Source organism: Oryza sativa, chromosome 2, assembly GCF_034140825.1.
Source record: "Oryza sativa Japonica Group chromosome 2, ASM3414082v1".
Lineage (NCBI taxonomy): Eukaryota > Viridiplantae > Streptophyta > Magnoliopsida > Poales > Poaceae > Oryza > Oryza sativa.
The window spans coordinates 26,607,554-26,668,501 of NC_089036.1; the positions used below are offsets into that span (position 1 = coordinate 26,607,554).

Consider the following 60,948-nt stretch of genomic DNA (forward strand, 5'->3'; position numbering starts at 1 on the left):
ATCTTACTTCATCCGTTTTAAAATATAACAACTTTTAGCCCTCAGAATTCATCCTAAATATAACAACTTCTTTACCAAAATTTTTTTCTTAACCAATCACAACCCTCCACCATTCACTTTTCTCACCTACCTCCACTACTCATCCAATCACAACTCTCCACCACTCATTTTTACCTACTTTCTCAATAATCATGTCCAACACTAAAACTTCTTATATACTGGAACGGAGGGAGTAATAATTTGGTAGACTTAGGCCCTATTTAGTTCCGAAAAAAAAAACTTTTCACCCATCACATCGAATGTTTGGACACATGCATAGAGTATTAAATGTGGAAAAATACCAATTACACAGTTTGCGTGTAAATTGTGAGATGAATCTTTTAAGACTAATTATACCGTGATTTGACAATATGGTGCTACAATAAATATTTGCTAATGGTGGATTAATTGGGTTTAATAAATTTGTCTCATTGTTTTCTGACAGAATATATAATTTGTTTTGTTATTAGTCAACGTTTAATACTTCGAATGTATGTCCGTATATCCGACGTGACACTTTTTTTTTCCATCTATAACCGGGCCTTAGACGGACCCTAGTTATACAGATGACGGTAGAGTAATTCGGTTTCTACAGACGGGAGTTCAGACTCCAGAGACACGAGAAGTGCTCCAGGAGTTTTTATTGGACTTGTTATTGTTACCGCAGCCACAAGGAAGGAAAAGAAACAATCGCGGTAAAAACAGCCAATTCACTTCGTAATAGAAGTTGAAGGCCATCCGGGGCCCTGGGCGAGTCGCGGGTTATTTTTATTTAAGGCCCGCACAACCATGGGAAACAGTTGGGCCGACGCGACGTTTACGTGCTGCCGCTTTGTCCGGCCACCACCCCCACCGGTCCGGTTGACGAAGGGAGACACGATGCTCTCCAGCGCCGCCCCCCTCCCTCCCTGTGGCCACCGCGTGGTTTTCGCGAGGATCGCACGGGGTTTTTCCGGTTTTCCCCCGTGAGACGCGCGGGCCGGGAGGCGGGAGCCGAGCCGGGACGGGAAGGCGCAGAAGACCCGCGCGGGGCGGGGGGGTCCTGACTCCTGACGCGGTGACGTACGCCCATGCTGTGCGCGGGACAAACCTGACCTCGTCACGTCCCCTCCAATTTTGTTCGTCTCCGAAACGAAACCCGATGATGACTGCATGCACGGCACAGGCGCGCCAGCGAAAGCGGACACAGCCACAGCCACAGCCACAGCCACAACCACGCAGGGAAATCGACCGACCAGCTAGTAGCTACTCCCTCTCCCTCCGTAAAAAAAAAAAAATAAACCTTGATTTCCGTGTCCAATATTTAACCGTCCATCTTATTTGAAAAAATTATGAAAAAAAATAAAAAGATAAGTCACGTATAAAATATTAATCATGTTTTATCATCTAACAATAATGAAAATATAAATTATAAATAAAATTCATATAAGACGGAAAGTCAAAGTTGGACACGAAAACCCATAGTTTGCCTTTTTTTTTTAAGACCGAGGGAGTAGGCGGCTAGGCCCGTGCACACCCACACAAATTCATATCCGGACTCCGGTGCAGTCATTTTTGTAACTGCACAATGCGCTTTCTTTTACCATCTTCAACGGTCCAAAAATCATAATGTGTTACTTTTATTACAGCACTATTATTGTGCCGTATACAACCTGGTCGATCCGATTTGCATCTATTAAAATGCGTACTATTTCCGCCCCATTAAAAACAAATCTAATATAGAACTAGCAAAAGTGCCCGTGCGTTACACCGGGTGATTACGGAGTGTGTATATTGATTAAAAGTGTTGTTTGGTTTAGCAATAGTGCCCGTGCGTTGCAACGGGAAGCGTACAAATCAGAAAAATATGCAATTAATTAAAATACAAATTCGCTGAAATATTTGGTATTTTTAAGTAGGTATGTATATGATCAAATAAATTTACAAGTAAAGCAAGTGTGAGAAATAAAATGACATGGTTAAATTTATTTTTAAAAAATTCTCCATGATTAGTTACACTCTTTAAAATTTTATTGGAGTTTTCAGAGCTTAATTGCTAATTTTAATAATACAAACATCATTTAACAATTATTTAACTAAAAAAGAAAGAAACTACTTCCTTTTAGGTTTAAACATATTCAATAACTATAATAACTATAATTGTTATAATGCTTTGAAAAAATGAAGTACCACAAATTAACTTCTTCTATTTTTCTTCGGCCCGAGGGACCTAAAGTAGACTTTTTTTCGTCCCTTGTCGGTCGGCCCACGGCCTTATGAAAACCCTAACCATAACCCTCCCCCTCCCCCTCCCCCTCCTCCCCAGCCGCTCGGCCGCCTCCCCACTCCCGACGCCGCCTCTCCCCCTCCCCCTCTCCCCACCGGTGCCGCCGGAGCTTCCCCTCCCCTCCCCTCCGACGGCGCCGCTCCCTCTCCCTATCTCCCGCCTCTCCGCCTCCCCCCAGCCGGCCGTCTCTCCCACCATCGGCGCTGCTTCCCTTCCCTTCTCCCTCCCTTCTCGCTGGCATGGCGCGGGGACAGCGGGCTGCGGCAGCGGTGATGGAGGGTTGCGGCAGCGGCTTCCCCCACGCTAGCGGCCGCGGCTTCCCACACGGCGAGCGGCGGCGGTGCCCTTCCCCACGCTAGTGGCGGTGGCGGCGGCGGCTCTCCTTCCCGTCTCGCCGGCACGGCGCAGCGACGGCGGGGTGCGGCGGAGACGGTGGCGACGGCCGTCTCTCCTCCTCTCCCTCTCCCTCTCCCTCTCCCTCTCCCTCTCCCCGTCGGCGTCGACGGTGACGGCGGCGACGGCGGCGTCGACGGGCGACGACGGCGTCGACGGGCGACGACGGCGTCGACGGGCGACGACGGCGTCGGCTTCGTCCGAGGGTGGATCCGTCGGCGGCGGTGGCCACCGCGGGCGGATCCAGCAGCGGCGCTCCCTCCGCCGCCTCTCTTCTCCGGCGGCGGTGGTTTTTTTTTTGTAATTTTTCTATCGCTATTGCTAACCGAATAGAATTGTGTATGGACGAAAAACGGACGAAAATTAGGTGTGACGACCGGAAAAATACGAATATTTATATTATTTATAGATATAATTCATTTTAGTTCTACGAATCTAAATAAATTCATAACAATAAAACATATTTCATTATTTACTATTTTCGGTTTTTATGGAATGAAGAAAGATTGATTCTTACGGCAGGAGAAAGTAAGTAATAAGTGACTGTAGCTGATTCCGAATTCGGAATCCCACACGAACCACCAACCACCGTCCGGCTCCCGGCCATGAAACGTACCACCGAAGTTTTTATGTGTTCTTGATATTTATCTGTTCTTCATATTTAAGACAGAGTAGTAAGTTTTTTTAAGATGTCATTGTCTGTTTTTATACTCTCTGTCCCTATATAAATGTATTTCTAACACTCTAGTTTTATCCTAAAATAAATACACTTTCAAATTACTATATGTGTCCCATCAAACATTTCTTGTTTAAATTTCACGAATTGGGTTGACATTTCAAAGGCAATGGCAAAAGAAGCATCTCTTTGACGATTGGCGAATGTTGCGGTACTCCGCAGCTACTTCTGTAGCCAGTGCCCCCCCCCCCCCCCCCCCGCGTCGTGTTTTTCCGTTCAGCTGTACGGGGTAACTAGCAACCTTTACTTGTTTTGCGTATTTTCGTAAAAGAATGTTAATTTTTTTTTTCATCTTATCCCAACCAACTACGTTTATGACCATCCTTATTTAATTGGGGACATATATACCATTTATATTCCCTGCTAATTTGGTTTCATGGGATAGAAATGTACCACTTATTTAGGAACAAAGGTACTAATACTTTCTTTTGTGTTCAGCAAGATAGGTTCCCTAAGATTCGGTGCAGTTGTGCTCGTGCTATACTGTTGTACTTCAATTTATGGCCTCCCAATGCTAGCTATCGTCGCTGTCAGGACGGCGGATTAATTTGTTGAAATGCATGTTTAAGCTGATAAGTTTTGTGGAGGGCATGCGTGTACATTCTGTGTTCTTTCCTTCAGTTTCCCAACCCCTCTCCCTCGTTTTCTACACGCACGCTTTTCAAACTACTGAACGGCGTGTTTTTTTACAAAAAGTTTCTACACGAAAGTTGCTTAAAAAATCAAATTAATCCATTTTTTAAAAAAATTAGCTAATACTTAATTAATCATGCAATAATGTGTGCTCCGTTTTGCGTTAGGGAACCCCTCCTCCCTAACGCAACCAATTACCCAGTTTACGTGTAAATTGCGAGACGAATCTTTTAAGCCTAATTGCGTCATGATTTGACAATGTGGTGCTACAGTAAATATTTGCTAATGATGGATTAATTAGGCTTAATAAATTCGTCTCGCAGTTTCCTGGCGGAATCTGTAATTTGTTTTGTTATTAGAGTACGTTTAATACTTCAAATACGTGTCCGTATATCCGATGGGACAATCAAACTCAAAATTTTTCTTCAACTAAACAAGGCCAAAAGTATTCTGCACCACATGGTTGTTCTTATTGTGCCACCTGCTTAATTTCTTCTTTTGCAAAAAAAAAGAAGATTGATCTTATGCCTTTTTTAACAAGAAATTGTACGGTCCTTAAAATCTACCATGCACTACTTAAAAAATAATTTTTCATAGCATCACCCTTTCATTTTTACTGGTGGGTTTTATAAAAATACACTTGTGAAAATAAATGAGAGGGATTCCGTTACCAACATCCAGCAAAAATCAATTTTCGCTGGTGATCACTTAAGAATCCACTTACAAAAATAGAGATATTTTAATATGATTTTCGCTCGCGGCTGCTAATGGCCACCGCCTGCAAAAAAAAATTGCTATATTAAAATTTCAACCCCACCTCTCCCCGTCTCCCCAACTCCTGCTCACCCCCTTTCTCCCCGCGCCTCTCCTCCTCACCCTAGCCCCTCTCCCCCCACGCCTCTCCTCCTCCTCTCGGCAGCCAAGGCAGAGACGGCGACGGTGAACGACCTCCTTCCTCGTTGAGCCACCGCCGTGGAGCCGCATCGATTTGGCCCGGGGGGCGGATCTGGCCGCCGAACAGCGGATCCAGTCATAGAAGAGGCGCGTGCAGACGGTGGTGGTCGGCCTCCTCCCTCTTCAGTCCAGATGGTGGACAGCCTCCTTCCTTTTTGAGACACCGCCATGGATCTGCACCGACCGGCCACCGGATGGCCACGGGAGCGGCGCGGGCGGCGGATCCGGTCGCGACGACGACGGATCCTCCAACCCCCTTGCCTCTCCCGACGATGCAGCGGGTCGGGGTCACCTGACGACCGTGGCTCGGTGAGCGGCGACTGCGGCTCGGCGGGCGATGACGACGGCAACCACAGCAGCCACGGTGACGTCTGCAACAAGCTCCCTCCTTCGCCGACGCAGCTCGATGACGGCATCCGACGATTGGGGATTAGGGATTTTTTATTGGAATTTTTTTTGCTCGAAAAAAATGTTTTCGTTGGCGAGTATCTTAACATTGCCGCCAGCGAAATCCTATTTTCACTGGTGGTCGTCTTAGCTTGGCCGCCAACGAAAATGATTTTCACTGGCACGCTGTATTAGCGTGGCCGCTAGCGAGCCGACTGCCCGCCAGCACAAATGAATTATTTTCACTTGCCTTTGGTTGTTGGCAGTATAGCCGGCCTCCAGCGAAAACCCATTTTGGCTGCCAGTAAAAACGGTTTTTTTAAGTAGTGATGAGAAACCAAATTTTTAAATTTTAGTATCCGTGGAGCCAAATTATATAATAAAAAAATACAAATTCTCTTGGTAACTTCACAAGGTGTAAAATATTTTTTCTTTAAATTTCAGAAAAATTGCACTCCTGTTTAGGGATGAAAACGGATCGGAAACGGACAGAATATCATATTCGTTTTTATTTTTTTTTCGGAATCGGAATCGGAATCGAAAATTTGGATACGAAAATGAAATCGAATATTATTGAATACAGATACGGAGCAAATACGAGACGGAACGAATATGGTAGCGAATATTTACCGGTATATAAAAAGCCCCTCAAATTGAGTTTCTTGATAACGAAGAGATATCACTTATTATTTTAGTTCAACATCTCCAACATTTATATTGTCAATTTTGTAGATGATCTCACAACCGCATATGAAAATCGATTTTCATGGTTGTTCCTCTAAGAGATCCATATGCAAATATGATTATCATTTTCTATTCTCAAGACCTTTTACTAGATGTATAACTTACTTGCCATTGTATAAATTGGAGATGTTATTTATTTTACTTCACATCTTCAAAACTTGTAATATTTGTTTTATGATTTAAATGCTTTCAAATACAATTGTTATAAACTACAAAGTGGTAGATCCCGTTGAGCTTTACAACTTTGATATGGAACACATCTCCATATGTCGTTTGAATTGTAGATCTGAGATTTTGTAAAAAATAATATGGTATATTATAATGAATATTTAGACCCTTAAATGACCTCAAATAATAAAATAGTCAATAATAAAGTTGTAGATCTCATCAAGCTCTACAATTTTGATATAAAGTTTGTCTTCGTCTGATTCTGTATGAAAAAGTTATGTATATATACGTGTTTTTTCTAAAATTTGCTCAATGTCTGCGGATATCCGAAAAAAAATTCCGGATAGTTTCCGACCGTTTTCCGATTCCGATGGATAGCACCCTTACTATATTCGTTTTCGTTTCCAAGAAAAAAAATCCGAATTCGTTTCCGAATCCGAGAATTTCCGGATAGTTCCGACCGAAACTATCCGAATCCAAAAAATGGTCCGGACGGACGGAAACTATCCGAACCAGTTTCATCCCTACTCCTGCTCTAAAGTGAGGGCATATAATGTATGGTAGACTATTATGACTTTATAACAATTATTTAAAAGGCACAAAAAAATAAATATTAAAAGGTTGAGATATTAAAAAAACATTAAGAAATGCTGATGAAGAAAGTTTTTTTTAAAAAAACTCATCATTTAATTAGTAGCTTGAAAAGTGTGTCTGTGATACTCTAGTAGCATAGAAACATCACCTTATATCTTTTACTTGTCATTGTAAGATCGGTGCAGTCAAAAAGTCAAACGGTCGACAATATGTTTGAGACTATATATTCAGATTGTTATATTTTTTTTCCTCTATATCTAACCGGATATATACAGCCTTTTTTTAATAGGAACCCAATCTTTTAATAGGAATTTAGCCTATCAAACAGGGAACTAGCCCTCAAATAACCTAATCTGAAATTCGCTCCTATTGAGATTTGAACTCAGGACTTTTTTTTAATAGGAACCCAATCTTTTAATAGGAATTTAGCCAGATTTGAACTCAGGACCTTTTTTTTAATAGGAACCCAATCTTTTAATAGGAATTTAGCCAGATTTGAACTCAGGACCTTTTTTTATTGAGATTTGAACTCATGACCTTTTTTTTAATAGGAACCCAATCTTTTAATAGGAATTTAGCCAGATTTGAACTCAGGACCTTTTTTTTAATAGGAACCCAATCTTTTAATAGGAATTTAGCCAGATTTGAACTCAGGACTCAGGACCTTTTTTTTAATAGGAACCCAATCTTTTAATAGGAATTTAGCCAGATTTGAACTCAGGACCTTTTTTTATTGAGATTTGAACTCATGACCTTTTTTTTAATAGGAACCCAATCTTTTAATAGGAATTTAGCCAGATTTGAACTCAGGACCTTTTTTTTAATAGGAACCCAATCTTTTAATAGGAATTTAGCCAGATTTGAACTCAGGACCTTTTTTTTTAATAGGAACCCAATACCCAATCTTTTAATAGGAATTTAGCCAGATTTGAACTCAGGACCTTTTTTTTAATAGGAACCCAATCTTTTAATAGGAATTTAGCCTTATCGAACAGGGAACTAGCTCTCAAATAACCCAATTTGAAATTCGCTCCTATGGAGATTTGAACTCAGGACCTTAGGGTGCTACTCAGGTCACTGCAACCACTAGGCTACATGCCCTTTTACATTCAGATTGTTATATGAATACAGTTAGAATTTCTTTTGCTCAAGATGCATTTTATGGCATTATAATTTTCCTAGATAAGTAGTACAGTACCTACACATTATGAGGTCAAATGTAAGGCGAGAAGTACTGCACGTACTGATTGGAGGCAAGACAAATTGGCTTTTAGGAAAAAGGACAAATGTCAATTAAATGGATGTCTCAAATGATGGCCAACGCTCAACTGGTCCCCTCTAGCTTATTCCATTAAGAATTTTATAGCTTTCCATCTCCCATTCTTCTTTACACCTTTGTAATCTGTGGTGCACGGTGAAGCAAAAAAAAAAAAGAGAAAGAAAAAAAGTGGATGAGCAAGGGTTACACCAAAAGATTGAGACTTGAGCCCCATATAGAGATACTTAAAGTCTTAAACCACATAATGTTCCCATGTTAATAAGATTAATTAGAACTATGAATCAACACTTTTTTTCAGTACACTTAACTGTGTCAGTACTTGCGTCCCTGTACAGCTACGTAGTACGTCATCAGTTGAAGATGTGTGTTTCATCAACTTTTTCCCCCTGTGAATCTGTTGCCCATCCCAAATATGACCTCAAAAAAATGCAATGATTTCACCTATGATAACCCCAATCTTCTCTGTTCTCTCCGCCTTTTCTCTCTCCTCTCTCTCTCTCTCTATCTCTCTACCTCTTTAAGATACCAAACAGACCGTCATCGTCCTCCCCATCCCTGGAGTTCTCTCCCCCCTTGAAACAAGGGAGAGGAACAGGAGAAGGATGAGAGAAAGAATCACTGCAAAAAGGGAGAAAGAAACAAGGAAGAGAAAGAGAGAGGAAGCTTTTTCACTTTGAGGGGAATGTTGTCTGGCTCGAGGTGCATGGAGAAACCTCTGATCGATCAGGTTTGATCTGTAGAGACTGATCTCGGACCAGGCTTCATTCCCCTCAAGTAAAGCTCCCATATTTATTTATGTCTCGTCGATCGATCGATCGATCTCCGCGGTTCTTGGACCGCATGCATACCCGAGATTTTGGTGAGTCTCTGATTGGACATCAAACGATTCTTTTCTTGGGCGATTTCTTGGTTTGGGCGTGCGCAGGAATCATTAGGGTATGATTATCCCGGCGAATTTCTCGCTCCTTGTGTTGGTTTTCGTGTAGTATGGCATGCAGATTGGTGTAATCATGAACTTTTTGACACACAGATGCCTGAAAGCTTTCTCCTTTTTCTTCTCTAAAATATGGGCATCTATCTTGTAGTTGCGGTCTCTCTTTAATTCCTGTTTGCTTTTTGATATGATATCTAATCTGGTAGGAGAAACAAAGGGGAAAAGTTTGCTTTTTACATGGAGGGGACTTACTATCTTCCTTTGATTCCATCACTTTGCATCCACCTATTGATTTCGTTGGTCAAACTATATGTACAGTTTAATATGTTTCATTCAATTGTACTGTATGTAGTTGTATCATAGACACGTACAGTTATCAAAAGTACTACTTTTGATAAATTGTTGATCTAACAACTGTTTCTTGTTCCCTAAGTTTACATATACGACGCACAAGCGAAACTCTCAAGGTATTAACTCGTGATTTCAGAGAAGTTTTTGATGTGTTTATTGTTCAAGTGTGGAAGAAGTTCATGAGGAACATATACAGCTTTTACTCATACATTTAATTTCTTCCTTGATGCACATAAAACCTCTGTCTATATATATTATCTGTGCAGATTTGTTCTTTCAATTCAGAAGGACAAATGCTATAAAGCATTACAGGTAATATCATAAATACCATCCATGATCTATATTTGTTCATTCGTTTTGGTAGTTGTCTTCTCCCTTTTGTTTCTTCATCCATTAATACAGGACACATGCGACTGATCATCTTGTCTAGCGAGTAGACAGCGGTAAGTTTGCAATTTTATCTCCTTGCATGTGCTATTCCAATCAAGTTCTGAAACATTCTATGAATGTATACCACGGTGATTGGAGACAAAAAAAGCTAGGGACCAAATGTTAATGCTGCTTTCTGAATAGCTAGCAGTGTAACACAAGCTGAATCCTCAATGTACAAGTAATTTATATTCTTTAGCTATCTAGGAGGTAGCCTAGGATTCTGCATATATAGAAGATAGTGTGCATTATGATGGAACCTTCATGCGTATATACATATAATCATTTACTGAGATATATATGTTCTGATGAGCATTGAGCTAAGTATACTCAACATGAATATAACCTGGCAGGCTAATTAATATAAATTCGGTGTTCTCACAATGTTGCATTGGAGCTATATGTATAGTTGCTAATAATTAATCCACCAATGTGGAAATGAGGATCCTGAGCTGGCATACAATTAATCTATCTTTTTTTTTCTACTTCGTGTAGTACACTAGTAAAAGTAGGCAGTGCTAGCTGGGAGTACTCCTCTTTCACAGGTCTTGTGTTTGTTTCGGGGTCGGGATAGAACCAATTCATGTGTCATATGGCAGGTAATGGTGAATTTTTCTAGGAAGAGGAGACAAGCAATGGCGTGGTTTCATATATGTATATAACAGATGTCACAGGTTTACTGTTCACGATTATGTCTGAATTGCCAGAAGTGCATGATCAGTACATGCCTGTAAGATTTGTCTCGTCATGACCTATTTATAGCTGTCATAGAAAAAAAAACTACAAGACAACGAAGGTACGTATGTTTGTACTGCATATTGTTAACAAGTTAATCAAGTTTACTTTTAGGCGTTATGGGGTACAGCTGTAGCTTCTTGTTGGTCTAGCATTGATCAACCATTCTTAGCGGTAGTCGGTTTGTTACTATACTAGCCCTTTTCTCAGTAGTGTGGGAAGGCGTCAGTGCGTAGTGGAGGTGTTTTTTTTTTCTTTTCTGGACTATAACCTCCTAGTTGTAGTTCTGTAATTTTTTTTTCTTGTTACATCCAATGAAACTTCATATTGTCTAAGTGTCGGTTCATTGGAAGAAAACATCATCAAGTATACTTTTATGTTGTGAAATAGGAGTAGCAAAACTGAGGAAAATGTTCCTATCAGTACAAATAAGACTTCAAAGATATAGACTTCGAATAGTTAGCCATGATAATGTGTTGCATATATACAGTTCGTTTCTTATGGAACATCTTTGCATCTTGCATGTGTAATGAGTCATCTGAAACGGCGCGTTACTGTCCATATTGGAATACCAACTTGCAACTTTCATTCATTATATTCGAAATGAAAGACATTTTAATTGTTTTGGGGTGCAATATAGCACTGGCAACTAACAGTAATTTGTAAGCAGTTTAGCTTGACAGACAAGTGCACGCCATTGGAATTATGCTGTAATTGTCTTGTGCGAAGTAACTTGGGGCAAGAAATAGTTGGGTGCACCAAAACCGAATGAGCTAAGCATAGCGATGGTTCATGTTGTCCTTCATATGTGAAGTACTTGATGGAAAGAAAGATGCAAGCTCTATTCAATGTCTTCCCCTATTTATGCCAGTTTATGGACACACATTGGTAGGATGGGTCCAAAGAACATAAATAAAGTGAGGGAATTGTATCCACACCACTGAGCTAACTGCAAGTACGTAGATTCAGAAATCATCTTTAGTTCAGAAAATGCAGTAGCTTTAATACCTGTGCCTTAAGAACATTTAGATAGCTTACTTCACCAGGCGGGCTTATTCGGATTAGAGAATCTTCACATGATTTTCGGATGAACACTAGCATGGGATTTTTTTCATCATTTCCTATCGTTCGAATCATGAAAAATGGTTATAGGAAATCCAAAGAAAAGTTTCTTTGGCTGTGTTTAGCTCCACGTCAAAATTAGAAGTTTGACTAACATTGGAAGTTGGAAGAAAAAAGTTGAAAGTTTATGTGTGTAGGAAAGTTTTGATGTGATGGAAAAGTTAAAAGTTTGAAGAAAAAGTTGGTAACTAAACTTGGCCTTTGATGCTGATTTCATAAGAAAAGTACATGAAAAATCAAACGACCTCAAACTCTTTTTTTTTCCTTCATACATACAAATCCTAAGCAATCAACTTTCCGTGGTCCAAATGTCCTCAACTCTTTTATTCATTTGTTTTTCCATTTCTTTCTTTTACGTTTAGATTCCTATTCTATTCCTATACTTATTCTATCGTATGTTTTTTATATTCTATAATCCGAACGAGCCCTTAAAAGTGGTTACAAGGGTGTTCTCTCTTTCTTGATCTCTCGTGCGGGGTTGGGCAGATTGTTGGTATAAACATGATGTTTTTTTTTAGAACATGATATATGATCAGTGAAACAAAGGCAAAGAACATGATATGACGAGTGATGAGATGACACTAGCATATCACCGAATATGCAATGTCCAATCTTATCTGCAATAAAAAGTACGCAGTAGAAGTTTTTTGTGTATGCGAACCGAACGGCATACGACATGTACGAAGAGCGTGACATACTTGATTTTCACGACACGGCAATGTCTTCTTACACGTACAAGCAGAATCAATGCTACTGTACCGCATAAAAGAAACAATTTTCATTCTGTCCTTTAATATTTCAGTCTTGTACAGTATTCTTGAGTACGTATTAGGGTGCACCAAGAAGCAGCAGGTTCAACGTACCCATTGACAGCGAAACGTCTGTGGTGACTTCGTCGATCTCCAGGATTTACCGGCTCAGTCTTCGAAGATGATCATAGGAATAGAGTATGCGTACATGCGCTCATAGGGGTGAGTGTCTGTATTGTACCGTGTAATTCTTAAAAAAAATCCAAGGAATTCCTACAGGTACACAGGCACACAGCTGACAGCTCCTTGCAGCCCTTGAGAAAATTTGTTTGTGTCCCTTTCAGGCTTTCATTTCAGCAGTACCTGCTGCAAGCCTCTCTGGCCAATACTGTAGTGTTCCTGTGCTTTGGGGAGGGGCCGGGGAATGGAGAATATGAAGAACCTTTTGGAATAGATATGTGCCTGACTAGTTTGTGCTTATCTGATGCTGCTCTACTTTGGCTAGCCCGTCGCTTGTGCCGATGGGAGATTCAGGTTCAGGCCCACTGCTTTTTCCATGGGAAGATGGCTACTGCCAGAAGCCAAGCTGACGACTGTTCTGCCGGTGATGTTGAAATCAGCTGCTGGTGTTGATGACAAAGTTATTAACTGTATGCCCTGATCACTAGTGATCGGTATCCTGGTCGACCAGGAGGGTTGAAAGCCAGAAACCATATGGTCCATGACCATGTTTGATCTACAGTCAGAACTCAGAATTAGCTGAAGGTGTATATGTAGTGGCGTCATGTAGAACATGAACGATATGAATAGAAACAAGCGTTGGCAGTAGCTTCACTCAGGCTGTGTTCACATGCACCTTTTCCCGTCCCCTCTCCCTCGTTTTCCACGCGCACGCTTTTCAAACTGCTAAACGGTGTGTTTTTTGCAAAAAAAAGTTTATATAAGAAAGTTACTTTAAAAAATCAAATTAATCTATTTTTTTAAAAAAATTAGCTAATACTTAATTAATCACGTGTTAATGGACCGCTCCATTTTCCGTGCGCAAGAGTTAGGTTCCCATCTCCCCCATCCGAACTCAGCCTCAGTGTGATTCTGAAGAAAACGAAGATAGGTGCAAGTGGTGATTTGCTGTTCGGTTGTTTTCTTTCTTGGCAGCTCAGCCTTTTTTTTTCTCCTCTCTGCAGTTATTTGTTGCATCAGACAGCTCTCGTGTTGATGTTGGTGTGCCAGTTTTTTATTTTAATATTTTTTCAGCGGAACTCCACGCATGTCTCTGGGCCGGTTTGTCGTCGAAACACAAGAGGAGAGTGAGGAATAAGTCCATTTTGACTCCCTTAAAAGTGATCCGAATCTAATCCGTAACCTTCGACCGTAAAACCGGATAAGACGACTCCCCAAACTATTGAAACTAGTGTAATTTGACTCCCTCAGCGGTTTTGGAGGGTGGTTTTGCTGATGTGGCGCTGACGTGGTAATGTTGACATACTTTTCGTCCCACATGGCGCTTACGTGGTATTAGAATTTTAAAAAATATATGTAGGACTCATATGTGATTCACAAAAAAAAATTGACATGTGGGAATTGGCTGGTACGACGGCGCGGCGAGCCTCCAACCAAGCGGCTGGGATGCCGAGAGGCGGAGCGACCGACATCCCGTAGAGCACCAACCCATTCTCCAGCGACCCTCCCTCCGTCCTCGCCTGCAAGAGCGAGTGCACACATTAAAACACTCTTCCTGACTGAGCTTGTGCAGAACCGAGCTACGGGAGGATGATCACCTTGATGTCCTGCACAATGAACGGGTTCGTCTCCACGAGCCTCGAGCAACCTGAGCCGACGACGACTAGCTCCGGCGAGCCGTAGTAGTACCCCAACATCAACGCCGCCGGCGCTGTTCCATCAATGTAAAGGATCAAAGCAAGTTATAGCAAGACGTAGTATGTGTTGTCGACAAAGACAATCTTGATCAGAGATTCAGAGTAACTGACCCAAGAAACAGAAGGCGGGGAGGGTGACAAAGCAGCGCGCCGCTGCCGCCATGACTGTAAGTCATGTACCCTTCGCGGCGCCGGACAGCAAGACGACGCGTAAGAGAAGCTGTGAATCCTTGAACAGATCACGGCCACGAGGGATTTGTGGAATCGGTGTCTTAGCTGATGTCTCCCCCTTTTCTCTTCACCTTCTCTCTCGTGGAGCAATCGACGGGCAGGGGCGGCGAAAGTGGGCGGGAGCCGGAGCGGCGGCGGCGGCAGGCGGGAGGGCTGGCGGGCGGGCGCTGGAGTGTGTGGCATGGAAGCTGCCCCATGCGGCGGCGGGGTGCGCGGGGAGGCGTGCGAGCACGCTGACATCCTTCCGATTCTTCTCGAAAGTCGGAGCAGGGTTTCTCCCTATCTCTGCCATCTCCGGCGGAATCCTGCCGATCAATTGGTTGTCGGCCAGGTTCATCCAGAGCAAACTGCTGCAGTTCCGCCGCCGTCGCCGCTTCAACTTCCGCCGGCCGCCACCACTTTGGCCCCTGCCCGCCGCCACTCCAGCTCGTACTCCCCGCGGCCGGCCGAAGGGGAGAGAAGAGAGAAAAAGAAAGAGAGAAGGGAGGAAGAGGGGAGGAAGAAGAAAGAGAGAGAGGATGAGGAAGAAGAAAGAGAGAGAGGATGACACGTGGGGCCCACATGTCGGTGGATCTCTGTTGACGAAAAAATTGAACACATCGGCCTGGGAGATCTGCTTAGCTCATGTGCAGGTCCAAATCTTAGTGAGATGCGGGCGTGCCAGTCAGTTTGATCCTGCAACTGACAAGATATGCAAATAGTAGATCAAAACAGCCGATCGGCTGATAAGCCGATGGAGTAGTTCCAGCCGATAGGCGATAATAGCCGATGCCGATACCAGCCGATAGCGATAGAGTTTAAGCAATCGGCTATATGTCCAATGTAGATAATGATATAAAGGCAATCGGCTAATGATGATGTAATGAAATAACAATATAATCCAGTATAAACCAATCGGCAAATAATGATATGATAAATAAGCATCGATCCGAAGGTTAAAGCATACATCGGCTGAAGGTCTGATGTCATGAAATCCACAAGATTAGATTAAACAGTGAAACCTTTGTTGTCATCGGCTAAATCCAACTTATATGTATATGCAATACTTTTGAGCCGATGCAACGTCCAAATAACTCACCGGCTAAAACCCCGATGAAATCCTTATTGGCAATCAAGAAGCAGGCCAGAGATTATGGTTCTAAGCACGACTTAGGAGATCAAACTTAACTGATGCAACACTAAGTATGAAAAGAAACATAATATCTAGACAATCAAGCCGATGACTGATTTTCAGGGAGGTAGATGCCTAGGCTAATCTAATCTAGCAAGGCGATTTAGCCGATACTGGCAGAAACCCTAAAGCGAGAGACAGCCGATAGAGCTAAATTGAGATGCTAGGACTAGATTAACATAGACATATGATAAATAGCCAGGCAAATATATTATCCAAACCAGAGTAATCCAAGAGGTCAAATGTCCTGATGCAGCCTTGAACGACGCCGACGTAGACGATACAATTGCCTGGACCGACGGAACATTGGACTTACCCCTTAGCCGGAGATCGAACACCGATGCAGCCCCGCGTCAGGTGCCAAGTTCCGCCAATCAATTAAATAAAGTAGAAAAGGTAAAAGGTGGCGATGCGCCGAATTGTATTGATCGTGAGGATAGATTACAATGACCCCGGGTGTACATATTTTAGTATTGTGGAAGTCGGCCGGCACAACCGTTTAATCGGCCGTCAAAACGGAAACGGTAGCCAGACCGTACCGTATCATCAAGTCGGAGCTGCATGACCATTTCAGAGTAATTATGCAGTAGTATGGCATGATTAATGGGTTATTTATCATCAAATCAGATGTCTGCTTATTGAACTAACATAAACTTGCAAATTGCAGCTCAGCTGCAGTATTTTGACTAACAAGCCCAATGCTATTGCGGTACTAACCATCAGTATTGATATCTATTGAACTAATAAATGGTATTTTCAAAATATAGTTAGAGATTTATACAAATACTTTTTTATTAAGATGATGCGTTTTGTCTCCACCGTTGCCATTAACATCAATTATGTACATCTTAGTGCGAACGCCAAAAATCCGTACAATTCTGTTTAATCATCCGTATTTCGATTAATCGCTTGACGGCACCTCGTCCGTCTGACACCCGTATTCCGTTTTCCACAACACTGACATATTTATACCCATGGATAGATACTAGTCCTTGTAGGACAAGAAAGAAACTTTTCTAAAGATAAAAGGAAAACATAAAGTCCTAATCGGACACTAAACACACTTTCCTAAAGATAAAAAGAAAACTAATAGACTATTCCTAATTAATAGATAAATTGCTATGCTGCATCCTCCTTAAACTCGGTCACTTCTGGATAAGCTCATTTAATAGATTGATTTCCTTAACCGAATATAGCAAGAATCCAACTATGGCGACTTGATGACTTCCATCGGCCGATTCCAAAACTCTGAAGCCGATACTGGCTCTAGGCCGATGATGACCTCGGGGCTTTACCAAATTTCGCTGTTAACAGTCTCACAATTTTTTATGCATGTGAATGACAAACGGGTCCCACGTATACATTTTTAATTCAAATGCCACCTAAGCGCCACGTCAACGTACAGACTAGGTCAACACCGCCACATCAGCGAAACCACCCTCTAAAACCACCAAGGGAGTCAAATTGTACCGGTTTCAATAGTTCGGGGGTCGAGATATCCGGTTTTACGGTTTAGGGTTATGGATTAGATTCCGGTCACTTTTAAGGGAGTCAAAGTGGACTTATTCCGAGGAGAGAATGCGAGGGTAGCGGAGCCTGTAACAAGGGAAGGGCCGAAATGAATAGCTGTGAGACTGAAGGCCCAAACTATAATTGGATGATCGCTTACCAAACAGGCCAAAATGAACAGCCTAGCCCATCCAATTTTTTCATTTAAGAAGTAAAAGCCAGAAATATAATCCATTTTAAAAAAATTGGACTTTGTAGTTAATAACTTTTTCATTTAAGATGTTTTAGATATCCAAATATTCGTTACAAAATATAAAATACATTTTAAAAAATCTCAGATCTACATTTCAAACGACATTGGATGGAGATAAACTTTATATAAAGTTGTAGATCTTGATGAGATCTATAACTTTGTAGTTTATCACTTTTCCATTTAAAATCATTTGGAGTATCGAATAAGCATTATTAGTTTTTAAGCAATTAAAACCGGTGGGAAGGGTTTGAACACAAATAAAAATTTTGTATTTAGGTCCCTTGCCGCCCTTTGAGAGGGCGATTTTTAAATATCGCCCTTCTTAAGGGCGGCAGGCAATTAGATTTGTAAATTTTCGAAACAAAAAATTATTTTTGTAAATATTTTAATAAAAAAATGTATAAATAAAAAATCTTAAATGAACAGTCCAATTTTTTTAATAATAAAAATGGATTATATTTCTGGCTTTTACCAAAGGGCACAACTAAAAATAGTTATTAGAAGTAAAAATTAAACAAGGTGATGGGAGACCCTCCCAACTTCCGCTAATAAAAATATCAACTAAAACAAAGTTTGCAAAACTAGCATATTGCTTGCAACAGGTTTTTTTTCCTTGTCTAATATATTGGTATGATGCTAATTTTGTTATCATTTCAAAAAATATTAAGCTCCATAATATTATATTATCATTTTTTTTCTTTCGACGAAGTCCATGGCATGTGAGGGTTCAGAAACAAGCAAAGTTTTTGCCTCACAACTCGTAGATCTCGCATGATAGTTGGGTGGTAGTGATGGTGACAGCACCACCCCCACTACCATCTTTTATATTTAGTACAAATATCTAGTCCAAAATTATGTAAGTACTACTATCAGGGTTATGTATAAGATATACCTCCTATTCTTGAGGTTGTGAGGTATACGAATACGGTATATCCTCAAGTACACGAGAAGGTTGCCCACCAGATCAACGAAAATAGCCAATGCGCAAGGAATCCGTCTCCCTGAATAAAAGGTGTTAGGGTCCTATTTGGGGAAGATAGGGGATTTATGATTTCTTACATAAAAATGTATCTTCAAATTCTACTTGGAGAATAAGGTAACCTGTGGTATAAATACATGACCCCTAGAGGGGTGCAGGGTATCGAATCTTAGCGCAAGACGCCTGCCATAGTAGAAGCAATCCAGAGGATTCGAAGCCAACTGGCCGGTGGATCTCGTCGAGCCGTTCTCGACATGGATCTTCGGTAATCTCGGGGTACTAGTGTTCTCTGTTGTAATCTCCGTGGTTTTCTCCATAATCCCATATAAAATAGGTTAGGTCTATTACCTCACGAGGGACCTAAACCAGTATAATCCTTGTGTCCCGTGTGCTTGATGTCGTATCGTATAGATCCTCGTACCAACGTACCCCTATACCATCATAATACGGACTGCAGGTATCACCCATCGACAACTACGTCATTCATACTAGAATAAAAGATTCCTGCCTACTAGGATACTCTCTCCGTTCTAAAATAAATCAATCTCGTACCAGATGTGTATCCAGATTCATCGTACTAGAATGTATCACATTTTATGTCCAGATTCATCGAACTAAGATGTGTCACATTTGGTACGAGGTTGGTTTATTTTGAGACGGAGTGAGTATGTCCTTAAATTAATGTTTTTAAACAACACCTCACTCGCTTTTATGCGCATAGTTCTCAAACTGCTAAACGATGTGCTTTTTAAAAATTTTAAGTGAATTTCACAAAACTACAGTTATTTTGATGAAATTATCATAAAGCTACATTTTTAAGGCATTGTTTCACAAAACTACATATTTAACATAAAATTTATCACAAAACTACAAATTTAGGACCAACTATGATAAAACTATAGATTTAATACTATAGTTATCACAAAACTATATATTTTATAGCTTAAATCCCTACCACTACTACTATGTTAGAGTGATAAATGTTGTAGTTTTGTACTTAACATGATGCAAAACATGTACAATAGTGATAATTTTATTACTAAATTTGTAGTTTAGTGATCTTTCACCTTAAATGATCTATAGTTCTTTGTAGTTTTATGATAGTTTTGTTAAAAGTACATGTAGTTTTTCTGAAATTTGCTCAAAAATTTTCTATAGAAAAGTTATTTTTAAAAATCATATTAATCTATTTTTATTTTTAAAATAATACTTAATTATTATTCGCTAATGCACATTTCTTTTTCTTTTGTGTACTGAAGGTCAACCCCCTTCCCGAACCCACCGTAAATGTGGGGGAAATTTAACTATTTGCCACTCTTGTGACATGGCAATTAACGATTTGCCACACCCTGTCAATGACACGTGGGCCCTCATGTGTCTATGACATGTGGGTCTAGTGGAAAATCGTTAAGCACCACTTGTAAGAGTGTCAAATAGTTAAAAGCCTCTAAATGTGGAGCAGCCCAACTAATTATAAATTTTCTTCGTCCCACGAAAACGAATCTAGAATTGGATGTGATGCATTCTTATACAACAATTTTGAACATAGGTATGTTCAGATTCGTACTAATAGAATGTGTCATATCCAGTGGTAGTAGATTGTTTTTATGGGACGAAGAGAGTAGTGTGCCATAATGCCATGGCGATCAATCAATCACCAATGTCAGATCTGCAAATCAGTGTCTTAAAAAAAAACTGCAGACGAGAAAGGAGTGCCAAGTGACTCATAAATCATAAACGGTCACACTCCAGTTAGCAAAAGGTCTGTGCACCGCGACCGCGAGATACGTGTTGCCGACATGGTCCTATCAGTGACCAGATAACAATTCTCTCTCCCGGCTTTGAACGCACAGATAAAAACACGTACGCAAAAACAATCCAATCCCCTAAAGGCAAGGCTCTCGCAAAAGCTAAACCCAATGCCTACATACATGCATCCGCCCGCCAGTAGTAGTGCTCGCCAAGTAAGTTGCTAGCTACTCCGACTTGATAAACACACACAAGAACACACACAGTGCATATCGGAAAAAAGCACTTGCGATTGCGAGTTGCGACGAGGCGATCGAAAGCTTTGCCGATCGAGCGAAAACAAAAGCGGTTTTGTCCGCGCGGACACGCGCCGGCTCGCTCGGCCTCGCCGCGGCGTACGTCGCCATCACGCCGTCGACGTCGCGGCGACCGCACCACCACCCACCACCCCGCGCACGAGGACCGCGAGCGCGACGCTGACCCGGGCCCGGCGCCCCTGCGCGCGCCCAGCCACGACGGGCTGGCTAATCACTGCAATTATCCCATTAACTACGGGCTTATCGGCGACAGGTCATCCTTAATATATCGGGTGATCAGCGTGTCGTTGTGAACTGTGACCTCGGAGAGCCACTGACGTGTCGGCTCCGGGGACGGGACGACTCCGCGGCCGGCTCGGCCGCGCGCGCAAGCAAACGGTGAGTACGTACGCATGAAGAGAGTATTGTATTGTAGCATTAGTTTTATGTTAAGAGTGATTTGGTTTGATGTTAGTGGCTGCGACTACGTTTCCAGGGGATTTGTGGCTGCCGAAACGGCAAAGGCAGCCATCAGTTCGTTTCCCCCTACGTGAGGGATAGATGACACAACATGGTACTGATCTCAGCCGAGCCGACCACCGAACGAATCACGTGCAGGAGAACCTGGCATGCTAATCGTGCCCTGACATGTGTGCCAAATCATATCTGTCGATAAGCAACTGCAAAACTGTAAACTAAGAAGATGTTTGGGACAGAGGGACTAAACTTTAGTCCTCTCTAAAAAAAATAAGTCCCTAGAGAGAGCCCTCTCCCCCAAACACCTCCTAAAGCAAGCGAAGAAGCTCCTAGCTGCAGCTAACCTGCACGGTGAAAATTGCCCAAGAAGCTCACTGGGCGCGTGCAGCGGCGATTCGACCATCTGTTCCACGCGGAGTCACTCCTGGGACACGTAACGCCGGGGATGATAAGCTTATCTGACTTTTGACGACCGGTCCTAGCTAGGAGAAGGTACAGTGCGTGTATACTCTGCTTGTCCTGCCGAGCCGGGAAAAAAACGCTAGCGTACAGCGACGCCTCATCATCCCTCCCTCGCACGGCCACACACCCCCAGATGGTTGGGAGCCCTCACCCCTGCAAGATAGTCTCACACGCGAGCCCCCCCAGCCGCTGCAACGTGACAAGCCACCCCCTGCCACCTCGGCTTCCCGTCCGTGAGACGCTCTCCGCCGCATGGCCCAGTTGACGTGGACGCTGCCCACCTATACTACTACGCACCATGGCTGATGGCTGCTGCACATTGGCAATTTGGAATTGATTTTTTTTTTTTTTTTGCGTAGAGGAGATGAGGAGGTCTCACACTCCAAGCTCGCGCCACGTGTACGGCGAGAGCTCGAATCGATCGCGAGACGGATAACCATCCGGGGGAGTGTGGGGGCTCCGATGCGGGACACCTGGCGCGGGACAAAAGGCGAGGTGGGGCCCACGCGTACCAGGGCACGAGACCGTGGTGCCACGTGTCGGCATCGGCTCCGGTATAAAAGGTCGCCGCGCGCGCCGTTGTTCTGGAACACACACACTACTGCGACTGCTAGTGCTCTGGTCTTACATTCGACGAACTGATCGATATTCGATACGACGTCTCCTCCTACCTGGAGCTTGGGAAAAATGGAGAGCGACTGCCAGTTCTTGGTGGCGCCGCCGCAGCCGCACATGTACTACGACACGGCGGCGGCGGCGGTGGACGAGGCGCAGTTCTTGCGGCAGATGGTGGCCGCGGCGGATCACCACGCGGCCGCCGCTGGGAGAGGAGGCGGCGACGGCGACGGCGGCGGCGGCGGCGGCGGTGGCGGGGAGAGGAAGCGGCGGTTCACGGAGGAGCAGGTGCGGTCGCTGGAGACGACGTTCCACGCGCGGCGGGCCAAGCTGGAGCCGCGGGAGAAGGCGGAGCTGGCGCGGGAGCTCGGGCTGCAGCCGCGCCAGGTGGCCATCTGGTTCCAGAACAAGCGCGCCCGGTGGCGCTCCAAGCAGATCGAGCACGACTACGCCGCGCTCCGCGCCCAGTACGACGCCCTCCACGCCCGCGTCGAGTCGCTCAGGCAGGAGAAGCTCGCCCTCGCAGACCAGGTTCGTGCGCCATTGCCGACCAATCATCAGCTATACCTGCTGCATACGTGCACGCATGGTGACAATGCGCGCTTTGCCTTCTTGCAGGTGGATGAGCTGAGGGGGAAGCTGAACGAGCGGCAAGACCAGAGCGGCAGCTGCGACGGCGGCGGCGCCGAAGGGGACGACGACGACAAGAGGAATAGCGTGATGAACGCGAGCAGCAGCGGCCTCGTGGAGGAGGACTACGTGAGCTGCCTCGCGGTGCCGGTGGTGGACGTCTCGGAGGACGGCTCGGCGGCGTGCGGCGGGTCGTCGTACGAGTACGACCATCACCTAGACTACTTGGGCGGCGGCCAGCTGCCCGATCCGTTCTGCGGCATGCCGGATCTGTGGGAGATATGGCCAATGGTGGAATGGAACGCAGTAGCATGATCATGCTAATCAATCAGCGTAGCATACAGTATATAAATATATATGTGTATGAGTACGTGTTGTATTGGGTCTATATAGATATTTTGCTGCTGTTGCTGCTGCTGGCTTGTGCAGTCAGTTGGTCCGGAGAGATCGACTAGAGCCGCGGCGCTCGTAAGCTAGACGGGAGAGCAGATTAGAGATGGAGGATGCAACCGGCCGGCCGGCAAACCATGCAACAATGCAAATCCACACATGCATTGCGTTGCACAGATAGAAATCCTCCGGCCGGTCGATCGCCGAGTCTTGCTGCTTGTTATGCTAGGATGCTACATTAATTATTCATGTTCGTGAATCTGGCTCCCCTGCCTCGGAGCCCGTTCGTGCACATATGTGAAACATATATATCAACGCTGCGCATGTGTGCCATGCCCATGCGCATGCCGGCGCTTGTCGTCCATGCTTTGAACGTTATTGTGTTCGCGCGCAGTGAATGTTACTGTAGGACGTGCAGCGACCGCACCGAGCGGCGGAGGGAGAGATCAACGGAGAAAACATCGCAATCGTTGGCGACAAGGTCGTACTCGCACCACAGGAGATGGGTCGCGTTTTCCTCGAGCTCGTTTGGAGGTTAGCGGTCGATCCGCTCGGCGTGGCGATCGACTGTTCGTCGTCCCGCGGCCCGGGCGCTGTTGCGCGGGGGAAGCAGAGATGCGGGGGCAGGTGTCTGTCGCGGAGAGAGATCGACGAGAGGATATGCTGCGGCGAGCAAGGAGCAACTAGCGAGGATTAAGAAAGTTCTGGATGCGTGTGGCTGTGCCGGCGGCCAAATGTGTGGTGGAAAACCGGAACGATCGAAGCGAGCCAGTGGGACATGAAAGCGACGCGAGGCCAAATGAGAAGCACGAAAAAGACGTAGCGCAGCCATAGGTGCTGTTGAGCTCTTGGAATCGAGGGCGCTTTGCGCAGGACTAAGAGCAAGATAATAGTAGAGCTAATTTCCTGCTATTAGTCCATCTTAGGACCCCTTTGATTTGGAGAATAAACATAGGAATTTTGAGGATTCCAATCCTAAAACAAAGGATTAAATTCTATCTTATCCTTTAAAATTCCTATGAAATGGACAATCCTATAGAGATTTTAGAGGAAATTTAGCAAGAGCTTAAATCTCTTGGAAACTTTCCTTTGAGTCTATCTCTCTCATCCGATTCCTGTGTTCTTCATGCGGTTCAATCAAACGGTCATACATGTGTTTTTCATGTGTTTTACAATCCTCTGTTTTGCATTTGCATTCCTATTAGAATCTTACGTTTTTCTATTTATCCTTTTTTTTCATTCCTACGATTTAAATGGGCACTTAAAGCCAACATATATAATAGATTAGCAATAAGGTTGACCACAATTTTCTACTCCTCTCTCTATTGACACGGTTTCCAAAACACAACTTTGACTTGTTATTTCTATAAAAATATTTATTGAAAAGTGATATATGTATACTTTTATAAAAGTATTTTTCAAGACAAATCTATTCATATAATTTTTACATTTTCAAACTCAACAATTTAAGAGTTATTCATGATTTATATTCCCAAGGTTTGATTTAAACATTATTCTAAACGACTTCTTTTACGAGTACAGAGGGAGTATACAATTATTGTATTTGTCTTAAAACTTGTGTTAAGCTGCTCTTACATAAGAGCCAACACCTTTGATTTTTTTTTTCTTACCTGTCTCCACGTAAATTTATAGTAGGCTTATAACTCATTATTATCCTTGCTGTTGTACCGAGCTCAAGCCATTCTGAGAATGAGATGTTCTACCATGATCTTAGTGTTAGAATCAATATATAGAATAGTAGGCTTGTTTGGTTTGGAGCCAATTTTTACCTTACTAATTTTTTATAGTGTTAAAACCTCATCAAGTTTTGACACTAGTATAGAACTTGTTCGGTTTGAAGATAATTTTTGCCATATACTAAGATTTTAGTGCCAAAATCTTTCAACCAAATTTGGTAATATAGAAGTTGAACTAGTATGGACGTGAAAATTGGCAGCAAACCAAATATCCACGTGGTACCATTAAAGTTGCCAATTTTTTTGTAAGGTGCAAATTAGCTTCAATCTAAACTAGCCTATAGATCATTTCTATGGATGATCATATGATAGTACTATATCTAGGAATAGTAGGGTATGTAGGTACGGTGCTCTTTTGGATACATTTTCTACAGGCCCGGTGGTTGTTGGTGCCACATATGGCCTATAGGAGTATTACTATGTGGTGTTATCTGCCTATCTATGAACTAATAATTACATATGAATATCAGGGCCGCACTTGTATAGACGTATAGTTGTAGGATGTATATTAAGAACACGATCGATATACTGTTTATACCGTTTTATACAGCACGTATCGGCAATGGTCAATACGGAATAAATATTAAAATTAGTTGAACAGGCAAAGCCCATAAATCTGTAAAGAATCCCAGACTGCAGGCCGCGACAATATCGTCACAACTCAATAACGTAGAACCTGCACAAGTAAAGCAGAGGCAGAGCGAACAATATTCATCAAACTATTGATGGAAGAACAGAAAATATTTATACTTAGGAACAAAACTAGGGGTGCATGAGATTTGATCATGTACCTGTCATCCTGGAGCACTGTAGAGCATCTCGACCTAACAACTATGTGCACAAGACATGCCTAGTGAATGGAAAAATCTGGCAAGAGAAACGTTACTATCGCTGCACATGCACGGAGACATCTGGGGCTGACGTTTGTGTAACACTCTGCTGCTCATATGAGATGCTACCCTTGGTACTAGAGTTCTTTTCGTTATGAACATATTCTAAAAACTCCATTATAATTGGGTCAGTCCAAGGGCATCCAAATGGAGCATCTTCACCTGCCACCCATCCAAGGTGACCACCCTGTGGTGTTACTATCAGTAGGCAGTTCGGGTTCGCCTGAAAAGATAAAATAACAAGATTTTCTTGAGTCATTTTAGAGCAACACAGAGCAGAATAAATACATAACTATTGAATGAATCATAAGTTACAGGCCTTCAGTTATCTCAGTGTAAAAGGTAGGTGCAGTACCCTATTGAGTTTTCTATCCTATCTTGGTAGGATTCATGACTATCTTGGTGATGTGGAAAAAGAAAGATCGACTCTCCAATTAGACGCATTAGACTATGGCATTACAGCCAAACCCAAATTTGTTGTCTTTGTTGTATAGTTCAATTCACTCATTAATTAATAAAACAAAACCCCCCACATAAGAGTACCTGAATCCCAGTTAGATATGATTCTCATTTCAGTTAGCACGACCCGGAAATTGTACTTTTAATCAACAAGTTACAGTACACAGAAGTAACAAAGTTCTACTTTTCACCCTTTGGATCTGCATGCACTCTTATTTGTTGACTTAAAACAGAACTCTCATGAATTAGACTCGGTATGCTGGCCTCATGTTCTTATGCAAGAGATCAACGCTGAGTAATAGGGTCCAGTAGGGTGCATACTACAAAGTACAAACTGCAACAAGCGAATACCTTGATATCTTCTCTGGGAATTCCCCTAGATGGTGCAATTGGGTCATTATCCGCCTGCACATAATTAAGCAAGAATAAAAAACTATAGCAGAAAATATCTAAGCAACCCTTAATATGTGATTGTACGGCCTAATTGTTTTCTCTTTTTTGAGAGAGAAAGCCAAATTGTTTTCATTGTATAATATATGAACCAGTACTGACAACTGAATACAAACTGTTGAGCATTGACCTTGTTTTCCAGCATGTCTATGGAAGTACAAACAGATCTAACTACTTTTAAAGCCTTCATGTATTCCTTATTCCATGATTGCTCTATGAATTCCATAGTGCCGACTTGAAGTAATGTGTGAATGGAAGTGCAATACCGTAACTATTGTCATCTAGAATTATTGAAGTAATTTGTACTATATTGGCAAGACCAAGGCAAGCAATCAAAAGTTTTTTTCCCCTGGCATTTCAATTACACAATTAAGTGGGCTGTGTACATCCATTGTGGATGTAGAGGCCAGATTTTAATCCATTTTCTAAAAAAAAAATTACACAATTAAGAGGCCATGAGTTGACTTGCATTGAGATACTCCTGCTCTATTTTTGCTTTACAATTTTGACTAAATATTTTTACTGTTCCCTAAGGATGACAAAATGATACTATCAAACTAAGTAATAAGATAATTGTTGTTCCTAATGTGTGAGCGAAGCATATAGAACTAGTAGTTTCACCTGTATGCACAATAAGGGTATGGAAACATTTTTTATGGAATCTGAGCTGCTTGAGTTGGAGTAATAATCATCCACAGACTTGAAGCCAAATGAAACTGCATACAATTGAAGTGTAATTTTAAATGCGGGTCCCAACAGAGAAAAAAAATGAATAGCATCCGGTAAGAGTTATGCTTGATGTCATTTCAAACCTCGGGTTAGCCCTTCATCAAAGTCTCTAACTGATCTTGCATTCGCTGCCTTTGGTATATTATATTCACCTTCCAATCCTTCAAAAAGAAGTGCATGCCTAAAATTTTATGAATTCCCTAAAAGTCAACTGTTAGAATTCATTGAAGGAGAGCAGTGTAATTTAGATTTGATGAAAGGTGAACAGAAGAATACTTCTTAAATATATTCCTCAGAGCCTTAGCAAGGGCTCTGTCATAGACATTGTTAAATCCTTTGTGGAAATCTTCATCTGCAATTACCAAATCGAATGGATTGCACAAAGACACAGCTCCAGAAAGAACACATTTATCAGTTTCCTGGAAAGAGAAAACATATAGCTGTAAAGTTTCAGACTGTTAGAGTAAAGCGTGCCTTGGGATCAATTCTATATAACCTAATGCAGAAAAAAAAACACATATCAAATTATTAGGTGATAAAAAGGAGCAAGTCCATAAGTTTAAAACATATTGGATTAAATCACACACTGAATCAAACAAAAGTGGCACATATATAGGTCAACTCCTAGTCATCATCAGCTACAAAAGGTAGTACATAAATCATATGACTTCAAGATGAAATAAACCCTGATAAATATGGCACAAGGAAAAAAAATGCTGTTGTGTAGAACTGTAGGCTCATCATCAATGAGTAAAGAACTCACCTCTCCAAGGTAGCGCACAAGAATGTTTGCTCCAAGAGACCAGCCAACAGCATAAACGTTAGATTGAGGAAAACGTCCTAAAACATGATCAACTACTTGCCGGAGATCTCCAGTAAATGATGCCGAATAGAACTGCACATGACAGGAAAATAACGTTTTAAGAAGACGAGATATTGTAGCGTTTTTTTGCTTTAAATGTGATTTGATTCCATTATATTATACAGTCTGCTAATTCGTAGGTTTCCTCCACAATATTCAATATTAAGGCTTATGAACATGGTGAATGGTGGCTTGCCAATATGTCTGCATTATAGATCAGGTTAGCCAAAAGATGCTGATAAGTTTGAAGGACACAAGACAACCATTTTTTTTCCCAATATAATAGGAAGAAATGTTCTCTAGAAAAAAAAAGGTCAACAATGAAGTGCAAAACTGAATTAACCTTTCATTGTTGACTACATATCTGAGTGCCAAACACTACCATGGAATTAGGAGCCATATGGATTAGCCCTTCACCATATGGTGCTGAAGTAGGTGGCTCATGTCATATTCCCAGCAAGAGCATAAACAACCTTCAGCTTAATTAAGAGTGATCAGAACCAACTAAAGTGCAAGCTACATGTATCAGACAGGATGAAAATCTGAAAAACAGTCCCATAATAAACAACCTCTACAAGCTGAGAGAGTAAAGTTGATCAACTGATTCTGACTTCTTTTTTCAATTGTTACTTGATTTTTCAGGATCTACTGAATATAGTGAATACAATGAGATTAATAAAATATTTGATAAAGTACCTTGGCTGTAGTCACTGGACTGCCTGCACATCCACGGCTGTTAAACACCACCACGCGCCATCCTTTGTTTCTAGCTCTTAACAGCATATGCCTTACATATGTATCATCACTTCCCCCTGTTAGACCAGGCTGCCGATGTCGAACTTTAAGCATTAGTCACTAACCATAAGCTAGTTAAATGCATGTCTGAACTACAGATAAGCACTGGCCATCTAACAGTAAAGATAAAAGGTAAAATAGAAGTCAGATCAGTTGATTTCAGTTCTGTGGTCATATACGGAGTGGATGTCTTTGACTGCACATTGGACGATTAATTTTAGTTCTGTCAGATGCTTTCAATGGGTCATCTGAGATGTCGTGAACCTGTTCCTTGGAGCAGGTCAACGAAATGTTGCTAGAATCTCCCGTTTGGGGGAAATATTATGACGGCAAAAGCTTAGTTGCTTTTCACTTAGCCACTCTGAACACTAGACTACTTCGATCCTGGACTAGTCATCCTACCAGTGTTATTTGGCCATTTCTGAACAAAAAAAATACTATCCCAATCCCAATGCGAATCAAATCTCATTCATCGATTCATTTCTAACTACCAGCAAATGCATTGACGCTCGATGTATACAGGCATACAGCGCGCAACCACACACGAGACTACGAGAGGGAAAGCGACAGGCATACCAGGAGTATGAGCACCGGCGCGTCCCGCGGAAGCGCACGGTCGTCGCCGGAGACCCAGTCGAGCGCGACGGCGCCATCGTCGGGCGTGCGGAGGCACTCGCGGCGGAGCGCGACGGCCGGGAGCGACCGCGCGAAGGCGGCGAAGATGGTCTCGACGTGCCGGTTCGACGCGACAATGGGGAAGGCTCGGTACGGCCGGCGGAGGCTGTCGAACCCGGCGAGGAGGCCGCAGCGCGCCCCGGCGACCTCGAGGCTCTCGTGCGGGAGGAGGGGACTCGGCGGCGGCCGCTGCTCCCCGGCGCCGCCTGAGACGGGGCGGCCGTTGGAGGGGGCCGAGATGGAGGAGGAGGAGGTGCTGGACATGGAGACGGCGGCGGCCGGGAGGAGGGAGCGGAGGCGAGGGGCGACGAAGCGGCGGGTGGAGGCGACCAGTGGGGATGATGGCGTGGGTGGCGCGGCCATGGGGGGGGGGGGGGGGGGCGGGGGGGTTGGTGGTGGTTTGGGACTTGGTGGTAGTTTGGTGCTTGGAGTGAACAGGGTGGGGCTTGGGAAGTTGGGATCCTCGGCTTTTCGAGTTGCGGGGCCGGACAGGTAGGAGCCAGAAGGATCTGGTGGCCGGGATTGCGGCCACGTGGCTATCGTGGGAGGATAGCCGCTCAAATCTTGGGCTGGGCCGTGTTTGTTGATTTATAGGCCTATTTTAGGCCCTTTCACGGGATGAGCTGGGAACTAGACTTCGTATAGAAACTGAAAAAGGACTCAGCCCTGTTCTTTTTCTCCAACTAACGTTAACTTTCTTATTTTTCATTAGCATGTTTTTCAAACGGTTAAATAATATATCTTTAAATATATATATATATATTGTTAAGAAAAATAAAAAAACCATTTCTAAATTTTATAATAATTAATACTTGGTTAATCATACAGTAATGATTTATTTCGTTTCATGTATCACCAAATATATGGGCCGAACTATTAGGTCTAACTCGGGGTCTTCTAGTTAGCGCACCTGCGCCGGTAATGTTGCTAGCGCGCACTTTTCTGTTCCGCGTCGGGGCTAGAAGGTTAAGCCCGTGGGCCCGGATTAATCTAATTATAGTTTTTTATTATCAAAATAATACATAATAATATAGTTAAGTTGAAAGTTTTGAAAATATGAAGAATATTTTCAAAATCTAAGTTGAAAGTTTTAAAAAAATTATCTTGAAAGTTTAAATTTCGAGTTGGAACCTTTTAACCTCGAGTTGAAATTTTTCAAATTTGAGTTGAAAGTTTTTAAATTTTGACTTGAAAGTTTTTAAATTTCGAGTTGAAAGTATTTAAAATTTGGGTAAAAAGTTTTCAAATTTGGGTAAAAAATTTTCAAATTCGAGTTGAAAGTTTTTAAAATTCAAGATGAAAGTTTTCAAAATTGACTTGAAAGTTTAAATTTTGAGTTGAAAGTTTTCAAATTTTAAATTGAAAGTTTAAATTTTCAAATTTTGAGTTGTTTTAAATTATGGTCGTGACTTTTAATTTCTTCTATAGAAAATTTCAAATTTCGTGTATAGAATTTTAAATCTTTAGTTAAAAAGGAAACAACTTCATGGAAAAAAAGGAAAGATTAATTAAAAAAAACTATCGGAAACTAATTACGTGAATGAACTAATCGTGAGATTTTTCTCCAAATCTAGCGCGGCGGCGCGCGTGCACACGCCTCTCGTGGTGTTTTTTTTTCACGAAGAAAACAAAAGTGGGCCGGAGCGGAATCGCGTGAGGATATAAGCTTAAAACGCGCGCCAGATCGCTAGCCAGCGCATCTGCGCTAATTAGGAAACTCGGTCTAACTCAGCCTTACTTGGTTTTATTTTACTTGCGTGGTTCCTACCCACTTGAATCAAATTTCTATGCAACATTTTTCAAAGAAGCTTCTAATGAAGTAAAACTTTGTAATCAGACAGGAAAATTCTGATTTGTCCTTATTTGTACGAATCATTTTCTATCAATAAGTTTTCCTCGCATACGCTTCTTGACCAAAAGTATAAACGACAAGTCAACTTTTACTTAATTAACGAATTGCCATAGTTTTACACCTTTTCTCTTCCTAGTGTCATTTGTGGTCTGAGTATAATTTTCATCCTCGTCCAACTAATTCAGCTCATCCATTGAACTTGCTAGAGATTACTAACTAACAAGCTGCAATTTGTGGTAGCAAATGAGTTATACTAATAGCCAGTAAGAGGAATTGTCACATAGCTATGTCTGGAAAAACATGATATTTCAAATATCTAATGAGAATATAAAAAAGTTGGATTTTCCCAAACTATATATGCTGGAATAAATTGTCCCAATGATATGGCAAGGACCTTCCTCCTAGGCCCTGTTTGGAAGATTAGCCCAAGGCTAATTTTGAGGGCTAATATTTAGTCATGAATTGGTAGGCTAAACATTAGCCTAGGGTGACATGTTTGGATCCATGGACTAATTCAAGGTTAAAAGGTGGAGAGAGATTAGAAAGAGAGGAGAGAGAAGGAGAGAGAGAGCTGCCTTTTTATGGTCCCCACACAAAATTAGCCACATTAGTACCTCTTGGAGGGGCTAATATTTTGAGGGGGGCTAATTCACATTAGCTCAAAATTAGCCCACCTGTTTAGATCCTTGAGAGCTAATTTGAGGCTAAAAGGTGAGGGCTAAACATTAGTCCATGGAACCAAACAGGGCCCTAGTTGTCCAACCGAACATCATATCTATATGTATTATGTTTCATAGTTTGCATGGAAAATTATACTATTTAGGGAACTAGAGATTCTGATAGTAACTATTAAGCACTGAAAATTATACATTCGAGCGCGTCCCCCGCCGTCCTCGCGCGGTTGACCGGGGGCAAACCCTAGCCCCGGCCACTGCCACCCTCCCCTCCCCCTACCCACCTCGCCGCCGCCAGAAACCGCGCGGCCCGCCGGGATAGCGGCGGCAGTCTGTCTCTGGCATGAGGAGGTGACACAGCACGCCCGCCGTGCGGCGGCGCGGCGAGTGGCTGCAGATTTGGCGGCGCCGCTGTTGATGCAAAAAACACACACTGGTCTGGAAGATCTGCTTAGCTTCTGCGCAGGTCCAATATCGAATCCGTCTTGATTCCAATATCGAACCTGGTTCATATTCTACCAAATTTGGTTGTTAATAGCCGCCGCCAGATCTAGCCCCTCCGCGGCTGGATCCGGCACCGCCGTTGCTGGATCTGTCCTAGGGCACGGTGAGCAAGTGCGGGAGTGGCGCTGGTGGAAGGATGCGGGCGAACAGCGTCAGCAACAGGTTGAGGGCGTTGACGACGGCAGCAGGAGGCAGAGAGGTTGCGGCCTCGCTGCGGCTGGTCGGCGCGAGAGGCACGGTCGGCAGCCGGCTCGGCGCGAAACCGGTGGCGGCGTTAGTCGGCACGGTGTGTTGAGGTGCAGTCGGCGGCGGCGGACGCCGGCGAGGCGCAAGGAGGCACGGTCGGCGGCAGCGAAGGCTTGCGCAGCGCAAGGAGACACGGTCGGCGACGACGGAGGCCGGCGTAGCATGGCAACATGTGGAGGCTGGCCGGCGGGGGGCACCAGTGCAACGCCCATGCATCGGCGAAGGTTGATGGCGGTGGAGCATCGACACGATAGTTGTGGTTTTGTAGGCGGCGGGCGGCGAGTGAAAACTTAGCCTGGCCTTGGTCTGGGCCGGCAATTACGGTATTTTTGAGTCTCTTCCCTCTTGAGGGCGTTGTCGTGCCATCCCATCTCCTCCAGTGGGTCTGCCGGGTGAAAACCTACTCTCAGTTCTCTTTGAGAACTTGACAGACAACGGCAGTGGTGTTTTCATCGCTTCTCTCCCTGGAGACATCGTCTAGGCAACCCCCTTTGCCGAAACCCTCCCAGACAACTGGTGCAAGACCGTGCTCTAGATGCTTGTCCTCTTGTGTCGGCGTCCTAGCTTATGCAAGATGGCCACGTCGGAGGGCTTAGGGGGAGAGCGGTTCCATCTTCTCTCTCACCCTCTCTCTCCCTTAATCCAAAAGAGGTGGCTAGAGTGCGCTTTGGTGTCGGTTGTTAGAGTTATGTTTTGGGCATCCTCAGCTGTAGTTCCTTTGTTAGCCTAGCAGTTGTCGGGTTTGTGTTTTGGTGTTGTCGGCGCGCGGGGTGGTCATTTTTTCTTCATTTTCCTAGTTACAACCTTCCAGTGTTATAATCTTGTAATTTTTTTCTCTATCAATATGAACCTTTTTTTTCATGAACATGAAAAAGGATTGCACGTTAATATATTAGAAGAAAAGAGCTATAATTACACAGCTCAATCAGTTAGACCAGACTATCAATATAAACTTAGCAGTCTTGTGCGAGTCGTTAACTATTAGGAGCTCGCAAAACAAGACCTAGTCGCATATGCACTATGTAAAGCTTCAGACACCTTTGCCCTATTTTATCGAGATGTTTTTTTTCCGAAAAATATGCAGATGCTATCATGCTTATCCTAATGCGGATTGCTGACCTAATTAAAACTCCTTTATGGCTTTACCACAACCACTTCCGAAAATCACATCACATAACTTGTATCTGCTCTTTGTTAAGGTTGAACTTTCACTATTGGGCACATGTCTAGTTATCTACATTAAATTTGTCTTATAAGCAGTATTTTATTATCCAACCTGTGAGCTGAACTTAATTAGTGGTTGCCACAGAATCAATAAGCTCCGCCTAATGCAACCACCAGACAAAGTGACAAACGGAACCCCACAAATCTGACGGCTTTCAATTAAGTTGGATAACTTGATGGCTACATGGTTATCACGCAGACCATTTACATGCACCAACGTAACAAAACTGACAGAGTGATAAAAGAGGTGCAGATTGTGCCAACGAGTTCAGAACAAGCTTCCCCGCAAAAATAAAGTTGAATAAAAACGAGTTCAAAACATGCTACTACTACATCCAAATTAAATCCATCGGTTTTTGTTTGCAGTGGAAGAGATATGTGCACCCAAATTCTCGCCGTCGTTCCATCGTTTCTGTGGACACGAGCGCCTCGCAGCGCTGCACCATCCGACGTGCCAAATATCTCTAGCGTGTGATAATAGTGTCCCCACATTCTGACGACACACGAGCAAAACTACTCCGACTGACAGCACGGGACCCACCGCCTCCAATCCCGTTACCGCTCCGTGCGACATCCAATCGGAACTGATAAGCCCCGCGCTCTTCCGCGGTGAAACCCCCGGAGAGCCCACTACGAGCGACTGACAAACGGGCCCCCACCGAGCAGCAGCCCATGTGGGCCCACCTCGTCAGCGGCACGTCGCGTACAGATGCATCGGTGACGGGATGTCCGTATAACAAACCATCCCGTGTGACGGCGTAGTGGCGTAACTAACGGCCACCCTCTTTCCCTCCCTCCTCGCCGGCCTCGCCTCGGCCTCTGCCTTCCTCATCTCTCCCCCTCTCTCTCTCTCTCTCTCTCCCTCCTCCTCCTCACCCCGACCCCTCCCCGCCGATTCCTCCCTCCTCCACGCGCGCGCGGCGCGGCGCAGCGAGCGCTCTCCGATTCTTCCGGCTCCGAGGGATTAGGGTTCCGGGGGGGCACGCGTCCGCTGACATGGCCTCCGCCTCCGCCGCCGCCGAAACCCTCGCGGCGGCGTCGCTCCCCGTCGCGTCGCCTTCGCGGTCGCTGCTGCGGCCGCTCCCCAGGAGAGCGTCCGCGGGAGGCGGCTGCTCCGCGTCCGTACGAATCTCCGCCGTGCCGCCGCGGGGGCTCGGGTTCGCGGTCGTCCAGCGCCGCGTCCTCCGCCGCCCGCCGGCGGCGCGCGCCAACGTCGAGCGCGAAGGGGACGGGGCCGAAGCGTCCGGGCCAGGAGAGGCGTCGTCCTCCTCCTCTGGAGATGGGGACCGCGACGGGGCGGCGGCGGCGGCGGAGGCAGGAGGTGATGGCGCCAGCACGAGCACCACGAGCGCGGCCGCGACGCCTCCGCAGCCGCCCTCATCGAAGAGGGGGGAGAACAAGTGGCGGCGGAAGCTGATTAAGGGCGGAGGCGTTGGGCGGTGGCTTTGGGAGCCCATAGTTCAGGGGAGGGAAATGGGGTTCCTCCTGCTCCAGCTTGGGTTCGCCATATTCGCGCTCCGAATGCTGCGGCCCGAGATCGCGCTGCCTGGCTCAGAGCCCCGGCCACAGACAACGTACGTCAGCGTCCCATACAGCGACTTCCTGGCGAGCATAGACAAGAACCAGGTGAAGAAGGTCGAGGTGGACGGGGTGCACATCATGTTCAGGCTCCGTCCTGAGGTTGAGGCCCGTGCAATGGAGCAGCCACAGGTGCAGCGTGGAACAGATTCTGTTGCTGATAATGCTGGAGTTCCAAGGCGAATTGTCTTCACAACAACACGTCCAGTGGACATTAAGACACCATATGAAAAAATGGTGGAGAATAGTGTTGAGTTTGGGTCGCCGGACAAAAGGTCTGGTGGCTTGCTCAATTCGGCTTTGGTAAGGCACTACAGCTGAAAAATAAATTTGTTATACGTGTGGTATTTTTAGGCTGGATATCTTAGTATAGGGAAAGCAATAATCACATCAGAACATAGATAGGGAAGAATGCAGTATAGCATGTAGAATGATGGTTATTGTAGGACTGGTGTGGTGTTGAGTTTTGAAATGGAGAGATCAATTAGTTGCAGTGACTTATGCAAACTAGTTATTTTGTGGCTTATAGCACTATATACAGCATACTTACCACTGGCCAGCCATGAAGGAGAAGAAAATGCTGTGTGTTTAACTGTTTACTATTAGCATGAAGGCTCGAGATATTTGCAACTGCGTGAGAGCATATAATTCATGTTAGTTTCAACTTATGGAAAATCAGAAGCATCATTGCTCAATTTGCTAACAGAAGACTCAGAAATCACATATTCCATGGTGTTTGGTGATAGTTGAAATGATGTTTTATAGACATGGTAGTTCAGAGTTAAAAGTTTACTATATTTGTGCCCTGGTCACAGATAAGCCGATTATTACAAGAACATAAATTATAGTCAGTTGCATATCACAAAAAATCCTCGCATCAATATGCCAAATAAATCTTCGGATATGACCTGAAATAATGGAATTATCTGAGGATTCATGTGGGTATTTCTACATGCAGTTGTAATATTACGCAGTAGATTGAGTTTCTAACCTGACTTCAAATGCAAATTGAAAGCACAACTTTTAACATTAAGACTTTAAAATCACTAGTACTTTTCTTCGTTATTATCATATTCCCCTCGTCCCTTCATCCTTGTGAACTCTTCATTCATCACCACTGTTGTATACCTTGAATGAGAAAACAGGATGGAATGATTTATGGATTGGTTCACACGAAAAACTGAACTTCCAGTTGAATGTTGGAACTTACAGATCAATGAATTAATGGGGTTTTGTTAAAACTTAGTATGGCAAAATGGAATCCTAAGTAGAAAATAGGTTACAGAGCATACCATTTATCTGAGACAGCACTGTTTTGCTGTTTCATTTTGTTCCTAACTTCTTCTTTATTAGAAATATACAGCTCTCTCTCCTAGCTGCGTTTTTTTGTCCTAACCATGCCCTTATTTTTTTTGCAGGTGGCTCTTATTTATGTTGTATTAATTGCTGTAGTTCTGCAGCGATTGCCAATAAGCTTTTCTCAGGTACTGATGAATGCACTTCATTACTTCAATCAACTAATGAACATACTCGGTTATATCTTTAATAGATATAATATAGTTTCTTGTGTATATCAGCATTCAGCAGGCCAGCTGAGGAATCGGAAGAATTCAAACTCTGGTGGGGCCAAAGTTTCAGAAAGTACCGATATAGTTACATTTGCTGATGTGGCTGGAGTAGATGAGGCCAAAGAAGAGCTGGAAGAGATTGTGGTATGTGTTTTATGCTCAATGTTACTGGTATATGCAGTTATCCACTGATATTATGCCTTATCTGTTGACTCGAGGGGAATAAGCTAGTTATATCTTAATCTTATGTTCAGGAGTTCCTAAGGAACCCAGAAAGATATATTCGTCTTGGTGCGCGACCTCCACGAGGTGTCTTGTTGGTCAGTTCTGCAGTCATTTAAGTAATGATGAATGTTGCTGGACTAGAGTTTTTGTACTATGATGTAATTCATTATTTACAGGTGGGCCTTCCAGGAACTGGAAAGACGCTTCTTGCAAAAGCTGTCGCAGGGGAAGCTGAAGTCCCATTCATAAGTTGCTCTGCAAGTGAATTTGTGGAGTTGTATGTAGGCATGGGAGCAGCTCGAGTGCGTGACCTATTTGCTAGAGCTAAAAAGGAATCTCCTTCGATTATTTTTATTGATGAGGTAACCTACTGTTTGAGGACAAAAATCTAGTTTTATGTGCTTAAATGTGTGATAACTAATTGCATTTCTTTGTAGATTGATGCTGTGGCAAAAAGCCGTGATGGCCGTTATCGTATCGTCAGTAATGATGAGCGAGAGCAGACACTAAATCAATTACTCACGGTATTGATAGTAAAGAGTCCTTTAATCTTGTGATTCTGACTATATTTTACTCACATACACACATCTTTAGTTGGGGTCCAATTGAATTATCTTCGTGTTAATTTTCTCTGAATCTACCTAGGAAATGGATGGATTTGACACCAACTCAGCTGTCATTGTACTTGGAGCAACAAACCGAGCAGATGTTTTAGATCCTGCCCTCCGACGCCCTGGGAGATTTGACCGTGTAGTTATGGTAAATTGATCTTCTCAATAAAAAAAAGTGATACTGGATCTCTGTTGTCTGAGGTCATAGATATTTATGTGATAGGTTGAAGCTCCCGACAGATTTGGAAGAGAATCTATTCTGAAAGTTCATGTGAGCAGAAAGGAGCTTCCGCTTGGTAAAGATGTAGATCTTAGTGACATTGCTGCAATGACAACTGGTTTTACTGGGTGAGAATTCTTCTGCTCCTTTTTAATAAGCATGCAGCATTTTCAGTTGATTTGACATTCTTTTTACACTATACAGGGCAGACCTTGCAAATTTAGTAAATGAAGCTGCTTTGTTGGCTGGGAGATCAAATAAAGAAATAGTGGAAAAAATTGACTTCATCTGTGCAGTGGAGCGCTCTATTGCTGTATGTTCCTTTATCTCAAATTCGTTTGCTATTATTGTTTGCTAAGGTCATTTTATACAAGGAAATTTCGTCTGCTTGGTTTCTTATTTCTATCCTAGTTTTCTTAACCGATTTACAAGAATATGTGGAATGGCAACTTATACAAGACAAATATCTAGATATCCATTTTGAAACTATTCTTGACTTGTCTCTCCCAATTCTGCTTTTGTAGTATAGGTAATAAAGCTGCCAGTGCATTATGTCCACTAAATGCGTTCGGTTTCTTGCAATGAATTTATGTCTATTTCCACCCTTGCTGGTAGTCAAATTTTTTAAAGTTTTTGAAATACCGTTCAACTTGTGAGTTTTTTGATAGATTTTGGGGCCGTTTGGTAGGGCTCCAACTCCTAAATTTAATTCCAAGAGTTGGGTCTGAAGTGGATTTGTGGAGCTGCCTAAACCCAGCTTCACCTCTCTAGTTCATTTTGTGAGAGCACTCCAGCCAGCTCCACTCCATTCATTGGTGGAGCTGAAACTGTTTGGTTGGGCTCCAGCTCTAGGAGCGGTGGAGTTTGAGCTAGAGATATGCCAAACAGGCCCTTTATGGATTTTCTTTATTTGATAATGGGGACGCCATAAGGTCATATATGATGTTACTGTCCTCATTCTTTTCCTACATGCTGTCCATTGATTCAGCACTGAAGGAATGGCCCTTTTGTTGATCCTTGCCCTAGTTCAATATTGTTATGGAAGATGTATCTGTTCCAGCTGTTAGAGTAGACATTGTTTTACTTCCACATTGTTTCCTGGAAACTAACTGGAATTATTTTCTTAGGGCATTGAGAAAAAGCATGCAAAGCTGAAGGGTAATGAAAAGGCTGTTGTTGCACGGCATGAAGTTGGTCATGCCGTTGTGGGAACTGCTGTAGCAAACCTATTGCCAGGGCAGCCACGTGTGGAGGTTTGAACGCAAGCAACTATCGATAGAACAGTTTAAGAAAATGTTCGTCTTGGGCTTACATTTTAGTGTTGTTCTTTTTTCCACCAGAAATTGAGTATATTGCCAAGGTCAGGTGGTGCATTGGGCTTTACATACACCCCTCCCACAACAGAAGATAGATATTTGCTCTTTGTTGATGAACTGCGTGGACGTCTAGTAACACTTTTGGGTGGAAGGGCAGCAGAGGAAGTAGTACTGTCAGGGCGTGTTTCTACTGGAGCACTTGATGACATAAGGCGTGCCACTGACATGGCATACAAGGCTGTAGCAGAGTATGGTCTTAATCAGCGCATAGGTCCGATATCGGTGGCAACATTGTCAAATGGTGGGCTAGATGAATCCGGAGGCTCTCCATGGGGAAGGGATCAGGTCTGTCTCAAAATGTCCCTACTCCTTTACTTGAATTTTTTATTTGGAATTTGGACATTTTCGCGGGTACTTTTTTTTTTAACTTTTTAGAAAGTCAAGTTCTTTTTTAGAAAGATTACCCGTCTTTGTCCTTGCCTACGAATCAGTCCACATTTTGAACAAATTTTACGAACAGAAGCTCTTTTTTTCATGTTTCCGTATTCCTTTATTAAACTATGAATTTACTCTTTTGGAAAAAAAAAAGTCTCTTTGCCTGACAAATGCGTAAGCTACCATCTGCATGTATTGTGCTCACACTGCAAAACTAATGACAGGGCCATCTAGTTGACCTTGTCCAGCGGGAAGTAAAAGCCCTTCTTCAATCAGCCCTTGATGTCGCTCTTTCAGTTGTCCGTGCTAATCCTACAGTTTTGGAAGGCCTTGGAGCATATTTAGAAGGTAAAAAACTAGACCAAATTATCAGGTTGCATATGTTATTGTGGCTCTCCTTTCTATGATGGGTTTTGCTTCATTAGATTAAAAATGAAAACTGTTTAACCTATGCATAACGGCTTTCTTCTCTACCCCATTCAGAGAATGAAAAGGTTGAGGGCGAGGAGCTTCAAGAGTGGCTCAAGTCGGTTGTTGCACCAAAAGAATTGACCTCATTTATAAGAGGAAAGCAAGAGCAGGTTCTTCAGCTGGAAGCAGGCTCCTAGCACTATACATTGGTCTCGTAGAATCAATTAATTAATTTAACACAAGTAGCTCCAACAGTTTAAACTGTACAAGTTCTGAGGTACGCAACTCACGCCCAAGCCAAGACCCTTGTGATGCTGTATATATCTATGTGCCGCTCCACGACCCTTGACTACAGGTCTACCAGGAATGATTCATAGCGAGTTGTAAACCCCGGAGTATTGTAAGTTCCTTCGGTTTCCTCGTTTGCCGTTGGATGTTGTTTATAGATTAGGCGGGTGGTACACATGTAAAAGAATATTCGTTTTTCTTCTGTGTTCTTTCTCTTTCTGTTCATCCTGCGGAAGGAATTTTTTGTTACATTGTCATCTTGGCAAATATTAATAGGAATAATTCATATACGTCGTTGATCCTTGTATTTGGATTATTTACTCAGTCTGTTCCCCCATGCTTGGCTTGCTCAATTGCCTGGTTAAACGATGTTTTCCTGGACAAGCTTTTCAACATTTAAAGAAGGCATACATAGCATTGAGATATATCTCATTTGTATTGAGAAAAGAGTATGAAAGCATTATGGCAGATGACTGCCTCAACGGCTCAACCTGCTTTAATCTTCCCTCCCTCTGTCCCGTGTAGCCATAATTTTTCGCACCTAACTTTTATCGTCCATCGTATTTAATTTTTTTAAAAAATTTAAAAACATAAGTCAGTAAAGTACTATTCATATTTTATTATTTCATAACAACAAAAAAATACTAATTATAAAAAAATTCAAGAAAACTAATATTGGGTGAAAAATTTATGGTTGCATTTTATTTCATAACAACAAAAAAATAATAATTATAAAAAAAATTCAAGAAAACTAATATTGGGTGAAAAATTTATGGTTGTATTTAAAATTGGACGGAGAGAGTAGTCCATAGATTTTAAGTCATTATACTAGTACTATAAACGGAAGATGAGTAGTCCGCAGATTTTAAGTCATTATAGTACTATAAACGGAAGATTCTAGATGATCCAAAGAATGTGAAGTGTGAACGATGGAGATGAATCAATGGTTCATGCTCAGATGCTGAATGGCAGAAAAGCAGACAACAACAAAAAATAGAAAACAGAACTTCATCGGCAAACATTTATTTTTCTTTACGGAGATTACTAATAATTAACTAGCACTTAGCACTGGTACACTTAATTGACAGTCTGACACTTCGACCTATGGACCCAAATATTCAGATGACGATTCCAAGAGGCCCCCAGCCTGCGGCGGCAGAGCCGCCCTAGCCCTACGCCGTCTTGGTCTTGGCGAAGTCCTGGAGCGCGTAGGCCAGCCCCAGCAGCACAACCGGCACGGCGAGCTGCAGCGCCGTGAGCCAGGCGCCCTGGCTCGCGGCGTCCGGCTTGGCGCTCGCGTCCTCGGAGACGACGCGGTAGGCCGGCTTGGCCGGGACCGTGGAGGCGTCGACCTCGCCGATGCAGTACTGCGGCATCAGCTCCTTCGCCGTCGCCGTGTGCCCGATGTCGTTGAAATCCGCGGTCGCGTCCTTGCCTGCAGAGTGAGACAGTTCAATCCATTCCCTGGATCAGCTTGTGTGATCATGTCGATCAAAGTCTCAGAGCATATGTGGTGTTGGGGGGAAGGAATCAGATCGAGCGGCGGCTCACCGGTGCACGCCAGCAGGACCTCGTCGCCGCCGGGGTGCTCCTCCATGAACGGCGACACGTCGTACACCTGGAGAAGAAATGAAAACCAAACCTCAAAAAGAAAGAAAGAAAGAATAAAAGAAAGAAGAAATGAAAAAAACCATCATAATTATCATGCTGAATTCAGTTCAGAGAAAAACGATAGGGAGGAGGAGAGAGTCTGGAAGTGGCGAGAGCTAACCTTGCCGGCGATGATGAGCCAGCAATCCTTCCGGTCGTTGTGCTTGCTCACCTCCTGGAACGAGTACACCGCCTTCCCTCCGGCCATCGCAGCCAACCCTTCCGGTCTTCTGTTCTTCCTCCCGGAACAAACCACAAACTGATTCGCTTATACACTGGAGATCGACGAGTTCTGCAACTTATACGGCGACACGAACGTTTCTGTTTCTTGGACCAGACAGACAGGCGACGGCACCTTTCTGGCTGGACTATCTATCTTTCTATCTATCCAGTACTACTACTATCTATCTATGAATCTATCCCACCGTTTTGCTCATCCCGTGTGCCGGGCGGCATCTTCCGCGGCTGACTATATAGATAGAGAGAGTCTCGTCACGTGTTGGCGGCATGCGGTTTTGGTGTTGACCTCGCGTGCCTCGGCAGGTGTCAATTTCTAATGGTAAGACCCACATGCTAAGACGTTTGGTAATTGGAGGACGTACTCTCCAAAGTAGCTCTCACACACCAGACGTTTGGTAAAATCAGCGAAAATTCGTTGGAAGTTTGCATCTTTTTGACTTGTAAATTAAAATTCCTCTTGGGAAGGCGGGGGCAAAGGTATGTACTGCAACAGCTCCAGAACCATATATAACTACAAAATTGCTCTCTGATGCTGAACGGCACATGTTCATATTGATTCTTTTTTTTTTAAGGGAAATGTTCATATTGATTGATACAACATACAAGTATACAACATCTTCCTTGCGAGCAGAGATCACCAACCTTGGCTTCGAAAGTAAAGAGGTGATGACATACGAGCTTCGACCTGCCTAGTAGTCGAGAAATGCTCAGGGATCTTCTGACTAGCTCTATAAGATGGTGGGCTATATGATCTGGGTTCGAAGCTTTACTCTTTCTAAATATTTGATATTTCCAATTAAAAAAATTTAGTTAAAAAATATTTAATATTAGATCCTTCTCTAATATTCGTGTTTTTTTCCACCTAGTAGTCTCCATCTGATCCAAGGTGTTTTCACGGGCAACACAACAGTTGTAGTAGTAGCAGTTAGCAAAGGCATCGAGTGAGGCATCGTATCTCCATCATTCAGATTTGTCTGACCGGGCCGGTAAAGGCTTCCATGGTCTTCCATTTCGGAAATTAATTAACAGCGTCTGGGTACACTGATATCAGCGAAATGGCTTAGGCAAAAGGCCAAAGATTGCTCAGGAAATGGCACATGAATTTCGCCCCCCTCATTTCTATTTTACTGCGGTTCGAAGGTGCAAACCAGCGGCGACATACCTGTGGGCGGAGGCGGACTGGCAGAGTGGAGGACTTGACCCGAGTAGCCTCAGGCGTCACTGCGTCAGCGCGCGCTTGGCACGGCAAGCGGCCCGGCGCTGCGGAAGCGAAGCGGCTGCCGCGAGAGGAGCATATGCTGCTGCGGCTAAGGTTCACCCACTCCTAGAATCCTAAGATTTGCCAAGCGTCCAAGCAAAAAATCCTATAGACCGTTAGGAAGATTTAGGTGGCCGACCGTTTAAAATTTTAGTAAGGGTTGTTACGAGAACATTCGGCTATTTAGCATGTGGCCGACGGGATATATCAGTGAGTGAGAGTTATAAGATACCACTCGGAAATGGTTATAAGTGGCCGACGGGGTATATTAGTAACCGAGGGGTTTAATATAACTCTCGGAAATTATTATTAGTGACCGACGGGGTATATTAGTAACCGATGGGTTTAATATGCCTCTCGGAAATGGTTATAAGTTCCGAAGGTACAAGAAAAAATTACCGAGAGGACATAACTTTACCGATGGTTCACAATGGTACCTTTGGCAATGATATGTGACAAAGAGAACTATATTTGCATGAAAAAAATGTAATATAATATGTACTGTAGGCTATAACTGAAAAAAAACAAACGTCCTTATATATAGTAACTTGGTTTTTTTAATCTTTAGTTTAGATCAAATTGAAGTATATACACGTGGGCACAATAAATTAATGGACTCTCTAGTCTTTACCATATTAACCACATAGTTGTTATCTTCAATTTGATTGGTTTCATATGTAAGATATCTTGTGCTTAGCATCAAAGATAGTATATACGCTTATCCATTTTATTCTCATATATCCTCTTCGTACGAGTTATTCTCATAGCCAATTTTCTCCTTTTCCATTTCATTAACGGTACCGTTCACCAAACCGTCCCAAGTGTGGTTACTGTAAAAATCGTACGATTATCGTGAGATATACAGTGATTTTAGAAACTGAAAAAATTACTCTACGTGATAATCATGATAACCGCATGGTAATCATATGATTATGTAAACCCTGCTAATCATGATAACCATATGGTAATTACTCTATGTGATAATCATGATAACTGCATGGTAATCATACGATTACGTAAACCCTGCCTGCAACGAGCTGCGTTCTTTGGCGGGCCGGGAGCCGTGCGGGCGTCGCCACCGTTCAAGGGGGTGGCTAATGGGCGATCGATCGCTTGGAGCGATTGATTCCCATCCCCCCTATACGCTCTCTCCCCCTTTCTCCTCCCATTCTTCTCTTCCTACTACACCATAAATTTAAAATAAAAAAAAAATAAAGTTGAAAAAAGTTATGTATAGAAATACTATATATAAAAATATTTGAATTTAAATTCAAATTTGAAACGGGTATATAAACTTTTGACTTATAAACTTTGGATCTATAAACTAATATTTGAATTCAAATTCAAATTTGAATCAGATATGCAAACTTTTGACTTATAAACTTTGGGTATATAAACTTTAGGTGTATAAACTTTAGATGTATAGAAATACTATATATAAATAATATTTAAATTCAAATTCAAATTTAAATTAGATATAATTCAAATTTAAATCGGGTATATAAATTTTTGACTTATAAACTTTGGGTTTATAAACTTTAGGTGTACTCCGTATAAACTTTAGATGTATAGAAATACTATATATAAAATGTATTTGAATTCAAATTCAAATTTGAATCGGATATATAAACTTTTGACTTATAAACTTTGGGTCTATAAACTTTAGATGTGTAAACTTGATACGTATAAACTTTATGTGCATAAATTTACTAAAATAGGAAAGTAACGCGGTGAAAAAAAAAAGAAACCACTGGAGGAGAGGGGGTATCGGCTGATCCGATCGATCGCCCCATAGCCTTTTCGCCGTTCAAGCTCTCGTGGCGCACGCTGGGTCGGTTGTTATAAGTCGTGCTGGGCCTAGGACTTGTGTGGGAGTGGGACATGGATGTCAACCCAACATTTGCTTTGTGGAGGACCGACCTGCAATACACCAACGTGAGCGAAGACGTACGGGTCATGACGCCGATGCGCACCGGCAGTCCGGCACGTACGGGAGCTCCATCTGCGGACCAACGAGTGCTTCTGCCTCTTTATGAAAACTTTCAATCTATTATCTATGAACTACGTATTAAAAGTTAATTAAACTTCATACAAACGTTTCTAAACAATCACGTGTCACTCCTACCAACGCTTCTAAGCCGTCAACTGACGCTCTAATAAATTAGAGAAAACATTACAAATTTCCGATGAAAAAAATATTTTAATTTACTTAAAATACATCCTATATAACCTCCCCGAATAAGAAAATCATGTGAATAGTTGTACGTACATATACGTACTTCCGTACTTTACTACTCATGGAAAAAAATAAACAAAAAAACGTAAGTACGGTTGAGAAAAAGAAAGAAGGATTAGCCCTGCCGCTCCCACCAAATTGCTATGAGAGAAACTGCATACATACTGTTCACCCAGAAAAACTGAAAAAAAACTCACATGTACAATACGTACTACTATTCATGGATTGAGAAAAAAAATCTTCGAATATGTACATACTATGCACCGTCCTACCATCCTTGAATCTTTATACATACAAGCAACATCCATCCATCCCCTAATAGGCCCCTTTGAATCAAAGGATTTATGTAGGAATTTCATAGGATTCAAATACTATAGGAAATTTTCCTATTTGGCCCTTTGATTCAAAGGATTAAAGCTTTTCAAATCCTATGAAATTCCTATGGAATGGCACATTGCATGTGGATTTTAGAGAAAATATAGCAAGAGCTTCAACCTCTTGGAAAATTTCCTTTGAGTCTATCTCTCTCATCCGATTCCTGCGTTTTTCCTGCGCTCCAATCAAACGACAATTCCTGTGTTTTTCCTATGTTTTGCAATCCTCTGTTTTACACTTTAATTCCTATCAGAATCCTGTGTTTTTCCTATTCCTCTATTTTTTCAACCCTGCGATTCAAATGAGCCCTAAACTTATCTAAATTAGATGTATGTATGGAAAATATTACGACTAGATTTGATATTAACTATATTTTTTAAAGGAGATATTAACTATATTTTAGTTTAATAATTATCACATGTAAGCATATTTAACTTTGTCCAGTAAACATCCTATAAACGCTGTCAAACCATCACGTAGCACTTCTACAAACGCTTATATGCCTGCATTTTAATAAATTAGAAAAATCACAAAAAAATATGAGAATGAACAAAACATTTTGATGTAGTTTTTTACTAATATGCAGTGAACCCATTGTGCGTACATACCTCCCCACCTATTTCCTTTCTCTCCTATTTTCCTCTTTTAGTTAGATGGAAAAAATATTTTATGGTAACAAATTTTAAACAACTACATCATCTAAATCATATAGCTAACCTCTTATTGGTGCACACCACTAGATTATTTACTATAGAACTTAAAATTGAAAATACAAGTGAACTATATTATTAAAAAAATCATTACTTTGGCTATTGTTCACTGATCCATACATCTTTAAGAAAAAAAATCAAATAGATTTTTAACCTTCGGATTAATAACATACACTTAAATTAGAATAATTTAAAACAATTTAAGTAGTTTAATTAAAAAATACAATACCCAAAATATTTTCTAATAAATCTAAGATTAACTGTATTTATAAAAATAGATAACTCGAAACTAGGACCCATTCGATCTATCTTTAAAACATTAATATCCTCCCATCCTCATGCCGTATGTATATCTCTGACCCTCCCGTCCTCTTCTATCCAATTCAATTAACCTCTTCCATTTTTTTAACTAACATAATATAAAAACAGTCATAGATATTGTTTTATTTATAATTAAATAAATAAATCAAGATCGCATTAGCTATATTTTACTATATAAAAGTTAAAATTACATCATTTGAAGGTAGACTCTATCATTCGCATGGCAACTAAATAACAACAACAAAAATTAATTGAACATATGTATTATATTATACTAAATCATTCTACATAACAAAAATCAATTAAACACCCTCCAGAACGCTTATAAATAATTGTATATCATATTCTAAAATTCTAAGAAAAACCAAATAAATTGACGTGTCCATAATTTTTAACTATTAGATCAATTATTTTTTTTTAAAAAAATCTTGAATTGCCATGTGTCACGTCCTATTAAAAAACAGAAAGAACCTTCAAAATTCTTAGAAAAAACGAAACACCACATCATCGGCTTTCACTTAAATCATTTAGAAAAAAATAGAAAAATAAAATCTCCTCCTCCTCACCCTCACATGTACACAACACTATCCGCCCCCTCATATTTGTATCTATTAAAATTAAAGAGAAAAAAATCAATAAAGTTGGATATTGTTTTGAGAAACAAAGTACAAACGCATACGCTCACAACGCGCACATACTCACCCCTATAAACGTGCGCACACACCCTATCCCTATGAGTACCTCCAACAGACTAGGCTGACATATTTTGAGATTAACGAAGTCACCACGAGTGCCACGCTGTCGACAGATATGTCGCTTACCACTGAAAGAATTTGTTAAGTCTAGGACTTGAACCCGAGTGGGCAAGTTCTACCATAAGAAACCTAACCAGTTGAGTTAGTTTACTTCACAATAATGTTGGATATTAAAATAACCATAGTTTTTAAACTATATTTCTAGAATACTCATATGCGTTTTAAACTGGTGGAACCATTATTTCTAACCGTTAGATCTATCATATATTAGAAAAAACATGTGTGTATTCATCGTACATTACATTTCAAAAATATTATTGTGCAATTATATTTCGTCCTTATCGTATTCACGTTAGATTGTGTGGTACCTCCGACCCACTTTACTGAAATGTTCATAGATGGACCGCCTCTCAAACTATATCAATCATATTAGGCTTTATAAACCCATACATTTAGTGGAGCTTCATGTCCCACCCAATTTGTCCTCTAATAAACTTACGTTAGAAAATTATAAAAGCAATTAATGCCGCCAAAATAATTTACGGAGAAATCATAGCTGATGTTCTCCGGTTAATGTTTCGTTCTTATAAGTGTCTCAAACTTAATTTGTGTATGACGCATGCCCACACGAATGTGCGGGCTACCTTCGTAGTTGTAGAAATAGAAAAACAAAGAAAAAAAACACAAGATTCTAACCTAAATACAAGATACATGTGTAAAACAGATTATTGCAACAAATATAAATAATCGTTTAATTGGACCATAGAAAAAACATAGGAATCGGATAAGAGATATATAGTCAAAGGAAATTTTTGAAGAGGTTGAAGCGTTGTAACGTTACCACACAGGTGGAAAGTTGTTTCTTTTGATGTTCTGATTGTAAGCTGATGTCCTCATCATCAACTTTTTCTGTTTTTATTTACTTCTGTAAGAACCATATCAGCTTTCAAAACAAGCTGAGGTCTCCCTCGCCCCTTTATCCAAAAAATAAAATAAGATCCATTATTATTTTCCATAGAGTTCCCTAGGCAAAGCTGAGAGCTCTTCACCTGCCTGGGATGCGGCAGGAGAGGAACACAGAAATTTCGCCAGAAGTTCCACTCAGAACCCGGAAAGGTTCTGAATGAGTACACTCTCCAAAAATTGCAATATGTGATGAGGCGCTGCTACTTGCAAGGTCATAGCACTATTAATTACTGTAATTCTTTGGTGTAGCAACTATCTAAAAAAACAAACTAAAATAACTAAATACAGGAGGTTGGGCAATAGTACTCTATTCATATTTATCCTTCAAAATGATGCAGAACTACAAGTTCTCTATTATGTACTTAACACAATACACAACCGGTAACAGTAGTCTGAAGAAGTTAAGATCCACTTCCCTCTGGAAATACTGAGAAAAACTGATTTTCAAGGCACCAACAGATAACCTCCAAAATGGTGCCTATTTAATACTCCATCCGTTTCAAAATGTTTGACACCGTTGACTTTTTAAGTACGTGTTTGACCATTCGTCTTATTAAAAAAATTTAAGTAATTATTTATTCTTTTCATATCATTTGATTCATTGTTAAATATATTTTCATGTACACATAGTTTTACATATTTCACAAATTTGTTTGAATAAGACGAACGGTCAAACATGTGCTAAAAAGTCAACGATGTCAAACATTTTGAAACGGAGGGAGTACTTGACAAACTTGTTGCATTTTTATCTTTCCAAAACAGCGTGGAACTATTGTAATAAGTGATGGTTTGCTTTGTGCATCCTAGATACAGAGGCCGGTCTATCCATTACCTAAAAGAACAGATAACCTCCAATAAGCACAATTCATTAAAAGGAATAATACGGTAACAGAACACTAGTATCCAAAATGATTATATATTAGTCATCTCACCTATCATACCATGTCGAACTCAGCATCCAGGAAACACCTGTTTCTCTAGCTTCCGGGAGTGAACTTCATGCAGATTGGTGGCTTAACCTTAGCAAGGGAAAGCAGGGAAGAAGGGAACATCCATATACCATCTCCACAAATAAAACCAGACGCAACCGCTGGCACTAGCAACGCAGACTCCTTGCTGTTGATCTTGTGCCAGGCAAAGACTATCAGGCTTCCCACACACATGTCAATAGCAAAATTTGCACCAACAAGGAATGGCACAGCCATTGCCGTCGGCAGGGGCACATAATCCCTGTACTTGCGTGGCAAGAAGTCCCTCATAAGGTTGATGAGCACAGAAAATGCAAAGAAGCCAGCAGACAGCTCAAGACAATGCTTTGGTAGTGCAGAAAAGCCCTCGACGCCAAGAATGGCCATGTTTCGAAATATCAGGGCATATGGAGCCTTCCAGTATCCATCAGGGTTCCCAATATCAAATGCTTTGTAGAAGAGCAAGAAAGTCAGTGGAGCGATTATGCAGCCCATGGCTGTACCAATGGCCTGCCCAACAAGCATGGATCTTGGTGATGTTAATGTCAGATGACCAGTCTTAAAGTCGTGCATCAAATCAGCAGAGACTTGTACTAGCTGCTTCACTATTCCACAACCAACAAGACCAGCAATGACACCGTTGTCCCTCCCTCCCCAAGCTGCAAAGATGAAGAGAGCAATCTTGCCATAGTTGTAGCTCATGTTCATGTCAGTTAGCCCAGTTCCATAGGCATTGGAGAATCCCAGCACAGGAGCAAGCACAAAGGCTACAACAACATAGTACCACTTCACCTGTTGGAACATTATGGGTATCGCAATTACCGCAACAATGCTCAGTAAGGCATATCCAGCATACGCTAGCCAGTTTGGAATATAGTCTTTGTTGAAGAACTCGTCACGCTGCATATCAGCAATTACAAATGTATCCTCATCTGTCGCTGCAATTCACTCAGCTTCAGCTACCTTGGTGATATAAGAGGGAAGAAAACGTGGAAATAGTTAATTTCGCAGAGCACGTTTACCTTTCTTAGCATGTCTACGATTGGATCGTTCATGCAGGCTCTTAGCAGTGATACCTGTTACTTTTATGAAGTGGTAAAGGCCATCCCCCATGATCAAAGCTACACACATGAAGGACTGAGAAGGAGAAAATTAGAGATACTGTACCATATAAAATTATGGATTCACATCAGACTATTTTGAGAAAAAGGTAAATTGTATGCCTGACCTTGTAACCAAACAAGCTTGTCATGCTGCTTTCAGGAACATTTCCAGGATACCACTTACCCTTTTGTATGCTGATCAGTGGCCACATTATCCCCCAAGAAAGTATTGCGCCAAAGAGCGCGGAGAGGTTTACAAGGTGTGAGCAGATCATTCCCGCACCAACATATGTGAGGCTGAAATCAAAATAGAACCTGCAGCAAAAAAAATTGGTAGTTAGGAGAATCTGGCTGCCTGACGAATATGCAATTATGCATAAAGTAGGGGTACAAACAATGGGTGACCAATAATGCATACGTTTGTTTCCAAGCCTTTAGACCAAAGGTAGGGAATTGAAGAAACCCACAACTCTCTCCACCAGTGTAGAACCACTGGAAGAAGCTCCATAAGAGGCTGATCCCAAAGCAATTCAGAAATCCGCGGACTTGCTTCCTGGCATGAAAAGTAGAATTAATAATTCATATCACGAACTGCGATGATGTATTTAGCACAAGTGAGACCTGGACCATACTTTGCACTATTTTCTCCTTGAGGGGTATGGAATCCGTTTATAAGAACAGCAGTTGCAGTCCCACTTGGATAGGTTAACTTATAATCTATGATCAAAGCCTGAAAACGTCATGCACATCATTAGGTGGGACAGACAAATGCAAAGAAAACTGGTTTCTGTCTTCAAACTACAGATTGTAATGACAAATTTTTTAGACTTGAAGAAGAGTATCTAGAGGGAATTCGTGTGTACAGTTGTCTCATTTAGTCTATGACATTTTATTTGTCTCAAAAAAGTTCATTTCGTTTTAGCACTTTAGTCAACTTGTTGGTTAAGGATAATGGAAATGTAATGCCGCATACCAAATATTAGGATGTGTACTATGTAGAACTCCCAATTGGTGTTGAACTGTTGCAGGTTAGTTGGGTTTCCATGCCATGCACACGATGTGCATTACTCTGGAGTCTGAACAAGTAGTTCTAGTTAAAGCCTTAAAGGTTAGCAAGATAAAGCAGATCAAGAACCTAACAAAGTAAAACAGATAGTGGTAGACTGATGGGTAACTTAAACTTCCTAGTCTTTCTTGAAAACATGACCTATCCGTATACTGGGATCAGACAAATTTACAAATGTAACAACAGATTGTTTATGTAAAATATCATCTTAAAATAGGAGTGAGTTCACAATTTTTAATATCAGCACAAAACTGAGAATATAGCACAGATTTCACATGCAACAACTGAGCTATATTCTCCAAAAATCCGAAACAAAACTGAGAGAAAAAAACAGTTCACTGAAAGATAGCAAATCACAACAATTAACGAACATAATAGCAGGAACTCCAGAGAGTCCTGAATTTGCAGGGACAGGTCTAATTTAATCCATTGCATATTCAGTACCAACGGAACAAAAATTGTGGGCAAAGTACACACCTTTCTGAGTGGAAGCAAGTTAAGGAGCCCAACGAAGCTAATCGCAAACAGGAATCCGGTCATCCACCCGACCCCGGGCTCCTTGTAGCTCCCCGGCGAGTTGCCCGGCGTGCTCACCCCGGCCAACTCGTACGTCTTCCTGTTCAGAGCCAGCAGCGACGACCCGAACCCACCTGCGCGCACGATATCCCCCAATTTTATATACAGGCGCCATCGCAAGAACAAATTAAGAAAGACTTGGGGAGAGAAATCAAACAGGAAGTAGTAGCGGGGCGCGCACCGCCGAATCCCATGGTGTAGCAGGCGACGGCGCAGGTCTGGACAACGGTGTTCTCCTGGCGGGTGAAGGGGCGGCGCCGGGAGGAGGAGGAGGCGGCGCCGCCGCCGGGGAGGAGGAGGGCGGGCGCGCGCGTCCAGCCGCGGAGCGCGAGGAAGGCGAGGAGCGCGGCGGAGACGTTGAGCGTGGGGATGATCCCCGTGGTGAGCGCCAGCTTCATGATGATGACGGTGTAGACGAATCCGATGAGCAGCGCCGCCACCATGCCCCGCGCCGTCACCTGCTCGCGCCACGGCGGCACGCGCTCGGCGGCGGCGGCGGCGCCGTCGTGGTCCGACTCCACGTCGCCGGCGTCGCACCTCTCTATCTCGGGAGCGGCGGCTTCCATGTGAAAGGTGGCGGCACCAGCTTAGCCGCAGCTTCTCTCGTCGTCTCCCTGAAACGAGAGGGAGGAAGTTGGTAGCGTGATATATTTAGGCATGTCATCTCTTGTATAAGAAGTCTTATCTGTGCTAATTCACACGGTTCTCTAATCTCTCTCCATTCTGTTTTTGTAAATTGGTTCAGTAGATAGCGTAGGGTTATGCTTATATATACTCCGTGAAGTATATATTTAAAAATTAGTCACACGTAAAGTACTATACATGTTTTATCGTCTAATAACAATAAAAACACTAATCATAAAATTTTTTTAAATAATACGAATGGTTAAACGTTGAATATGAACCGTGCAAAACTATATTTATTTTGTAACAGAGAAAATATTTCACATTAATTAGATTGTTGTTTTATGGAAGGTTGGAGAGCTGCGCCGCCGTTGCGCAGACCTAGGAGGCTGCTTATAAGTTATAATCAATCAATTCACGGATGCCGGCTGGGACGCGGCCCATCGTCCGGGAAGACGACAACTCAACGCAAAAAGCCGATATGCCTCCAAATTGCCATTGCCACCTCTACGGCTGTTTATACTGCTCCAAATCAAAAGCGTCCATGGAAGAATCTAGTATTTCCCGCAAAGACGATGATGATATGCAGGATTGGATATATAGGGGGTTGTTGCATGATTGCTAGAACTCCCGTTTCCGAAGTTGTTCGTCCATTTTTAAAGCTGCCAAATAGGAATTTATTTTGTTTTCAAGTGTAATAGAGTTCTGTCCAGATGAGTGAATTATAATTTGGTTCACATTTTATTTGCTAAGTTTCAGTTTGAACATTCTCAAATAACTTTTTTCTTCACTTTTTAACCGAGTAACTTAGTTATTTTTTCCGTTTGGACCACCCAACAATTTGTTGCTAAGTGCATCTCACCCGTCAAATAATTCCTTTGAATCCAAATTCAATTATATCCCAAAAATAAAAAACTTCTGAATTCCACATCAATTCAAACCCCAACCATTTTAATTTCTCTCCATATTTTCCATTTCTCTATTTTTACCTTTCTCTTTTTTCCATCTATTTATTTTTTTCCTTTTCTATTTCTTTCTTTCTCCTTCCTTTCTCTGTTTCCTTCTTCTTCTCCTCGGCTAGGCCCGAGCCAGCCCGTGCCGCCTCGCGCCAACCCTGTGCCGCCTTACGCCGCGCTTGCGTGCGCTCGCGCCCACCTCGTGCCCAACCCGCGCACGCCACACGCACACACGAGGACGATCGACGGACGAATGCAATCATATCCCCTTCCTTACTCAGCTAGAAGGCTCAAGAACCGCAACTTTGATCTCTTCCACCCTCTCAAATCCGCCCCAACCCCTGCTGACTCAATCGCCATTACCGGAGGAAAAATCCCCGAAACCCTATTACCGGCGCCACTAACAGAGCTCCAAAATTCGTCGCATAATTCGAAAATATTCTGAAATTGAAGGTAAAAATGGAATCTACATGCGAAGTACTCCCTTTCCCCTCCAATCCGTCACTGGAACGCCGCCGGCGCCGCCTCCCGCTGCCACTGCCCTGTTTGGCCGCCGACAGCCGCACGGCGCGCCGCTGCTCCAGGCCGCCCTAGCTTCAACCACCGCCACCTTTGGCTCCGCCTCCCTCCTCTTATGCTCACCAAGCCCGCCTCCCTCGCCGGAGATCGCCGGAACCACCGCCGCCATGGCCGCCACCGCCTCCTGCTTCTGGCCGCCGCCGCCAGCCTCGCCACCGGCGCCTATGCCACCGCCGACCACGGAAACGGAGTCCCTACACCTTGGGGACCACAAAACCGGCGGCATCCCTCCCAAAACCGGCCTCCTCCACCGCCGGCGTTCGTGGGATTCCGGCCAGTTCTGTGCAGAGCGAGAGAAGAAGAGGAAAAATAGATTTTCCTATTGAAAGATAAATCAGAAAATTCCTTTTTCTTTTCCTATCAAGTTGACCATCCGTTTGACCTCAAAATCAAAATCTGAGACCTACTTCAAACTCCTAGATTTATTCCGAACCCATCCGTGCCAGTTTCATTGCAATCTGAGCACCCGTTGACGCAACCCTAATTTTGGCATAGGTTTGTCGTTCGCCGAAATTCCAAAAATCTTTAAAATTATTTATTTAAATCCTTTTCACCCATTGTTGCACTTTGTAATACTATTTGTTTGGGTTATCTTTATTTTTTGTTATTTATTGTGGTGATGATTGTTGCGTAAATAGAAAACGCCGACGTTGGTCCTGTAGTCGGAGCGAGTGAAATCTCCGTGCCAGGAGGAGACGGTTTGTATGACTACATCGAGCCCGAAGGTTGCAAGACATGCACCTCCTTTGAACAATTTAATCCCAGTATTTAGAGAGTTATTTTGGTAACGTACTTATCCTTTGAAATATGATAGCCCGCATGAGTTCTTTTAAATTAATTATATTATTGTTAACGATCAAATTTGGTAAATCATAGATTGGATTGGGAGTCAAAGCCAAAGTGGATTTGGAAGGACTTCGTTCAATTACTAGTATTGCATTATATTTTATGTTGTTGTTATGGACACCTTAATGAGCCTTAGAGTCTAACAAGCTTAGGATAAAATTTGGGAAACACCTAAATGAATAGTAAGGAGAGTTAGGTAGTCCATACCGAAGAAATGGTAAAGTTACCCGGTCTAATGTAAAAAGACTGGTTTAAGGGTGATCCAAAGTGAAACTTTAGCAATAGAAGACTACTCACACTGTAATTTATTCTAATACTCTCTCCGTTCAAAAATAAGTGCACTCATCTAATTCAAATTTAAACTAGAGGAGTACACTTATTTTAGGAGAGAGGGAGCATGGATCAGTTTTATATTCTAGAAGCAAATGCTAGCAGTATTTCTTACTGTAGGTTTATGATAGGTGTGCCAATGTGTAACGCTCCGCTTTTCGTGAGACGTTAAAAACTAGTTTGAGAAAATCCTAATTGCGAAAATTTTCGTTCTTTGAGTGAGAGTTAAGTCGTGCCGTAGATCTCAATTCAATCTCCATCGTTGTTCCCCCTCATCGCGATCAAAAATCCTCCACCTCAAGATTCCAATTCCGATTCAATTATTCCAAAGGTCAATCGCCTCCTTTGAATCCTCGCCAAATACTTGTCCTGATTCCAAAATATCCGAGTCCACCTTGAATCCATTCCTTGGCTCCTCCGTATTTCGCTGAGTTCAAATATGCAATTTGAATTCAAACCTAAACTCCAATTCTCTCCAATTCAATATCTCTGCAGAAGTCTGTTTTGCGTCCTTCTAATTTTGGATAGGCCGGATCCCCTCCCGTCGGCCCATCTCCTCTCTCAGCCGTTCCCCCTCCTCCCCTCGTATGTGCGTCGCGCGTGCGCCACGCTCGAGAGAGAGAGCGCTCGCTCTCTTCTCTTCCTCTCTCTCTCACCCGATTCTCTCTCTCTCTCCCTCTCCCTCTCTCTCTCTCGCTCTCTCTATTTCTCTCTCTCGTCGAGCTCTCCCCCCAGCGCCGGTTTCCCGCCGTCGCCGTTTGAATCCGGCCGCGCCCTCGCATCCCCGCGCGCGCTCACGCATGGCTGACCGCCCTCGGTCGCCGTCCGTCCTAGCCCGCCTGCGCCGCGCAGCCGCCCGCGCCTCCTCTGCCGCCGCAGCGCGCGTGCGTCCAAGACGCGGAGGCAGCGCCTCTCTCTCCCACGCGCTCTCTCCTCCCTCAACTCACCCAAAAACAGCAAGGAGCAAAGCTCCTTCCCCCTTTTCCTTTTTGCTTTTTCCCTTCCAGCCACCATCGCCTCCTCTGTCGCGCCCGTGACCACGCTCGACCGCCATATCCCGCTCCTTGACCGCCTAGGTCGGTTTCCTCCCAAACCGACTTCACCACCCCTATAAAGCCCAAAGCCGAGCTCCCCTTCCCATCTCAATCCCGCCCGCTTCAGACTCCTACTCCACCGCGCCATTGTCGCCCTCCCTCTGCTCTCGCCGTCGCTGTCCGCCGCCGAGCACCGGGGAGACCGGTGCGTGCGAGGACGCGTGACGCGAGACTCCGGGCGCCCGTCTTCCTCCCCTTCCCCGGCCCGAGACCGGATGGCTCGCCCCGTGCCATCGGCCGTGCATGCCTGCGCCCGTCCCGGTTTGGTAGTGCCCTCTTCCGTTCCCCTTCCTCGCTCTCCCTCGCCTCCTTTAGCTTGCGCAGAAGCTCGGTAGCCGTCCCGAACGCACATAGACCAATGCCCGCCGCCGCCCGGCACGACCTCGCCGCCATTGCCGCCCGCTCCCGGAGGTCGCCGCTCGTCGCTGGCCCTCCTCAGTGAAGGAAATCACGAGAACTGGAGTAACGTCGCCCTTCACGCTAGGGTCAACGGTGCGTGTTTCACTTAGTGCACAAATCGGCACAGGTAAGTACATATATATGCATAGACTTGTGAGGCTCGGCTGGGGTTGTTTACATAACAAACTTGATCTTATCTAACTATCTAAACCACCGGCCAAGCCTCATCTTGTCTATGTTTGTTACATGGGATAGTATCTCTAACACTCCCCCTCAATCTAAACTTCTAATGTTGAGATTGTTTCTGAACATGAAAGACATGATTAGCTGACAAATGTTTAGCTCCCATGTTATCACACCATACCTTTGCAGCTCTAGGAGTTTCAATGCCCAATTCTTGAAGCAAAGTCTATATCCACATCAATTCTGCAGTTACATTAGCAAGTGCTTTGTATTCCGCTTCAGTGCTTGATCTAGACACTGTTGCCTGTTTTCTTGCACTCCATGACACAAGGTTGGAGCCAAGATAAATAGCAAAGCCTCCAGTAGATCTCCTGTCATCAAGGGATCCAGCCCAATCTGCATCTGTAAAAGCACTAACAAGACCAGACTTTGATTTTTCAAACTTAAGTCCTAGACTGGCTGTATACTTCAAATATCTTAAAATCCTCTTCACTGTTGCCCAATGAACTGTAGTAGGAGCATGTAAAAACTGACACACCTTATTCACTGAGAAGGAGATATCAGGTCTAGTCAAAGTTAAGTATTGCAGAGCCCCTACTATGCTTCTATACTGTGTGGCATCACTAGACCCAAGTAAATCTCCCTCATGTAGAGAGAGTTTCTCTGATGTTGATAAAGGTGTGTTAAAAGGTTTGCAATCACTCATATTGGTTTTCTTAAGCAAGTCAGCAGTGTACTTTCCTTGAGATAGTAGCAACCCATCATTTACCTTGTTCACTTCTATTCCAAGGAAATAGTGCAAATCACCCAAATCCTTTAGTGCAAAATCCTCCTTAAGATCCTGCAACAAAGCTGATACTGCACTCTGTGTTGAACTAGCAACAATTATATCATCTACATAAATCAACATAAATATTATGACATCACCCTTGCTATAATAAAACAGAGAAGTATCTGCCTTAGAAGCTTTGAAGCCTAGCTGTTGTAGTTTCCCACTCAGTCTTGCATACCAGGCTCTTGGTGCTTGTTTCAAGCCATATAAAGCTTTATCTAATTTGCAAATAAAATTGGGTTGAGATGAATTTTCAAGGAAAGGCTGTTGTTTTCGTAATTGATTTTATTTGAACTTTTTTTCTAAAAACATCTAGGTGAGTGCTTCTCAAACGACACGGTTGAGACAGTGCGTCCCGTCCGGTCGGAGTATGTGCAATGTATCAGTTTTTAGAATTTAAACAAGGTTGGCACCCGGCCAACAGCTTTTTCAACGGCCACCCGGGCCAACAACTCTTCAAACGGCCACCCGGGCCAACAACTTTTCAAACGGCCACCCGGGCCTAGCTGATCCCATCAGCTGCAGATTTTTCAAACACCGAACCCCTCTTCACACAGCAATTTCACAAGCAGTAGTCAAACCAAACTACGCTAGGAATCACCTCACATCCGCCCATGATCGTGGGCACGGCTGTTCGAACAGTTTGTTAACCTCTGCAGAGGGGGTACACTTTACCCACACGACATTACTAACCCGGATCACCCAGCCCGTGGGGATCAGCCACGTCGGGAGACCTCCAAGCTTTCATGACAAGGCATTTCCAAAGCCGACACAGGCTTACCATATGCCGACGAGAGGGGTCCCAGACCAACAACAGGTTAGGTCCCAGACCATACTGTGCCAGGAAGCCCAGGGGGGTCCTCTCCGACACCACCCCGGCGAATCCACATGTCTCTCGACATCATGGCTCCCCTGATAAGCTAGTTACTCAGCCAGGGGTGTCCCATTCCACCCATGTGGTCGTACTTGTCTTATGTTCGGATGAAATTCCAAGGAATCGGTCCTTAAGTGCGGGAGCGGGAAAACCGTACACCCGTACGTTCCCGGTCCGCGGTTTTAGAAATTCATTTAGTTCGCAAGCACCGACCCAGGTGTCGGGTTTTCCAAGTCTTTTTGTAAAACTCCAATTTTACCCAAGTTGTTACTCAGATTTTAAGTTTGAAGGCGACCGTCGATACTTGCACAGGGTGCACGAGTATCGAGGCGCAACTGGGTGGTTACAAGGGGACATGGTATAGCAATTAACAAAGGAAGGATCAAATGCGACAAATTAGGTAGGTCCGCCAATCTGCCTTGCAGACGGGACAAACAGATTAAGTGCGATCCTATCAATGCATAGGCTGTTTGGAGCGGAGCGGCGACACTGGCGACAGGCGCGTGCAGAGGCTGCCGGCGGCGGCGACCGGGAGGTCGGCCACCACGGCACGCGCGCGCGGGAAGCAACGGGCGGCGTCCGCGCGGGGGCGCACACGCTGGCTCGCGAGGACGAGCGGCTGCGCGGCTGCAGGCGCGGCAGAGCGAGGGGAATGGGAGGGGGCGCTCGGCGCGGCGGCTCACGCGCACGCGCGCGCGGCGTGCGGGCGAGGCTGAGCAGGGGAGCGGGGAGAGAGGCGCTCGGGGCGGCTCTCGCACGCGCGAGCAGCGTACGGGCGAGGCCGAGCGGGGGGGGGGGAGATGGGAGAGCGCGAGAGAGAGAGAGTGAGAGAGCGCCCGGGGAGAGGGGGGCCGGGGGAGAGATGGGCCGAGCGGAAATCGGCCCATCGAACCCGGGGGAGGCAAACTAGACTTTTGCGGAGGAATTTGGTTTGGAGGGATTGGATTCGGAATTGAACTCGACGATAGATCGGGGATTGAGATCTTGAGATGGCACGGACACTAGACAACAAGCAAGGAAACAAATTTCGCAATTAGGGTTTTTAAGAGATAATTTTCCCGCTAGGCGCCACGACGGAACGGGCGC

At 43.3% G+C, this 60,948-nt stretch overlaps 6 protein-coding genes across 7 annotated transcripts; 2 read left to right on the forward strand and 4 right to left on the reverse strand.

Annotated features, from left to right (window-relative positions):
• Nucleotides 1-13,731: 13,731 nt before the first annotated feature.
• On the reverse strand, nucleotides 13,732-15,099 carry LOC107280014 (E3 ubiquitin-protein ligase APD2). Its single transcript, XM_015769027.3, has 3 exons — nucleotides 14,502-15,099; nucleotides 14,292-14,404; nucleotides 13,732-14,213 (listed from the first exon to the last, which is right to left on the reverse strand). Exons 1-3 carry the CDS (start codon nucleotides 14,551-14,553, stop codon nucleotides 14,037-14,039), a joined length of 342 nt encoding a protein of 113 aa, XP_015624513.1. The 5' UTR covers nucleotides 14,554-15,099; the 3' UTR covers nucleotides 13,732-14,036.
• A 7,005-nt stretch (nucleotides 15,100-22,104) lies between these two features.
• On the forward strand, nucleotides 22,105-23,525 carry LOC4330155 (homeobox-leucine zipper protein HOX24-like). The gene is made up of 2 exons (NM_001401910.1): nucleotides 22,105-22,663; nucleotides 22,751-23,525. Exons 1-2 carry the CDS (start codon nucleotides 22,205-22,207, stop codon nucleotides 23,075-23,077), a joined length of 786 nt encoding a protein of 261 aa, NP_001388839.1. The 5' UTR covers nucleotides 22,105-22,204; the 3' UTR covers nucleotides 23,078-23,525.
• A 1,867-nt stretch (nucleotides 23,526-25,392) lies between these two features.
• On the reverse strand, nucleotides 25,393-30,204 carry LOC4330156 (embryogenesis-associated protein EMB8). Its single transcript, XM_015768329.2, has 9 exons — nucleotides 29,671-30,204; nucleotides 28,996-29,124; nucleotides 28,201-28,332; nucleotides 27,714-27,856; nucleotides 27,521-27,618; nucleotides 27,330-27,424; nucleotides 26,610-26,663; nucleotides 25,701-26,022; nucleotides 25,393-25,585 (listed from the first exon to the last, which is right to left on the reverse strand). The coding sequence occupies exons 1-8, from the start codon at nucleotides 30,130-30,132 to the stop codon at nucleotides 25,795-25,797; spliced, it is 1,341 nt and encodes a 446-aa protein (XP_015623815.1). The 5' UTR covers nucleotides 30,133-30,204; the 3' UTR covers nucleotides 25,393-25,585; nucleotides 25,701-25,794.
• A 4,865-nt stretch (nucleotides 30,205-35,069) lies between these two features.
• Nucleotides 35,070-41,257, forward strand: LOC4330159 (ATP-dependent zinc metalloprotease FTSH 7, chloroplastic-like). The gene is made up of 13 exons (NM_001416793.1): nucleotides 35,070-36,150; nucleotides 37,266-37,331; nucleotides 37,425-37,559; nucleotides 37,670-37,735; nucleotides 37,817-38,002; nucleotides 38,078-38,164; nucleotides 38,286-38,399; nucleotides 38,475-38,599; nucleotides 38,676-38,784; nucleotides 39,599-39,724; nucleotides 39,812-40,132; nucleotides 40,447-40,570; nucleotides 40,706-41,257. Exons 1-13 carry the CDS (start codon nucleotides 35,266-35,268, stop codon nucleotides 40,828-40,830), a joined length of 2,469 nt encoding a protein of 822 aa, NP_001403722.1. The 5' UTR covers nucleotides 35,070-35,265; the 3' UTR covers nucleotides 40,831-41,257.
• A 595-nt stretch (nucleotides 41,258-41,852) lies between these two features.
• LOC4330160 (cytochrome b5) lies at nucleotides 41,853-43,015 on the reverse strand. Its single transcript, NM_001416794.1, has 3 exons — nucleotides 42,693-43,015; nucleotides 42,473-42,539; nucleotides 41,853-42,356 (listed from the first exon to the last, which is right to left on the reverse strand). The coding sequence occupies exons 1-3, from the start codon at nucleotides 42,777-42,779 to the stop codon at nucleotides 42,094-42,096; spliced, it is 417 nt and encodes a 138-aa protein (NP_001403723.1). The 5' UTR covers nucleotides 42,780-43,015; the 3' UTR covers nucleotides 41,853-42,093.
• A 6,245-nt stretch (nucleotides 43,016-49,260) lies between these two features.
• Nucleotides 49,261-53,946, reverse strand: LOC4330161 (metal-nicotianamine transporter YSL2-like). Of its 2 annotated transcripts, none has more exons than XM_066307033.1 (8): nucleotides 53,327-53,761; nucleotides 53,047-53,219; nucleotides 52,136-52,233; nucleotides 51,922-52,056; nucleotides 51,629-51,818; nucleotides 51,423-51,537; nucleotides 50,365-51,338; nucleotides 49,261-49,440 (listed from the first exon to the last, which is right to left on the reverse strand). In XM_066307033.1, the coding sequence occupies exons 1-7, from the start codon at nucleotides 53,709-53,711 to the stop codon at nucleotides 50,410-50,412; spliced, it is 2,025 nt and encodes a 674-aa protein (XP_066163130.1). In that variant the 5' UTR covers nucleotides 53,712-53,761; the 3' UTR covers nucleotides 49,261-49,440; nucleotides 50,365-50,409. The 2 variants fall into 2 exon arrangements, with proteins under 2 accessions (XP_066163130.1, NP_001403724.1); NM_001416795.1 differs by lacking the exon at nucleotides 49,261-49,440 and adding an exon at nucleotides 50,042-50,264 and having other exon boundaries at nucleotides 53,327-53,946.
• Between the last annotated feature and the right edge of the window lie 7,002 nt (nucleotides 53,947-60,948).

Coding starts and splice junctions, on each gene's coding strand:
- LOC107280014 (XM_015769027.3), bottom strand. CDS start 14,553: ATGGCGGCAGCGGCGCGCTGCTTTGTCACCCTCCCCGCCTTCTGTTTC. Junction 14,405..14,501: donor CCCCGCCTTCTGTTTCTTGG/GTCAGTTACTCT, acceptor TTGATGGAACAG/CGCCGGCGGCGTTGATGTTG. Junction 14,214..14,291: donor TCATTGTGCAGGACATCAAG/GTGATCATCCTC, acceptor TCGCTCTTGCAG/GCGAGGACGGAGGGAGGGTC.
- LOC4330155 (NM_001401910.1), top strand. CDS start 22,205: ATGGAGAGCGACTGCCAGTTCTTGGTGGCGCCGCCGCAGCCGCACATG. Junction 22,664..22,750: donor AGCTCGCCCTCGCAGACCAG/GTTCGTGCGCCA, acceptor GCCTTCTTGCAG/GTGGATGAGCTGAGGGGGAA.
- LOC4330156 (XM_015768329.2), bottom strand. CDS start 30,132: ATGGCCGCGCCACCCACGCCATCATCCCCACTGGTCGCCTCCACCCGC. Junction 27,619..27,713: donor CTGAGGAATATATTTAAGAA/GTATTCTTCTGT, acceptor ATAAAATTTTAG/GCATGCACTTCTTTTTGAAG. Junction 26,023..26,609: donor TTCCCAGAGAAGATATCAAG/GTATTCGCTTGT, acceptor TTATCTTTTCAG/GCGAACCCGAACTGCCTACT.
- LOC4330159 (NM_001416793.1), top strand. CDS start 35,266: ATGGCCTCCGCCTCCGCCGCCGCCGAAACCCTCGCGGCGGCGTCGCTC. Junction 37,736..37,816: donor CTCCACGAGGTGTCTTGTTG/GTCAGTTCTGCA, acceptor CATTATTTACAG/GTGGGCCTTCCAGGAACTGG. Junction 38,785..39,598: donor CAGTGGAGCGCTCTATTGCT/GTATGTTCCTTT, acceptor TTATTTTCTTAG/GGCATTGAGAAAAAGCATGC.
- LOC4330160 (NM_001416794.1), bottom strand. CDS start 42,779: ATGGCCGGAGGGAAGGCGGTGTACTCGTTCCAGGAGGTGAGCAAGCAC. Junction 42,540..42,692: donor GGCTCATCATCGCCGGCAAG/GTTAGCTCTCGC, acceptor TTTCTTCTCCAG/GTGTACGACGTGTCGCCGTT. Junction 42,357..42,472: donor GGTCCTGCTGGCGTGCACCG/GTGAGCCGCCGC, acceptor CTCACTCTGCAG/GCAAGGACGCGACCGCGGAT.
- LOC4330161 (XM_066307033.1), bottom strand. CDS start 53,711: ATGGAAGCCGCCGCTCCCGAGATAGAGAGGTGCGACGCCGGCGACGTG. Junction 53,220..53,326: donor CTACACCATGGGATTCGGCG/GTGCGCGCCCCG, acceptor TCGTGCGCGCAG/GTGGGTTCGGGTCGTCGCTG. Junction 51,538..51,628: donor CAAGCTTGTTTGGTTACAAG/GTCAGGCATACA, acceptor TCTCCTTCTCAG/TCCTTCATGTGTGTAGCTTT.